Source organism: Zophobas morio, unplaced genomic scaffold, assembly GCF_036711695.1.
Source record: "Zophobas morio isolate AGI-343-1 ecotype UQ-CSIRO unplaced genomic scaffold, CSIRO_AGI_Zmor_V1 ptg000005l, whole genome shotgun sequence".
NCBI classification, from domain to species: Eukaryota; Metazoa; Arthropoda; class Insecta; order Coleoptera; family Tenebrionidae; genus Zophobas; species Zophobas morio.
In genome coordinates this window covers 16,427,888-16,499,976 of record NW_026972110.1, presented here as the reverse complement: position 1 = coordinate 16,499,976, position 72,089 = coordinate 16,427,888, and the positions used below count along the sequence as shown (strand labels likewise).

At 32.3% G+C, this 72,089-nt stretch overlaps 5 protein-coding genes across 5 annotated transcripts; 3 read left to right on the top strand and 2 right to left on the bottom strand.

Moving 5' to 3' along the window:
- Nucleotides 1–9,023: 9,023 nt before the first annotated feature.
- On the top strand, nt 9,024–11,591 carry LOC135120539 (pupal cuticle protein 20-like). The gene is made up of 4 exons (XM_064044868.1): nt 9,024–9,032; nt 9,228–9,399; nt 10,761–10,914; nt 10,967–11,591. The coding sequence occupies exons 1-4, from the start codon at nt 9,024–9,026 to the stop codon at nt 11,325–11,327; spliced, it is 696 nt and encodes a 231-aa protein (XP_063900938.1). The 3' UTR covers nt 11,328–11,591.
- An 18,542-nt stretch (nt 11,592–30,133) lies between these two features.
- LOC135120213 (endocuticle structural glycoprotein SgAbd-4-like) lies at nt 30,134–32,668 on the top strand. Its single transcript, XM_064044533.1, has 3 exons — nt 30,134–30,198; nt 32,003–32,121; nt 32,173–32,668. Exons 1-3 carry the CDS (start codon nt 30,187–30,189, stop codon nt 32,441–32,443), a joined length of 402 nt encoding a protein of 133 aa, XP_063900603.1. The 5' UTR covers nt 30,134–30,186; the 3' UTR covers nt 32,444–32,668.
- Nucleotides 32,669–38,275: 5,607 nt separating this feature from the next.
- LOC135120202 (endocuticle structural glycoprotein ABD-4-like) lies at nt 38,276–39,596 on the top strand. Its single transcript, XM_064044522.1, has 3 exons — nt 38,276–38,649; nt 38,891–39,087; nt 39,134–39,596. The coding sequence occupies exons 2-3, from the start codon at nt 39,073–39,075 to the stop codon at nt 39,497–39,499; spliced, it is 381 nt and encodes a 126-aa protein (XP_063900592.1). The 5' UTR covers nt 38,276–38,649; nt 38,891–39,072; the 3' UTR covers nt 39,500–39,596.
- Nucleotides 39,597–53,842: 14,246 nt separating this feature from the next.
- Nucleotides 53,843–54,657, bottom strand: LOC135120191 (endocuticle structural glycoprotein SgAbd-2-like). The gene is made up of 2 exons (XM_064044511.1): nt 54,547–54,657; nt 53,843–54,489 (listed from the first exon to the last, which is right to left on the bottom strand). Exons 1-2 carry the CDS (start codon nt 54,553–54,555, stop codon nt 54,085–54,087), a joined length of 414 nt encoding a protein of 137 aa, XP_063900581.1. The 5' UTR covers nt 54,556–54,657; the 3' UTR covers nt 53,843–54,084.
- A 5,007-nt stretch (nt 54,658–59,664) lies between these two features.
- On the bottom strand, nt 59,665–60,259 carry LOC135120180 (endocuticle structural glycoprotein SgAbd-2-like). The gene is made up of 2 exons (XM_064044499.1): nt 60,225–60,259; nt 59,665–60,175 (listed from the first exon to the last, which is right to left on the bottom strand). Exons 1-2 carry the CDS (start codon nt 60,231–60,233, stop codon nt 59,777–59,779), a joined length of 408 nt encoding a protein of 135 aa, XP_063900569.1. The 5' UTR covers nt 60,234–60,259; the 3' UTR covers nt 59,665–59,776.
- Between the last annotated feature and the right edge of the window lie 11,830 nt (nt 60,260–72,089).

The window sequence follows — 72,089 nt, the reverse complement described above, 5'->3', positions numbered from 1 at the left end:
ATGTCCAAATTCGTTGTACTCCACTGATAAAAAGATCATCTCTCGTTTCTATAGCAACATCTAGTCTTGACAAAAGTTTTATTGTTACAGTTGCTAGGATTTAATAAAATAAATTAATTTCGTCTATTTATCTTTCAGTAGCGTCTAAAAAGGTTGGATAAGGATTAATTTTCCCCTTATAATTTTGATAACACAAAATAAGTTTTTCAGACTTCTTAGACTTCGCGAAGAACTGTTAATTTTGTTGTACGTACCTTTCAATAACACCCTGTATATGACAATCAAAAAATTTTGTAACATCATTTATAAAAATGTTGGACAGAATAGGCTCTAAATTCGACCCTTGTTAGAAACAACTCATCTATTTCTTCAGACATCACTAAAACATAAACTAAAGAGTGAAATAAGACTAAGATACGTCATTGTTAGAGAGATTGGCTAATACTTAATATATTATGGTCTACCACGTCGAATATCTTGGATAAGTAACATCCATTACCCAAGGCATTAGACACTAATGGAACAGATTGACTTAAGTTAGTGCAAATGGATTTACCGACGACAAAACCATGTTTATACATTAGGAAGTTGAGATGTGACATGACCATATAAGACGTCATAAGATACTGTCAAATATTTTGCCAAATTATTGATAATACAGATAGGCCGACAGTTGTTAATATCTATTTTATTAGGGGATATGTATACAGGAAAAACTTTGGTGATCTTCCATGAGTTGGGAGACACAGAGGTATCGACAATTGATTTATAGTGATAACTTAAAGGTTGACACAAGCATATAAAGCAGATTGTCGCAAGGAACGCCGGTATGGTATGGTACATACAGAGCATTCGATTTGAAAACATTAAGGATTTGTTGTCAACGTCTATGTCTTCATTAATGAAATCCCAGTTGATAGTGCTAATAAAGTCAAAAGACATTAGCTTGCCATAAGCTGTGAAAGGTCTACATATTTTAAGTCCAATGAACGTGTCAGTCCAACTAGAGGTTATAAATAAATCTAGTATTAGTATACTTCCATGAGAAAAGAAATTTCTCTGATCATACCAATCAAAGTGACGTTATCTCCATATTTTGTTGAGCAAATGCTGTAATTAATACATACTTTGAAAATTTTCACATTCTCTAGAGTTGTCATGACTTATGAGTATGGTAAATGGTAATCATCATGGGTATGGTAAGTGGTAATCACAGTCAGAATTCACCTATTCACCCCTTCCAACAGTTGGGTCATACTTTTTAGAACTGTTTATACCAGATGTGTAAAAATGTAGTGATTTTAGCAATTTTTTTCCAAAAATTCTGAGTATACACCCAGCACTGTTATAGTGTTATTGCTGTTGTATATATTGGTCCCCACTAAAAAACTGATGACGTCAGCACAAAATAAACGTACGTAAATAAATAAATAAATAACTAAATAAATCGATCTTTATTAGAGAAGTTACAAGTTTTTGTCTTTGACGACGTTACCTCAAAATTGTGCCCAGTAACTGTTATTGAAATTTTGTAAAATTACATTCTGCTGTACTCGTCATTTATGAATCCGCCTTAAGTTATTCTCTTAGGCATCCAGATTTTTTCAAGAAAATCCAAATTAAATAAGAACCTTTTATATTAATATAAACGAAGCTCTTGCATTTATCTGGGAGTATCGTTTAGCTTGTACTGGTCGCACCGAAGGTCATAGGTTCGATTACCTTATGCGGCTTTTTTTATACTGCGATTATCTTTATTGCTTCTTGTTTTTCAACCGGATTTATTTATTTTCACTTCAGGGCGGGGATGTTGTGTTTAATAACATAAGGCCAATTTTTTAAAATACCTTTATAAGTGCCACGATGATATGTTGAGAAATAACTCATCTATTTCCTTAAAATTTCGGGAACACTGTTAATGGTACAAAGTAGTGCACTATGTTTCGAAATCAGTAAACCTGACAGTGCCATTCCAAAAAATTAAAATAAAATAAAATCGAAAAAAAAAGTTGTTAGTATGTAGTTTAAGATCTACAGTTATATATGTTTGAAAATATTTTTATTTCTCTCTATTTGACTCAAATATGTTCCGTCAATTGCTAAATCAATCCATAGGAAAAGGATAAAATAGAAATTTAATTAATGGTAAGATGACATTTTTAACACCTGAGAAAGCAGAATTTGTTCGATCATTAAAAAAATAAAATATATATTTTCTGGAAGCCGGTTTGCGTCAAAGCTGGTCACGAATCGGCAAAAATAATATTTTTATTCTGCGAACTGAACTTTATTCCAGTAATATTAATTATACACTGAGTAAATGTTCATTGTTGAACGAATATTAATTATTTTCGGTAAAATTCACTCATACCTATTTTTGATAAATTACCTAATGACTAATAATTTTTGACTAATTTTATTTTTCACAAATTGTTATAAACTTGTACCAAATATGTACCATTACGGATAATTTATTTTCGACTTATTGATGACTATTTTAAAAATTTCCGCATAGGGATAGATCAGACAATAAAAAATGAAAAATAGTGTGTAGTAGGTATACATAAATAAATAATGAATGTCCCTTGATAAAATGTGATGAACTGAAGTTTAAGAGCAGATGATAGTAGTAATAATAAATAATAATACTAGTGCTAGTACAGTACAATTCTGTTTTCCTTTGGACCATGCGATTGTTGCGATGTTGGAATTTGTCCCTCTGATTAATGTTTACAGGTATGCACGAGTATATACTTAAGTGATGTTTTGGTTGCATACATTTTCAAATAGCAAATATTTATAGCACAAAAATTCCGTCTGTTCAAACAGGTAAATTTTATTGACCCTTAATCACGATATTTATATAACTGTGATTCATATTAAATTTTTTGATCTAACTTATTTGAGTTATTTGCTTCTTTTTTTTGTAGCTGTTACTTTCCCACCTTTTTAACATTCCATCTCAATAATAATATATGCTGTTGTGTAGGTGAAGATCATTTTTATTCGTCCAACAATGTGTGGTCGATTCAATTAATTATATTTCGTCTCCACCCATCAAGGTCTCATTGGACAATTAAAATTAAACTGTGTGCAATGGAAGCCTTCTCAGTTCCAAAAAATATTAAATTATATTTGTATTATTACTTCAGTGAAGTGCATTAAGGGGTCACAAAAGTTTGCTAATAAATAGTTTCACGAAGCTATCAGTAAAATTTGTGGCGGGAGCTTGTTAGATTTAAAAAAAAAAATGGCGCTCGTGGTAGGTTAAGCGTGTTTCATTTTCCAAGTGATCACCAGAAGTAATCACAGTCAAGGATGAATACTGAAATAATGGAACTGGAATTTGGATAGCCACTGGACCTTGAGACGCTGACCAGGGAATATCCAAAAAGAGGAAACCAACATGAAGTTTCTGTGAAAATAATTCGTAATGACCGTGGTTTTCACCTGTCGTGGCGATTTTATTTATTAGACAAATAGTTTTCGAAAGCCCTGAGTACAGTTTTTAAAACTTTATACCTACTAAAACTTATATGATATATGAGCTTAATAATAATATTAATGTACCATTTTTTATGTTTCACTAATATTCTCCCATGTTTTAAAAATGACTGATGACTCAAAAAATGTGTGAATCAACTCATTTCATCGATTAGTTCAGAAACAACTCATTTAATTTACATGAAATTATGAAAGCGGAGGTACGTAACGATTATTGTTACACCGTATGTATGAAAACTAACGCTTCATCCCCATCGCAAAAACTGATGGCGTCATCTAAAAAAAAAAAAAATATTACATATTTAAATCGTTCTTGAAAACCGTTGCAGTGTAGTGTAAATACTTAACTGTATAGATTTTTTTCAATTATGGCAACATTTTTCAAAGAAAACATCTTTCCTGCTGTTGTAATCCTTGTATACTGTATACTGTTTATAATTTTTTTCTCAGTTTACAAAGAACATGCAAATCACGGAAAATTTGAATAGAGCCACTTTACTTCTGAAGCATTAATTACAATAAACATGTCAGGATGTAATTTCAATAAACTTTTTTTTATTGTGTGTTGAGATGACGTCATAATTTTTCTAGATTACATATTATATACTTACATAAAAAATATGTGATACAAAATATGTACTTGTATATAAAGTTGTAATACGAGTACGTTATAAAATCAACATGTACATGAAACACAGTTTGTTTAGAATGTCTTTAACGATAAGTAAAAATTTTTTATCTCTCATCGGACTTCGTATAAAAACGGATTTCGTAATATGATTGGGCTTTTACTTTTCTTGAAACGAATAAAAATCACAATCGTTATGGTACTTATCTGAATTGCCTTTCATGAGGAGATTGTCAATTTTGTTTGTTGGTAAAAGGTTATTCTACATACATTCAATAACTCTGACCAATACGGTCTTTTCTAAAAATGAAAAAAAAAGAAATTTTAATTAGGACATAAACATAGAAATTTTAGCCCGGTATAGTAAAAATAAATTTAGAAAAAACATTTTTTTTTTGTGAAAAAATCGAACTTTAATATAGTGTTAATTTTCCTTTCCATTAAGCTTTTTACTTCTTGAGCGTAAGCTACGGACCTCTACAGAAACTACTGGATGGATTATTGTCAAATTTTGTGTGCATATTAGGAATATCATGACGTCATCATCAAAATTTACAATAGTAAATTTGTTTTTAATTTTATAAAATAAGATACTTCTGCACTTGGAGTATAAATAAATCCGTGCTGGCGTTTCACCCTAGACATCGAGATTTTTGGAAACAATAAAAATTGTATAACGATATTTTGTAATTTAACTTCGAAACTACAAAATCGAATGTTCTGAAATCTTCCAAACGTTTTAAGATTTCAATTATGGTAAATAGTTAATCAAAATTTCTTCTTTTATCCCTTTCCAAAAAATTGATGATGTTTCAAAATTTTGCCGAATAAATCGTCTCTGAAATATTCAAAATATTATGACCCTATATTTATGGTGTACACTACAGTTTTTAGAATTACATATACCGGGTGACCGAAAAAAAAATGAATGAGGCAATTTATTGTACTGATTAAATTAACGGACGATTCAATCCATTTTCTTGAAAATTTGGGAACTCAGCACTGTTATTATTAGTATTACACTGCATCTATCCAAACTGCAAAAATGTTGATGACATCATCACAAAATTTTGTAATGGAAAAACTCACTTGAAACAAATGCTTATATTTTGCTTTTTTTTTTTTTTTCTTAATTTACATAGCCATCTTTTCACAACAAGAAACTTAGAAGAACATGGTTAAAATGGTACGTTTTTGCAAGAAAATATGGATTTTGCAATTATGGGGCGGAGCCTAATATTTCCTTATACAAATTTTCCATTTTAAACTTGTTTTAAGTTTCATCTTATGAAAAAAAGTCTAAACATATTAAAACAAAAAGGCAAAATGTAAGCCCGCCCACCCGCCCTGTCTCGATTCTGATGATTTTTTATCTGCCATGAACCAAGGGGGCGGACCTTAAATGCAAAATACTTATTTCTTCACAAGAAATTAAAAACATGTTTTTGAGTATCGTGTTGTTCAAAGAATACTATGTATATTAAGAAAAAAAATGCGAAATATAAACCCAGCTCACCTAGGCCATCTCAATTCTGATCTTTTTTTTATTCTTAGAAACTTAAAACACGTTTAAAATGGTAAATTTTTGTAAGGAAATATGGATTTTGGCCTTAGGCTCCGCCCCTAGGTCGGGCCAACGAACGAAAACTTTGTTACTACTTAGATCAGGGCTGGTATGATATGGGTGCGGCTTTGGCTTTAATTTTTTCTTAATATACATAGTATTCTTTGAATATCACGATACCCAAAAAGATGTTAGATGGTAATTTCTTGTAGAGAAATATTAAGGATTTTCAATTAAATTCCGCTCCTTTGGCTCGCGACGATTAAAAAAAAAATTAATCACAGTTGAGATAGGGCGGGTGGGCGGGGCTAATATTTTACGTTTTTTCTTAATATACATAGTCAGCCGTCTTTTCAGAGCAAGAGACTTTAAAACATGTTTAAAATGGTAAATTCTTGCTGACAACGAATGAAAAATTCATTACAATTGAGAATTGAAATCGGGGCAGCTATTAGTGGGACCTAATCTTTGGCTTTATTTTTTTCTTAATATACATACTATTATTTGAACAACAAGATACTCAAAAATATGTTTTTAATTTCTTGTAGAGAAATAAGGATTTTGCAATTAAGCTCCGCCTTCTTGGCTCACGACGAATAAAAAAAAAATCATCACAATTGAGATAAGCCGGGTGGGCGGGGCTACATTTTGCCTTTTTTTTCTTAATATTTGTAGACTTATTTCGATAACATGAAACTTAAAACACGTCTGAAACGGTAAATTTTTGTAGTAATGAACTTAAATCCTCCACTTTTCTTCTACAACCCCTTTAAATACGGCAAAAGTTGAATATCAAAGTCACTATCAACGCAACTTGGTAACAGAGTTTATAAATGACAATTATCAGCTCTAAAAGCAACATCAGCGGGAACAGCAAGTTTATAAATCCCACTTTATGCGTAAAATTTAACTCATGACTGTAGAAGTGTATGGAATCTTAAAAATATGGAACTGTACATTATTTTAATCTTGTTTAAAAAAAAACCTATTCGTGATAAAGACTCTACGATGCGAATTTGTAGAAAGTGAAAACAGTCTTTTTAATTTTTGCTTATTTAGCTTTACTTTAACATTACATCCATATCTTTATTTTAACTTATAAAGGTTATCACAAAAAATAGAATTCGCAAAATCAAATATTTTAATAATTCGAAAAATCTGTATGTATTGTATTATATTTCAGGGACGACGGAAGTTCTGTCGAAATAGCCTTCGACCATTTTTTTGTTTTTAGAGTGTTTTATAAAGTCGCTCTAAAGTACTATTAAACTGCTGGATATGACTTTACAATTTCAGTAATTAATGGTACTAATTATCCATAGTGTTTTTATGCAATTAATTTAATGATACAATAAAGCTGCAGGTGCAGTAGCATTGGACTTATCACACTCGAATTTATTTCTTAACACATTGAACATTAAGAAACTAATTATTCCAAAATAATATACGACAACGATTAAATCAGAGAACAGATGCGGCAAACAATGCGTAGGATATATTTTTAAGATTTAAGCTATATATAGTCACAAATGAAAGTGGTCTTGTACTAGACAACGAATCTCTACCCGTAAGAGGTAAACTGACTCTGCGAAGATGACCTGCTTGGAATTGCATAAGACAGTCTCATCTTAAGTTTGTCGGTAACTGGGACATGGTTACACTCGCATCACAAACAGACCAGAGAAGCGACTATAATATGTTAAATATTTTGTATGTGTATTTTTTATTGCGTAGGAGACATATTTCACTGAACAGCGGCAATTAATTCGACAAGAGGCCGCTTACAAAATCTCGCAACACTAAATTATTGAACACTTACACGAACACCTTCGTCCCTAGGGTGTTTATGCTTTACCTGTTTCGTAGTAAGGAGCGGTTTGACGTAGCAAATAAACTGTTAGTTGGAAGCAGGATGTTCGTAGGTTTATTTGCATGTCTTTCTGTAACTCAAAAGCCATCACTTACGGATTTATGGTAGCGACCTTACAGACGCCAGCCAAGAATTTCCGATGGTACAATTATTGTTGATCTACAAAGAGCAGCTGCGGTTAGTGCGTGATTGATAGATTACACTGTTTCAACTCTAATAGCTGGTGATTTTTCTAAAAGTTTTCCGGTTTAATTATACGATGCGGAGATCTTATTGTCTTCTTTAAGGTTGATGTCATTCTAACTGACGTGTTTGTCAAAGGTTAAGCTGGTTCGAACTAAGGAACATTCTCATGAACCCGTTGGCATAGGTAAGGCTCCAGTACATCAGTTACCCTTTGCATAACACAATGCACGAAGTAGACGACTTATGTCTGCTCTTTAGAACAACATCAGCGAAATGGGTGTTCTCTTGCATCTAGTGAACAATGGGTGGTAGTGTGAAGGTGGTTTGTTCTTGATAAACCATCAATACCAACGCAAATTCTGAAAGACAAAGACTTGTCACATATACACCTGTACCGAGAAGAATTGAGCCATGATTTAATCTGATTTTAACCTAATTAGGACTGGCACGTTCACGAGAACGACATTCCCCATACTTGTTGGATCGTCTCTTGTGTTGTAATTTATTTTATTGAGCAGTATGTAGTTTTTTTTGTATTTGTAGGTATTTTCTATAAAGATACCAATTAAAAGTGTAGTTGACATTAACATCATGTCTCCATCTTTGGCTAATTTTGTAATTCATCAAATAAAGATTCAATTACTCATTTGAGAGACAACATTGAGAGTCCAATGTAGCACAGGCTCTCTTTGCAATTAAAAATGATTACTTAATATGTTGCATGAAAAGTAGATACGGTGTGGACAAATTAATACAAGTTTACCCTTAATCTTTTACCCTAAAATATGAGTCATTATTGACAATTTATTAGAATGTGGAAAGTCAATCCTGAAAAAACTACTCCTACAAAGTAGCGAATTTCGCCTTAAATTATTTGCATACATTGTCTTTGGAAAAATTATAATTGAATTTAAATTAATGTGCACTTATACTTGCCCAACTTCATCGATTTTATCGCCCATGTTAAACGGCTAATTAATTTTGATTTATGTTTATTACGTTATAGAAAATTGACCATAAGTGAAAAAATAAATACTTATACAGGAAAGCAATATGTGTGAAAGGTGTCTTGGGGTAATTCATGGTAAAGCATCCTCACTTTTATTTTCATGAAGGAGATGATCTCGTTTCGCTGTTCTGATTAATTCTTCAGAGTGGGGTGGTTGTCTATAGTTTTAAAGTAAGTATATATAGAGGATTATCTTATTGAACTATTAGTTTACACTTAAGTTCCACAGTAGTTATTAGTGGTAGAAGACAAAACCATCAGGATGAAGTTGGTAAGTCAAAGGATCCACCTGAAAAAACAACGAACACATAACATTTTGGCAAAAACACTGTTTTGATACACAAATTTTTTGATTTCTGAATTTTTCGCAGTAACAAATGGAACATTTTACTAGTGCTTTTCTAAATTTGAGTTCACTTGGGATTATCTCCAAATTTTTTAAAGGATTTATCTGGATTTTTTTCAGGTGTTGGTATCATTTTTGGTAGGAGTGTGCTCAGCAGCTAGGTTAGAAAATACCTATTTGCCACCAAATGGTGCAAATGGAGCAGGTGGTGGCCCAGGATTAGCAGCTCCAAGACCTGGTGGAAATGGAAATGGAAATGGAAATGGAAATGGAAATGGAAATGGAGGACGTGGTAAGTATTCGATTTTTTATTTAAATCATATTTAGAAAATTATATAGCTGTTTATAAATGTTTTATTTTTTTATTTTATTTGTTACATTGATTTACAACATCCACAGTTTTTGAATAACCGCATCTTGTAGACCTTCGATAAAAACCAAAATTTGACGATTTTTTAAATGTTGGATAACTAATTAAATGATTGTGTTGAGTGTGAATTTTGTAAGAATTTTTAAACATACTTATTAGATTTTAAATTATGATCGTAACCGCAAAACAGTGTTATAAGTTCTATTATTACTTAGTAGTATTTGTCGTGTTAACTAAACAACACACTCATAAATTAAATAACTACAATTTTTTTTTTTGGCTTATAATAACCATGAAATGATTTTCTCTTTACCATTAAAATCTATGTGAACACAATCCTTTACCATGTAAATTAGAAAACTTTTACAGACACAATTGTAGAAAACCTCGGTAGTTTTCATTTCTATATAAACATATATTTTAATTATTATTATCCAAACATTAAATAACGTAAAGATGTCAGTGCTAGATTGGCACAGAATGTTTATAATTTTCGGGTTTTACTTGCTTCCTATAATTCTGGTTCTGAAATTGTGACACTGACTGAGTAAATTTTTTTTCCACCCTAGTAATTCACGCCGGGTGTGTACTGGTTATATGTACAGCATTGACAGAAATATATATATATATACATTAGAAATTAATTGAAGAATTCATTATTTCAAAAACGGCACTATATTTAATGGAATTTCTCGTTTTTGTCGTAAAAAATCTCTATGTATGAACAGACACTATATTCTACGTGTTAGTAACATTTTCACAATAAACAACAACAAAACAAAAGGTAATCTAATTTCCTATATGTTTAGATTTTTTTAATCAGTAACTTTCAATTTATGTAACTTTCAATTTATATCAAGACAAGACAAGTCACTTCGTAGGTGAAGTTTTTTTTCAGTTTACCTTTCATTTTGGCCTTTTTACCTTCTTTTATCTTCTAGTGTTGCAACCACGGCATACACAATAAACGAAAAGTGTATTTACCGAACTACCCACACATCAAACGTCAAATCGGAAAAAATGTAACTGAGCGTGATAGGTTGCTCTTCTCATTGAAATGCAACCTGCTTCTTTGATCTCAAGACAAAGTGATGGTAACGTTTTATAATAGCATGTCGGTGTAATAAAGGAAGCACACATACTTAGAATGCGACCAACGTTCAATAAATCGCCTTCACAAAGCAAACGATCTCAGATCTCCCATTAACCTGTCCGCACCTACTTCTTATTCCAACTACAAACTAAATTACTCTAAAGTCGCAATCACAATATTTTTTTTCCAGGAGGTGGCGGTCCTGGTCCCCTTTACGGTGCCCCGAACGGCGGCCGCAACGGAGGCAGAGGCGGCAATGGCGGTGCCAATGGTGCTGGAGGCGAACCCATTCCAATTTTGTCCTACGAAAACGTGAACAACGGTGATGGTAGTTACCAATGGAGGTAAAAAAACAAACACATAAAAAATGAAATTTTCAAATTATTGCAAATTTAGCTACGAAACTGGCAACGGAATAAAAGCGGAAGAACAAGGCGAGCTGAAAAATGCCGGTACTGATGACGAGGCGCAATCCGCTGTCGGTTCCTTCTCTTACACAGCTCCCGATGGCCAGAAAATCACGATCGAGTACACCGCTGACGAAAATGGTTTCGTGCCCAAAGGCGACCATTTGCCCACGCCACCTCCAATTCCCGAGGAGATATTGAAGTCGCTGGAGGAGAACGCCGCTGCGGAAGCCGCTGGAGGTGCCAACGGTGGTGGAAATGGTTATCCTCGTGGGAATGGCAATGGTGGGAACGGAGGCCCTCGTGGCAATGGCAACGGTGGTGGTGGAGGAAATGGTTACAGATACTAGAACTTTTTTGCAAAATTTTGTTGAATGTGAATCGTTTGTCTTGTTTTGTCGTGTCACTTAAAATTTTAAGTTTTTAATGCCACTAATAGTCATGTAATGAGGATTCGTTTTTGTATTGTTATGGATGCTAAAAGCGGATTTGTTGTATATTTGCTGTCATACAACAAATTTACTTGCGATTGTAACTAGTTATTTTAGTACATCTGTTTAGTACGGATTAGGGTTAGATTTTTGACGACTGTGCAATGGACTGGTTACCGAATATCTCAGTGTGATTACATTATCCTTATGTCAAAGTACCTTTGTATAGATGCAGTTATTATGCATTATATGTATTATAACAAATATAAACAGAAAAATAAACAAAGAAATTATAATATAATTGTTCATTTTATTTTTATCACACAAGAAAATTATGTGATTTCAAACAAAAATTATGCTCGAACTGTGCAAAATGGACACTGGTATTACGTACTATTATTACGTAAACGACACGGATAGTACAAAATGCAGGGGAAACCCGTATGCAAGTTTTATACATTATTTTTGACACAGTGAAAATTTGTGATTATTATTATCAGCGTGCTTAGTGTGGTGGACTTTTGATAACAAATATTTGAAATTTGTTTAAATTTTGAAATTACTACAACCAAATTAGTTTTATTTAAAAATTTGACTAAAAGTTATAAAAGAACAGTTTTATATGTAGGGGAGACCGGGCTGAAGTGTATATCAGTTGCCTTATTTTTAGTTGCATCTCAGATTCCGGTTTCGCAGTTTCAAGGTTATTTCAGTCTCTATTTAATTATTATTCATTGTATCTATTTCTCTAAAGCTGCAAATATTAATTATTCAATATGGGTTATGCATTTTTTACAGATACGTACATTCTTTTGGAAACTGTGTAAAGATAAGAAACAATAAGAGTTATTTAAATGTTGAAGAGAACAAACAAGTAACACACAAAAACCTTTATGTAAACAGATACATGAAGTATAACAGAATTACGTAAGTGTTTACTTCAGATCTGATTGTTCGGGGAAGTACAGCTTGTATTATCAGTCAAGAATTCCTCTGAAAATTTTTTTACCACAGTGCGATGTTTCGATAATCCTTAACACTACAGATATCAAGTCATTGAAACATTAATTTTAAGGTCATTAAGACTTATGTCTAATTTCAAGTTTTCTTGGCACTTCAGAGCTAATATTGTGTGCAAAATTTTAAAACTGGCGAAAAATTGAATTTTTCGAAAAAAAAATGGATTTATTCGATTGTGTTTAAGGGGCGAGTTAGGGTGAGGAAAGTTCTGTCTAAATAACCTTATGCCCATGTTTGTTTGTTTGCAGAAATGAATTCAAATGCATTTTCCAAGGCTGGAAAACTGTCTTTAAATTTAAATGCAAAATCTGGAACACAAATTCTGTATTCCTCCATTCTGCAGAGGAGAAATTTGCAAAAATCATGTCCAGCTTTCAAAAGTTAATCAAATCGATACACATTATCACAAATTTGAACACACACAGAAAATGAAAGAGAAATTGTTATTAAAGTAACTGGATGGTAATATACAAGTTATTGAGGTGGTGAGTCCAAATCATAGACCATGGCTATGGGATCGATGGCTCTGATCAAGGCGACTGAGCTTTCCTCAGTTTTTAGTGTTATGTTGTGTTATTAAAATTCATGCTACAACAAACTCATTCTTGCCCAATAACTGATAATTGACCACATGCTCCACTTTCCTAGCGGACTATCCCTCCGGGAGACCTGCTCATTCCACAAAGAAGTAGGTGCCTCAGGAATTTAGAAAGAAAAGGGTTTACGAAACAACTTGCCCTAAACTTCCCTTTGTTAACATTATTGCGATCATTTTTCTGGATGGATCAAAGTTTAAAAATAGTTTAAATGTCTATAAATGAACTAGGTATTTTAAATCTCGAGTGAGAACTTATAAAGTGTGGGTAATGTAATAACTAGAGTAAAAACATCAAAAACTGTTAGATACATCGTAAAAAATGAGTTAATTCCGAATAAGTGAATTTTCTGTAATTAAATTGGATTAAAACTGTGAACAGTTCAAAATGTTAACACAAATTGTGAATTTACAAACAGTAAAATTGATGGAATGGTTAAAGTTTTATACTAATTTCTTTGGTTGAAGAGTACCGTGGCGTTGAATGTGGTTCATTTTTGTTTAAACAATTGCCGCTTTTTGAAATTATAAACTAAATTTAATAATAATCTTCATTTTTAGCACAACGAAAGAAACTGTGACATGGAGTTCCGTTTTAATAATATCTGCTGAATTTTACAAGTTACTTTTCCCCTAGCAGAACGAAGCCGAGGGTGAGGTTCTACACATTGTTGTCGACGTTACAATATAATAAATACAACAGGTATTTATTTTGCCAACCATCATCAAACGCATGTGCTTAAAATATACTCCTACTTAATAATGTGTTTCTATTTCCCGAGGAAATATTGATAAGGTGGATCCATCGATTGGCTACTTTCATGTTTTCTAAACATTTCATGACCCTTCGAGTATGAAAAAATAGGTTTCCTGTTTCTGTCTGTCCGTCGTTTATTATCTGTCTGCCTGTCGTCTGTCATTAGTGTCGATATTTATTAGCTAGATCATCTCGGAAACTAATGGACTAATTGTTATTAAATTTTAGAGGTATTTTAAAAATATGGTGTAGACAGTAAAATGCGAACCACTTAAATTTTATGAAATAACATTGTAAGGTACTTGTGGTTCATTCGTCTGCCCTCATTTTAATCGATATTATCTAGGGAAAGTTAGAGTTTGTCGTTATAGTTAAGTTTATCATGAAATATTGCGACGAAATTCCGGATGGGAGGACGGTCCGGAATCTCGCCGATAACGTATGGGGTGGCGGCGTACTTGAGTGCCAAGCTTTGGGTCGACTAGTATCGCTGATGTCAGAGACACGTCTGGTCGACCAAGCTTATGCGGCTACCTTCACGCCGCCGGGGGTGGCGCCTTCGGTCAGGAGCGACGGTCGCTCGGGCGCCAGCTCCCTCTCCGGGAGAGGGAGCGCCGGGGTGCTCTAAAGCCGGAGACACGGAATTCAGGTGATGAGCCGCCGCGAAAACTCGAGAATAAGAAATAAAACGGCGAGGGTATTTTATAACAAAAATAGGGTTTATTCCCTGCCACCAGCTACACGGTCTAAAATAATAAAACTTACGGCTAAATAACTTAGATAACTATAAAACGGTTTTACAACAAAGATAATTAAACGTCCGGCACGGTCGTTCCTCCTGGGCGGCGACTTCCTTCAGGCCGGGCTCGTCCGGGCTCTGGGGGCGGCGACCTTGAACCTGGAAATCGCGCGAAAACGGCACGGCGACCCGGGAAGGGAGCGCGGTGACGGTAACGACGCGTGCACGACGGTGTCGACTTTCGACGGTGACAAAAAAAACGCGGTGACGGTGACACGGTTTCTCGCTCGGGGGCGGCGATTCCAAAACCGGTACAAAACAGGCAGGCGACCCAAAAAGGTACTTACGGTGGTCGGAGGGTCAACTGCAGACTTCTCACTTCTCAAAATCGCAAAACAGCAGCCACAAACTTCCGCACTCTCTGGAGTTTCAGGCAAGAGTCCTCCTCTTCCGCCGCGGCGGCGCGGCAATCGCCAATTTACCCCCGGCTTTCGCGGTACGCGCCACGGTTTCCGGCCCGCGAAAATTCGCTTCGTTACAATATAAAAGAGGTTTTTTTTAAGATATAAAAAAATTACGACAGAATTTCCTTCGCCGTGAAAATACAATTCAACAAATCCCGCTTCTTTGAAAATTACATTTGATTTGCCGATTTTTGTTTTGGGATCGCTTCTATAAATTAAAAACCAGTGGCGTAAATAACTTGCAGTCAGCTCCTGCGCTGCGGGGGCACATATTCCAAAGGGGCGCATTCTGCACACGTGCGGACAATATGAAATATAGTTGAAACAGAAAACCAATGAAAAAACATGTTTTCTCAATGTCTCAGTACATCCATAACTTTGACTGTTTATACTTATTATATTTCAAAAGACTTCGACTATTAGTACGTTTCAAAAAGAAAATGAAATTTGATTGATGTTGTCTCTCCTAAACAGAAGAGGGCCTAATTTAATTAATTAAGCTACAATGGAGCAAAAACGGGCCAAATATAATAATGAGTGAGCTGTTATTATAATAACAATTATTTTATTATTATTAAATATAGACCGGCGCCACATTTCTGTATTCTTATATTTCCGAGCCAATGGCGTGAATCGTTCTTGATTTATGCTTTTCGCTAAGCGAACAAGACAGCTTAAACAAAAAACGGATATAATAATAAACAAAATCAAGGTAGATTCGTAAACCACAAGTATAAGAGTAAGTATATTATTTTATAAAATTTGATAATGTCAATTACGCAATATAATGAGCAGACGTCATTAAATTGTTAGTGCGGATGTTTAATCATATTTTGGTTAGCGTTTTACCATCTGCATGATATTTCTAAAATACAGACAAAATTTGATAACAGCAGTTTCGGAAATTGTCGGCCTAATAAAAATTGACACAGGCGATAGACAGACTGAAACGGGAGACCCCCTAGAGTATGTAAAAAATAGGTTTCCTGGTTCAGTGTGATGGCTGTCGTCTGTCTGGTGGTAAATTCTTAACTAAAACGTGTGTAATCGTTCCTACCAACAATTTGATGGCGTCACCGCAACATTTTAAATAGCAACTAGTATTTAAATTTTTGAAATAAAATATTCCTGTGCGATGTATTCCTGGTTTATGGATTTGCCTTGATTTCTTATCACAGTTACATTACAAAAGTGTTTGTGGACGTATTTCCAGAGGGCGATATCATTTCTGACTAATATTTTGGACAAAGTCGTGGCAAAAATTGAATTGATTTTATCTCCACATCCCAGGGGAGCAGAGTAATTATTACTTAAGCTACAATGAAGCAAAACGTACCGAAATTTTTCAACTTATGTGAGTTATCATAATTTTATGACTTTTCGAAGAAACTGAATTTGTTGGAATGTACTTTAGGGTTAGGGGAAATTGTGTCTAAACAACCATAGACCAATTTTTTCTTTGAAAACACTAAGTTCTCAAATCTACTTCGTAACCATTTTCATAAATATAATGTTACGTGGTACAATGTTAAAAACATGTCAGACTAGGATTTATTAATACTTAGTACGTAAATTCCGTCTCGTGTTATTCATTACACACATCTGATTTTTTTTTCCGAACTACGTTGTAAAATTATTACGCACTGTAGGTAAAAAATCCGGACCTTTCTAAAATTAATGTTTTGTTGGTCACGTATTTTACAAACAATATAAATTTTAACGAATTCAGTGGGTGTTTTGCCCTGGTAACGTGGTCACACCACATTGCACTTAACAACAAACAGAGTTTAATAAATGATTGTGTTAGCTGTCGTAATTAAATATGTCGGAATCATAAAATTTGGAAGTAGTCTTGCCTTAGAACCCATTTTGCACTACCTTTTTATAAACAACTAAGAAAGCTGTTCAGTTATACGGTTTCAAAATTTCAAAGCTCTGAACTAATATAGACAACTTCTTTACTGTATGTTGTTAAATATGTTGCCTACCTTGGAGACTTTGTGGAGAAAGTATCTGAGTTGGAAATTGGCATATATTAATTTCATGTTGAATATAAGCTGCATAGCTCGAGGCTGACTGTTAAATCAATAGTAGATATCTTTACTATTGTCTGATATTTTACTGTAGTGAAAATAATAATTTTCATATTCACAGAATGATACATTAAAAAAATTAAAAAATAGCATGGTTAAAAAGCAAGTGGTATTCTTGAACCTAGTAACGTCCCTGAAAAGCAAAAAATTGGTCTAAAGAGTTTAGACCATTGATCTAATAAAGGAGTGGATGGAGCCTTGTATACGTTTCCATACGCGAGCGAGTGTAATCAACATAAGAAAGAAATAGCTAGAGCGGTTATGCATCAGTGGGGAAAGGACGGCTGACCACGTATCACGTGCTGGGTGGCAAGAAACGCTTCATTTGAACGGGAATTAATACGTTTTCTTACGAATTTGTTCAAACAAATCAATTATAACAAACGTCTGTTAATGAAAACTATATTTTTATAGTTTACATTAAAATTATGTGTAATGTGAAACAACAAAAATCATGTTAAGCGGTGGAGATAGTCTTTTAATAGAATGAAATGTATAGAGAATCTATAAAATATTACGAATTCAGTTAGTACAATAATCTTCTACAAGTTAACTAATCTTGTAATGTATTTTCATTGGTAATTCTGAAATTTTTAGGATAAACGTAATTAAACTTTCGATAAAAGTGACAGGGTGTCTAATTAAATTAAACATATTAAATTGTGTGAAATTTTCTACTAAAATCTATTTTCTAAATCCACGTACAAATAACTAAAACATTAATCAATAGATACAGAATTCCCTCTTTTTGTAGCAATGATCCGTTTTTTTTTCGTAACTCGGAATGTTTAAGGAATCTAACAAATTTTTTAAATTATTTACGAAATCCTTCGTTTGTGTATGTGATTATTACCTATGAAATGAAACAGGATTGCTTTCTTTGCACCTTCTATTCAATTATACGCACAACACGATTTCACAATATTTAATAAATAGTCCAATAAAATACAACTTAAGAAGACTGTAGACATTTAAATAAGGTAACTTGAGATTAAAAAACGTAAATTTGCAAAAATACACCTTCAAACACTATGCGACAGCACGAAAGAAACCTCCAGAAAAACAGTGCTGTGCAATTTCGCGTCAATGCTTTGCCACCCAGAGAGCCCTATCTCTGTCCCACTGTGTTGACAACGCGCGTCTCTCTCTAACTTACTTCCATATAATATTATTTCTATGGTTTAGACAGTACTTCCCTCGCTGTCGGAAACTTGACGACTGCATGCCTATTGTGTTTTTTTTCTCATTACATTTTTGTAGTGGGAATTTAAAAAAAAATTGCGATGACGTCATCAACATTTTTGCAAGGACACGTATATCAGTTGGGATAGATGTAGTGTAATACTAAGAATAAAATTATTATATTCTCAAATTTTCGGGAAAATGAATTGGGTCGTTTGAATATTGATTTGTAATAATCAATAAAATAACGAAACAATTTACTCACGTATACCTACGTATCAGAGGCAACTAAAAATCGTGTATGTATAAACATTGTTAATTTAAGATGACAGGCGTAACAGCATACGTGAGAGCCAAACACAGAAACTGTAAACAAAACGACCGTCGGTTTTATTGCTTCGACTTCCGCTTATTATATAAAACATTGGGTTTTATTTTAATTCTTGACGGTGAAATTCACAATTGGTTGATTATAAACATGTCTATTTCGCATTCGCGGAACCAAGTGACCGCATAAAACAAATGCAGATCTGTAACGTTAAAGTCGATGTAAATAAGCGTGCTACCCTTATGTTTCAACCGAGTTTTTCCTTTAACAAATTTTGTGTCTACCAAATTGGGTTGGTTGGGGTGTAATACTAATAATAAGTGTTGCCTTTAATTTAATCAATAAAATAAATTGACTTCATTAATTTTTTTGAACCACCTCTTAAGAAAATCTAAAAAATATGAATGGAATGATAAATCACAAGTACAAACTCATCATATTTTTTGCATTTTAGATAGGATTTATTCAGCAAAATTTAAGGGTGACGTCATCAATTTTTTTAGGAGGGATGAACAAATACATTTTGAACAAAAGTTTACCATGCTTATAATAACTTTAAAATATTCCCAAGATTTCAAAGCATTCGGTTTTGTAATTCCTGATTAAATCGATAAAATAAATTCACGCCTTCATTAATTTTTTCCAGTCATCCTGCATATGCAAATCCAAAAATATGAATGGAATGATAAATCACAAGTACAGACTCATCATATTTTGTACATTTTAGATGCGATTTATTCGGAAAACTTTTGAGCTGACGTCATCAGTTTTTTGTAGAAGATAACCAAATATATTTTGACTAAAAATTTATTATGCTCTTTATAACCTTAAAACATCTGCAAGATTTCAAAGCATTCGGTTTTGTAGTTCCTGATTAAATCAATAAAATAAATTTACGCATTCATTAATTTTTTTGAGTCACTCTGTATATGCAAATCCAAAAAATATGAATGGAGTGATAAATGACAAGTACAGGCTCATCATATTTTGTACATTTTAGATATGATTTATTCGGCAAACTTTCGAGCTGACGTCATCAAGTTTTTGGAGGGGATAAGCAAATATATTTTGACTAAACATTTATTATGCTCTTTATGACCTTAAAACATCTGCAAGATTTCAGAGCATTCGGTTTTCTAGTTCCTGATTAAATCAATAAAATATATTTACGCATTCATTAATTTTTTTGAGTCACCCTGTATATGCAAATCCAAAAAATATGAATAGAGTGATAGATCACAAGTACAGACTCATCATATTTTGTACATTTTAGATATGATTTATTCCACAAACTTTTGAGCTGACGTCATCAAGTTTTTGGAGGGGATAAGCAAATATTTTTTGACTAAAGATTTATGATGCTCTTTATAGCCTTAAAACATCTGCAACATTTCAAAGCATTCTGGTTAGCAGATTAAAAATTAAATTTCAAAATGTTGTTTTATAATTTTGATTTTTTTTCCAAAAATCTGGACGTTTCGGGTGAAAAGTCGATTCAGAGTTGTAAACTACATGTGTAGGACTATGTTATTTTATACAATTGAAAACCCATTTACTATGTACAATTTTGAAGTGACGTCATCGCTTTAGTGGTGGGGATGATTCGACAAATTTTGGTTAGCGTTTTACCATCTACATGATATTCTTAATATAAGTACAAAATTTCACAACAATCGGTCGAGTACTTTCGGAGATTATCTGTCTAATAAAAATCCGTGACAACAGACGGACAGACGGACAGACGGACAGACGGACAGACGGACGGACGGACAGACGGACAGACGGACAGACAGACGGAAATGGGAGACCTATTTCTTCGTCTTCTAGGAGTCATGAAAGATCGAGAAAACGTAAAAGTAGAGAGTCGGCCGACGGACTCGATTACAATACTTCCTTTGCTTACGCTCGGGAAGTAAAAATAAAATAATTTGCTGATTGTTGAATTATAAAATTTAAATGAAATCGAAAAAAAAAATTACATATAGCTATAAATTGTAACAGATATCTGTACGAGTAAGTAAGTAGAAAAAGCAAATATATATGAAAACTGGAGAAAGAGACGGATTTCTAGGTGATTTCAAGACTTCAGTTTAAGCAAATCGCTGGAAAGGAAAATTACCCTGAAAAATTTAAATAACTAAATTTCAAGTTGGACTAAAACAGTAGATTGGTGTGAAGGGTCAAGGTGGAAAACAGCCGAATACAATAAAAAACCGGGAATTCGGTCAGTGATGTGCAAACTGGATAATAAACAATTTTTAAAAGTCAGTGTTATAATGTATGCTAACACTTCACTGCAAAAATTTATTGACAGAAAATTCACTTTAAAATTTATTCAAATTGATTGGCCATAATAAGTGCTTGTCAGTGTATTGTTGCCCATTAAATATATTTTTTGCCACATAAACAACATGTAGATATAAATTAAAAATTAAACGAGCTGTTTTTTAGCTTAGTCGTTTTAATCTAAGATCTAGAGTTCAAAATAGTTATTAATTTACACTATGCTGTAAACATTTTAAAATTTTGTCTTTGCTCAATTGCGAATATAAAGAACTGCCTGCGGTAATCCCAAACGTTGCATAACTCTGGTGCGTCACAGCCCCCGACGTGACATGCCACAATTGCAACTCTCAACAAAGAATGAAGAATACAATGCATCAAACATTTTTCAGTCGTTACTTTCAAGAAGCTATTCTTCAATAATCTCAAACATGCGAAGGTAGCACCAAACGACTTACTTCCTGCATTAACTTCCAGTAAACTTTAAAGACACTTTACAAAATACCGCAGGATTTTCTCTTGAGTCATCCTTTATATTCTTCACGGTAATCTGATTAACACAGTCGCCGTCTTGCACAAAAAAATCATGTATTCTCTCTTGGTGTAGGTGTAATATCCGAAGAAAGAGATTATTACTGTTGTGCAATCAAACGCAATTCACATAGTTTATCATTGCAGCACACTTTCATCTCGTAAAATTTATTGACATCAATTTGCAGAACTCATTTCTGGTGATGTTGCAGGAAATTCGAGCCAAATAGATTCAACACCCGCTTAATCCTGTCAGTTCTGAGACATAAAAAATGGCTCACAAAAGGTTAACCTCTTTTTCGTAGACGTACCTAACTAACTTCAATTATCGATGATGGCACTTCAGCGAGTCCCTTACATAATATTGATTTCATGACCTCTGATTTCAAATGTGACCTTTCTCATGTATGAGATTTAGTTTTGGACCTCCAGTCACAATGGACTGCGTTTAATTGCATATGGGGATTTAGAAACGCCTTGCAGATTTTTACATAACGGAACGGGTGAGAATAGAAGTTTATAAGAGAACTAATTTGCTTGCTTAATATTAGAAGTAGCGATTTAAAAACAATCAAGGTGAGTATTTGACTATAAAACCTTTTGATCCGAAACTTACCACACTGTTTTTGCGTCATCAACGCGTAGAGAGGATCACGATGAATTCATCTCTTGACGATATTATCGATAGCGGATAATTATACAGATGATAAAAAGTCCAAGGAAAAATCATCCATCAAGAGGAGGTCGAGATCGAGAGTGGTTACGAAATGTGAAAAATGGGAACTAGGAAACAAAAAAGCTGCTGGAGCACAAATCTTAGTGCAATTTATTGCGCTTCGATAAAGAATGAGATGCAGAGATAATGTTTGTCTCGAAAGCGAAAGCTCGAGATATTACTTACATAAGAACAGCATGGGTCTATTCTTGGGTTATTTATGCACTTATTTGAATTTCGGCCATTTGTTGTTATGACGCGTCGATCCACATAATTATTATGTCATTTTGGATAACTATATTTTGAAAGTGAGGTGGATCAAATCAAATAATTATAAAGTAAACTTGTGAATAATTCATGAATGAAAGTTATATGATATGTTGTATCTAAACTAGTCTGAGTCGTTTGTGGGTCACTGTACGACGATCCAAGTTTACTTTTCAGAGGTCAAGTTCACTGAGACTGAAATAAGTAGAGCAAATAGTGAAATTAACTTTACTTTCATTGCAGCGACCTTAAACACAAAACGTAGTAAACCCGTAGTAATGCTTGGAACGCGATAAACAAGCATCAGGATTTTGGTTAACTAATTAGTGAAGTACGTCTTCAAGGAAAAACGTATAAAATTGCAAATTAAAATGTGTTTTAATATACCAACAGCACGTTCAGGAATTTATATCACGTCTTAAAGATCGCTATAAACAAAAATAAAAAAAAAATGACATTTGAGATGTAGCGAAAAGTATATAAATATAGTTTTTAATGGTTCATCACTAAAATAGTAACTGAATGGATGCGTGTTCTAGCTATTAACAATCTGGTGAATGCATTGTATTTGCACAAATAACTGTAATGATGAAATTAAAGTTGAAGGTCCTTACTTAAAGAATTACCTGTATTTCTTTAATACTCATGCGAACGCCTATTTTGTTTAGATCTGTCGAAGCTTTGTTAAGTAATAAAACATGAAAAAATTATGTAGAAATAAAGAGAATAGGTAAACGCATTGTTAAAACAAATTTCAAAATGTGACCGTTGGGTCATGTTTTTTTCACGACTGGACGATGATGTAACATTTTAATTCCCGATAAACAAAGTGTTTGGCCTTTATGTAATTATTTAAATAATGCCATAAAAAGTAGGGAAACTTAACAGAGGTTAAGTTTGTGAAAACAAATTAAATGTGGCTTGTTGGACAAACAAAATTATTTTCTTAATTGCGCTGAATGCCACAGTACCGGTCCTGATTTTTACTGTAATTAAGAGTCAAGTAAAAAAGTTTTTTCGTATGAAAGAGTAAACAAAAGCGACTGGAATGCCGTGTTTATGTTCTTCATTAATAAGTTTGTAATTTTCCTCTCCGGTATTAAAAATTGAGCAACGCTTCATCTCTTGGTGCCACTGTTTGTAAAAGAACTGCACCCATTGTAAATGTAAGGAGATGTCGCAAATGTTTTTAAAGCTAAAAATAAACATCAGTTGTCGTTTCTCGAAAAATATTATGAAATTGATTTAATAGTCTTACAGAATTTAAATCAGTGTTTACACGTATTCATAAAATTAATGAAGTTTTTGAAGCTATGTTAATGGCGAATTATTATTATCGAAGATGTATGTTTCCTTATTTAAATTTAACGAATTGATTTACAAATTCACCTCAAAAGAGTCATTAATCGGTGTCATACATGATAATATCGTCAATTAATTCTTCAAAATGATCTAAAAATAAAGTGTTTTTTCAGATTTTTAAACTACGCAGAAAAATAATGACTAATGAGTTTTCTTAACCAGATTTGGTAATTAAAATTTGTAAGTTTTAGTACTACTAATATTACTAAAAAAAAAAACGATAAAAATTTTCGAAATTGAATATCTGAGATGTATTTGGACATTTTGCAAATTATTATCAAGAACTTGTAAAATGTAACATAGCTGAAACACATTTTGCAAGGTTTTCTTTTAAGAAAAACTTATCACTTTTATTTGTCAGTTAGAACTGGATTATATGTTACAGCGTTTTTAAATTTTGATAAGTTTGTAACAGGTTTTTGTGAAATTGTGATAATACACAAACAGTGATTTGAGGAATGTTACATCATCATCATAATTTACCTTTACAAAATTGATGACGTTATCTCAAAAACTTATTAACATATTTGATTCAGTAACATCTTGTTATCTTGATATTGTGAACAGATTGATTCTATCGTCTATTTCGGAAGCAATTCCTATAATTTCTCTTAAATGTTGGGAAAATTGTAAAGTTATTAGTGTCATGTTCTTATATTTCTCATTAAAAAACTGTGACATTATTTACAAAAATTTGGTTTCAAATTTGGTTGGAAATAATCAAATAAATCCAGTTGTTTAGAAAAATGAAAATAGATAATATCAATTCCAATGTAAGAAAAAAAAAAGTGGCTCATAAAAGGATCAAACTTGTGATTTGCCGTTAGTAGCTCGCGCTCTAGTCAACTAAACTGTAAACAGTTGGAGAGCTCTTTTAGGGATTATGTGTCTAATAAATATCAGGACAAACATCAAATTCATACTCCAGAGTTCATCAAACGTCTAGAAAACATGAAAGTAGTCATTAACGGATGGACTCTATGTACCTAGTACTTCCTTGATGGATGAATTTTAAATTTCATAATTTTATACTGTTTTGCTTGTTGTGGAAAATTAGAGATTTTGTAGATATTATTATCGTCTACAGGAAAAAACAATTCAGTGATTGTTACTCTGAAATGTAATATGTAATTAACCAAGTATTAGAAATTCACCATTAACTGTGCTCCTATGTCATTTGATCGAAAAAAAACATCGTCTAGTCAGCCATGGAATTGATTTAAAAAATATTGCGGTGGCAGCGCCGTTGTTTTTCAATTTAGTTACCTGTCAGTTTGAAAATTGTATTGTCAGTGTGATTTTTTAAAAAAATTGGTCGAAAGCTGTTTCGACAGATTTTCCCTCCCATCTAAAGTACAATGAAACATATTCAGCATTTTTGAGTTGAGTTTTTACTTTACAGAATTTTGTGATGACGTCATCAACATTTTTACAAGGACACGTGAATCATCTTGGATTGGTGCTCTATAATACTAAAAATAACAGTATTGTATTCTCAAAATTTTCTGGGAAAATGGAGTGAGCCGTTCCTGATTTAATCAATAAAATAAATTGACAAATTCATTAATTTTTTGAGCCACCTGTATAAGCAAATCTAAAAAATATGAATACAATGATAAATCACAAGTAAAAACTCATTATATTTTGCACATTTCTGGTAGACTTAAGAATTTAGCTCGTAACCATGAAAATTTACAATTGAACACCTTTAAATTTCAGTTTTTACAAGATCAATAGGGGCAAAATCAGTTTTATCTTAACAAATACTAGCCCCGCCCCCCCCCCTCTATTTTCTCAGAGGATATGTCATTTGTGAAAATAAGACTTATGTTGGCAAGTACTAGTAACGCCCACCCGCCCTTTATTTTCTCAGAGGGTAGTACTTGCTACTTCTTGCTAAGATAAGTTTTATTTTGGCAAATGACATCCTCTGAGAAAACAGAGCTGGGTGGGCGGGGCTAGTGCTTGGTCATATAATAAGACTGATTTTGGCAAACGCTTTACCCTCTGAGAAAATAGAGGGCGGGTGGGCGGGGCTAGTACTTGCTAAGATAAGACTGATTTTGGCAAATGCCATACCCTTTAAGAAACTAGCTGGCGGGTGGGCGGGGCTAGTACTTGCCAAGGTAAAACGTATTTTGGCAAATGACATAAACCCTGAGAAAGTAAGGGGCGGGTGGGTGGGGCTAGCAGTTGTTAAGATCAGATTGATTTTTTTGAAAGGTGTTAAATTGCATTTTTCCATAGTAACGAGTTAAACTCCTAAATCTTATTCACTACTCCTATTTATTTTTTCACAACTCAGTTATTAATTTTTCTGAGACGCCTATATAAGCAAATTTAAAAAATATTAATTATATATTAAAAATTAATCACAAGTATAGTCATCATATTTTGTACATTGAAGATAGGATATATTCAGCAATATTTTGAGGTGACGTCATCAATTTTTTAGGGGGAATGAGCAAATACGTTTGTTACCCTGTTTAAGCAAGTATAGACTGATCATATTTTACACATTTTAGGTAGGATTTAGCCGGCAAAATTTTGAGATGACGTCATCAATTTTTTGGAGGGGATAAGCAAATATACAATGATTAAAAATGTATCATGCTTACCACAAGTTTAAAACATCTGCAAGATTTCAAAGCATTCAGTTTAGCAGATTCAAAATTAAATTGCAAAGTGTTGTTTTATAATTCTGATTTTTTTCAAAAAATGTGGACGTTTCGGGTAAAAACTCAACACGGAGTCATAAACTACATGTGTAGGACTATGTTATTTTATACAATTTAAACCCCATTTACCATATACAATTTTGAAGTGACGCCATCACATTATTCGTGGCGATGATTAGACAAATTTTGGTTAGCGTTTTACCACCTACGATTGTTGTCAAATACAAAATTTGACAAATACAAAATTTGTCAACAATCGTCCCAATACTTTCGGAGATTATCGGTCTAATAAAAATTAGGACGGCAGACAGACGGACAGACGGACAGACGGACAGACAGACGGAAACGGGAGACCTATTTCTTTGTATTGTAGGCGTCATGAAAAGTCGAGAAAACGTAAAAGTAAAGAGTTGGTCGACGGACTCGATTACAATACTTCCTTGCTTTCGCTCGGGAAGCAAAAATATTTGAAACAACAACAAATTTTTACTTCCCGAGGGAAAGCTAAAACAGTAAGTAGGGTCCAACCGACGAATGGCTGCTTAATTGTTTTGTCGACGTTTCGAGATCTTTACAGTACGATGAAATAGGTCGCCCGTTTCCGTCTGCCTGTGTTAATTTTTACTAGACAAATAATTTCCGAAACTACCAGATCAATGGTTGTCAAATTTTATCTGTATGTTAGGAATATCGTGTAGATAGTAAAGCGCTAACCAAAATTTGTCTGATCATACCCACAAACAATTTGATGGCGTAACCTCAAAATTTTGCGTGGTAAACGCTATTTAGATTTTATAAAATAACGTAGTCCTGTAGGTACTTGTGGTTTAATAATCCGCTTTATTCTAGGGATCAACATTTTCGCAAAAAAAAATTGTTAAGAATTGTATGTATATATTTAAAGTATACTTTCGTTGTACAATTTTTCATTCCTGTAGCACACACACCAAAATATAGAATGACAGACAAGAAGAACCAATGAAATACAGTAGTTTGGGTTAAATAACTTAAAAAATATATACGTTGCTGTAACAGTTTCCATATTTAGATTTAATTATTTCCTATTTTTTTACTTGATCATGAATGAAGATGAATTTTATTTTTATTCTGTTATTATTAAATTAAGTAAAGGTCGTTCATTAGTCCAAAAAGGATTTTTTTCTTGCACTCTCACCCCTATAGTTCATGCATTTTTATGCTCCAAAACTGTTTAAAATGTTTTTTTATTACGTGAGGATTTTGAAAAATTTTTGTTTAAGACTAACTGTTTTTCTAAATGTATTTGTTATTTGGTGAGTTTTCCTCAATTGTCTAAAAAATTTTTGTAAATGCTATTTAATTTTTGTAAAATAATATACTCTTGTATTTGTGGTTTCTGAATCCTCCTCGAATTTTCATATTTGGCATCTAAATTTTCGTAAAAAAAATCGGAATTTTCTGTTAGACTTCTTTCTAAATAACTTTAGACCAATTTTATTACTTAAAATTATTACAAAAATGATGTTCAACAATAAAACGGTGAATGGCCTTGCTCTCTAATGCGATGGGTAAAAAGAATTTCGCGATTAATTTTCCATAACCTCAAAAACGAACAGCAGTGATAGCACACGATTGTGCCCACATAATAGAAAAAAAAAATTCCATGGCTATCTAGACGACATTTTTTTTCTTAATCATTCATCATCATTCATCACTACCCAAAGAGAAATTTATTCTATGACAAATAAGACAGAGACGTCGAATGTTTTTCATGATAATTCTGAAACAATTAAAAATACTTCATTTGTTTCTGCTTTAATTAGATTCAATATAGAGATAGATAGGATCCATATATTTTTTAGAATATAAGATCATTTTCTGTTAGGTAATTTCTAGGCCGACGTTGACAGAAGGTTTATATTATTATTCTAGTATATAAAAAAAAAAAACAGAAAAGAATTTGATCGTCTCTCAACAAAACTGGTCACTTTTCCAAATTAATCTTTATTTTAGTGCCACATAATAAGTGTCTAGTTCTATGTATATTTGTTATAAAACGGCCATTTAGTTACATTTCTAAATGACAAATAAAATTATTTATTTTTCAAATTGTTCTGATTTAAATTTATTTGTTTTATTTTCCAAAATTAAAACTAAATGTAAAATATCAATACTTTTTGATTTGATATTTTGACATAGTACGAGCCATAGGTGCTTAGAATTTTCGTAATAATATATGTCGTAGAAATTGTTAATTCAAATTGTTTATCTTTTATGTAGTATATTTGAACGATTTCTGTTACAGAATTTGAATAGTTGACATGGTAATTATAGTTTTAATATATTTCAATATCAAACATTTTCCGCATTTTATGTTTCTAACTTTGAGTGCAAGGTACTAAATTCTGAACAGAGAGGCATACATTTTCAATTCTTTTTTAATGTATTTAATTAGCCTGATTATTATTAAAACTGAATTATTTTTAATGTTCCACGATATGTAGGTACACATTAGTGTTTTATTTTTAGCAAAAAAGTTACAACCTGCCCATTTGTAAATAAATTAAACATCAGAAACAACTAAGTTTTAATTACCGCTGCTGTCATAATTTTAGCACTATTGCAATTGTGTCGGAACAGTTTTTCCTTTCTTATTAGTTCATATCTCACGTTTTAAAAATACACGCATTTGAAAGGAATAGCATTCAATACGTTTTTTCAGTTCTACAGTGAATTAATTAGTTACGATATTTTCTTATGCAGATCATATGTAATTTACGCAAATATTATGCAAGCTTATTATAGCAACAATTTAGTTTAAAAACAATAAATAATAATTATCCCATCATTAGTGTAATTTGGCTGCAGCACTAATTCGATTTAGGAAACACAATTTGAACGGAAATCATAAACAATTTTTACCGTCCAAATCGAAACTAGGACCTTACATTCAATTTTTTTTATAAAAGTCAAAATCATCGAGGTTAATATTCATCATTTCCATACGCAGTTTTTGGGTCAGTACATTACATAAAAGCTCGAAATAAACTATGCAAAAATATGTAACCCCGGATTATTTCTAGCTTTGACTATTATGGTTCCCGATGCTTATCTTTAATTTGTGCATTTCGCATCGGATTTTGCAGATTTGTGACGTAATGGCCACATTATTATTCAATCTGCTATCAGGACTATCAATATCTCTTTCATCAAGCAAAACTCGTAACGAAAGAGAAAGAATAATTGTGAAACATTTTTCTAAACGATACATTTTTCGATAACTAACAATAGCTTGTAAATCGAGCGAACATTTAGGAAAGTTGCCGAATGCAACAGTTTTTGGCCAAGCTTTTCATCAACCAAGGTTCAATGACTATTTGAATATAATGAAGATGTACTCTTGCCTGTGGTTGCCCAATAGTAGAAAATGAAGTTATTTTATATGTTTAGCATTGGTAATTGACCCACCTCGATTTTCACCGCAACTGAAAACCCGGATTATCCGAAGAGCGTTTTTCCGAAAAGTCATAAACGGCTGCCGAGGTCGCTATTTCGAGTAACGACAATTGCAAGAATGAAATTGGGTAAGTACGACTTATGACCTTAAAAAGCGGTGGGGGGTAAATTCTTTATTGAAGATGAGCACCACGGGAGTAGGTTGGTTAGGACCAGGGCGTAGGTGGGGGAATATTCGTAAAGATCTTAAGGTATAAATATTGGATTTATCTCGTAATGAACATAGTAATCAGTTAATTGTGTTGAGATTATCAACCACAGAAAGAAACATGAAAGTGGTTGTAAGTATTAACAGTGGCATACTCGTGGTGACTTGTGACGTATTGTGTGATCCAAATTTTGTTTCGGTCTAGAATTCTTAATTTTTTCGGGAAATTGTTAAAAAGTGGTTTATTTATTTTTACCGTCACGAATTGTTTCAAATTTTTCGAAAAATTATTTTGACAGTCTTTACGCGATACGGTTTATGTGAAATTTATGTACAGCAACGAAGTGCTGTGTTTTTGTAATAAAATTTAATATCATATTTTTTAGTTACATACTTGTCCAAAATTTTCTTTTTTTATAGTGTTTTATTGCGCAAGTCAGTGAAATTTGAAATTTAAGTCTATAATTTCGTTCTAAATATATATATTTTCAATTTGTGAGTCAATAAATTAAAAATCTGTATATGTATTAATTTGTCTCAGGAAAAACACAAATTTTTGTAGAAACTGATGTTAAATATTTTTTTTGGTTGCTCCTCATTTTAAATAGATAAAAATGCTTTTTAATTAATTTATTAATTTATCACTGTTTGAGTGAGCGTCAAAGCTTCCTGAGAGCTTATTAATTTTTGGTTTTTTAGTAACTTGTAGTTTTATTAACGTAATAAATTTAACACGTTAATAAATTAATGAGAATTATTGTTGTCACCTTGGACGAAAAACCCCACATAATAAATTGTACTAAGGATACATGAACATACTCCACAATAACCTGTTTCTTCCGTACTGAAACGTTGTAAAAAAATTGACATAGTAACATGCAAAAGTTTGTTTCTATTTTCTGATTTATAAAAACTATAAAGGGAAGTTTTCTAAAATCAAAATTAGTCAAAATAAAACATTTTTTTTTTTAATTTTTATTATAGAAGACAACTCCTGAAGAAATTGACAAACTAACATTTAAAATAAAAGATATTTTTTAATGATATATTTTTTAGTAAGTGTCTACTTATGAATTGGGTTGAATGAAATTTTACCATAAAGTTACAAATTTTTCATAGCACTTCTGGAATAGTTGTTTTCAATTTAGTTAGTTTCGATGGAAAGTAGAGCTTACACAAAATTTAATTAAAAAAAAATTGACGTATCGTAAGTGTAAAGTAAAAAAAAATATTTTCTGGAAAAATTATGTAATAATAAAAAAACAATAGAATGCAACATATAGAGCCAATAAAGTTAATAAATAGCAACGAAAACTGTAAAAACGGCCTCCAAAATTTTTTAAGTAAAAAATGTCATGAATTATGAATTAATGTTTCAGCCAAAAATGTACGTAGGTACTACTCAATCTGAATTATGATTAAAATGTTGACGCAAACTTCTATTTTATCAGTAAAATCATACAACCGTGTGTTAATTCGAATTTGCACACCAAAATAATAATTATGTAAATTATAACCTTTACTTTTAGCCACTGACATTGAATTTAATACTTACTGTTTCATTTACGATTCAAGAAGTCGCGCTCTTAACATAAAAATCCGTTTTATAAAAAACAAATCTTCCTCATTAACACATTTATTTTAGATTTCGTGTTTATTGCGTTCCAATCCATTGTACTTAAATCACCTTCAGTACTTTGCAAAATGTGAAACCTCTCATAATTGCATCCATTGATACTAATGACAGAGAAAATGTCACAACGAACAACAATACTTGTGACGACACTTTATTCCTAACGTGACAAAATCGTGTGTAATACTTGCAATAAAAGAGTCATGAAATTTGAGTTTGCGCTTATATCAAACGTGTCAGAGGTCATTAGTTAAAATATTCTCAGGAAATCCTCATTATTAATTACCGTGGGAACCAATTTCAGATCGTTCTCGTCGCTTTGGTCGCCGCCGTAGTAGCCGCCCCACAAGGTCCTGCAACCGAACCAATTCCAATTCTTAGGCAAGAACAAGAAGTGAATTTCGACGGTTCCTACAAATACAGGTCAGGAAATACGATTCTTTGACGAAAACGCGAATAACGACTCAATTTCAGCTACGAGACTGGAAACAGCATCACCGCTGAAGAACAAGGATTCCTGAAGAATGCTGGTCAGCCGGAGCAGGAAGCCCAAGTTGCCCAAGGACAGTTCACTTACACGTCTCCTGAAGGCCAAGTGATCCAATTGTCCTACATCGCCGATGAGAACGGTTTCCAGCCTCAAGGTGAACATTTGCCTACTCCTCCACCTATTCCTGCGGCTATTCAGAAGGCGCTTGAATATTTGGCCACTCTGCCTTCCACCCCGGAGCCCACTAGGAGATAGGATTTTCAGTTGTTTGTTATTTGATCGCAGTGCATGATGTTCGGGTATCTTCGTTGTTCGACTTTGTCATACCTATCTTTGCCATTTTTTATACGTGAATGTATGAAATGTATTAAGTATTACTGATTGTATTTAACGTCTTTTTTATGAACGCACAAGGAAAGAATGCCGTTGTTAATGCAGCTCTTGTGCCAAAAATCCAATAAAAATATGTGTTGGAACAAAGTGTTTATTTTTACCTTGAAATGAGAAAATGAGTGCATCATCCTACTTAAGCAATGAAATTACAACGTGTTGTCGCATAACTTAAGTCTGGTTCTTAGAAGATTTTATTGATATGTTAGTCTTTGTGACAAGATTTGCCAACGTTCTGTTGTAAATGACCTACAAATTAAGTGCCAAGTTTCGTTTTATGTTTCATATTTAAAGACCTTACTTATTATAGGCGCTGTGAAAAAAACACTGATAAATATATGAGTAATCAAGAACTTAATTAAAGTGTCTTTATGCGGAAAGATACTTATCACTGGCTTAATTATGTTGTTTTAAAAACCTGTGATATTTTGAGATCCAATTAGCAAGGTAGTAATAAAATTTATCAAAATTAGTTGTTATTATCATCAAATTAAGTTAGAATTAGGTTTTTATACGATTTTGTTTCATTTTTAATGCAAATAAGATTTAATTCAAGTCTCAGACGTTGGTAAGTAGTAAAGTCAATAAGTTGTGCTTTCACCAACAATGAGTTCCAGAATAGAATTCATAACTGAGTTACATAAACCATGTAAGGTCTCACTTGAAATTAATATTTAGAAATCGGTGATGTCAAAAAATGAGTGTTATTTTTGGCTTGTGAGAAAATTAATTACTATGGATTACGTACGGATTCGTGCTCTTAAAAAATTATTAAATAAAAGTTAGAAATAATTTTGTGTTTCTTTAATATGTTACCAAGCTATTTGCACGGATGTCTCAAAAATGGCTTCAAAATTAATGTTGCTATCAATATAATTTGATAACACCTCAAAATATATTTTTCATTAAAACGTGTATGCAGTGCAAAGCGTAAAATTCCCAGGAGTGGAATCAAGAAAGAAAAATTAATACCAACAGAAAGGTTAAATCACTTCTCGTATTTTCTGAAAGAATAGTTAATACAGGTTAAATATTATAGGCAAAAATGAAGTATCAAAAATTAATTGTAAGGGGTTGTAACTGTGATATTTTTGTATCAAAGTGTTAACACTAATATTTATTCGAAGTAGTATTCATAGCTCAAATTATTCCAGTGGATTTGGCTACATTTTGTGGTCTATATCATTATCAAATTCTTTCTGTGTTATAGATTTTAGGTATCAGAAACAATAATAATAATTAACGAGCTTTAGTTATTTAATTTAGTTATAAAACATATCAAAATTAAAAAAAATCGTTTATATATATATTTAATAATAAAAAGAGAAAACTATAATAAAAAAAATGCTCTAAAGTTATTTCGACAGAACTTCCCTTATCCCGGAAGTACCCTCCACCAAATGTTGCTTGCTTATTTGAAAATTATAAAATCTGATTTTGCGAAATTTCCTTTTTTTATGATAAGCTCTATACATTAGTAAAAACAATATAAATGATATTTGTAACAATGTAAGAGAAAAAAAAAAAAAAAGAAAAAAGAAAAGGTCAGTTTTCACGTTGTACAACCTTGGTCGTCGTTGTTCGTACATTTTCTTGTTGAAATTTTAATAACCAAGGAAAGAACTCAAAGCGAATTCATAGGCCACAGTGTAGCAGTGTATTATTGTATAATATTTAAATAATTTTAATGTAGAAGTATTTGAGATGATGTCATCAAATTAATGGTGGGGAAGATGAGCCACATTTTGGTTAACGCTTTACCATCTGTTTGATTTTCCGAATATACATACAAAATTTGACAACAAACGGTGTAGTACTTTAGGAGATTATCTGTCTAATAAAAATCGATGCAGATGACAGACAGACAGACAGACAAACGTGGGATGACAGAAGTACGTACTCTTGGGTCATGAGACGTCGATAAAACATGAAAGTAAGCAGCCGTAGATGGACCCTATTACAATATTTCCTTAGCCTCGAACCGAGAAATAAAAATTTTTTTAGACATAACTTCCTTCTCTCGTGAAATACAAAAAAATCTAGAGTCTTATAAAAACAAATATAATACAACAAAAGGTGTTTGTTCTGACAGACGAATTACGTAATTTGCTGCCGTAATGGTCAACGAAAACTAGAACAGAAATTTAAAAATTGGTCAAAGGTTATTTCGTCAGAACTTTCTTCGTCCTTGAAGTACAGGCCAAAAAATTCCGCTTCTTTGAAAAATTATTATAAAATTTGTTTTTGAGAAGTTTTGAGGCGCCCACTGTATCCTTGTGCGGAGAACCTTAAGGCGGGTTCATAAACCATAAGTGTAGGAATGAATATGTTATTTTATAAAATTTCAATCCTACTTAGAATGAAAGAGTTTGAGAAAACGTCATTAACTTGGTGGGGATCTTTAGACAAATTTTGGTTAGCGTTTTACCAGATCTTCGTACTCTAGGGGTCATAAAATGTCGAGAAAACCTGAAAGTAATCATTCGTCGAACGGCTTATGCTTGGAAAATAAATAAAGTCATTTAACCGAAACTACTGTATTTTATATCTTCATTCGATATTGTCGTGTATTTACAGTTAAAAACTGTAGAAACTAGTATCAACTTTAGATATACAAATTGCTTAACAAGGATTTCTTTGAGAAAATCTGGATGCTTAGGGTAAAAGGTTAAGGCGGATTCATAAACCACAGTACATTCACAATTCACCATGCGAAATTTAAAGGTGGTGTCATCAAATTATTGTTGGGGATGATAAAACAAGTTTTTTTAGCGTTTTATCATCCACACTGTGCCTAAAAAAAATTAACACCACTCGGTTTGGTAGTTGCAGAGATTTTCTCTCTAATAAATATCGACACAGATGACAGAACACAGACAACAGACAGACAAACGGAAACGGGAGACGTATTTTTTCATACTCTAGTAGTCATAAAATATCGAAAACACGTGAAAGTAGCAATCACCGAATAGAACTATTACAATAGTTCTTTAGCTTACACTCGGGAAGTAAAAAGGAACAGAGATCCAGAAATACATTAATTAGTCTCCTATTACTTTTGTTAGTTACGGTAACTTGGAAATATCGCAAAAAGTTTACCAGAATTATGTGAGTTTCAATTTGATTATTTCGTTATAACATAAAATACTAGGAAAAAAAAATTGGTTGAAAGCTGTTTCGACAGAACTTTCCTCGTCCCGGAAGTACCCCCCACCAAATTTTGCTTGCTTATTTGAAAATTATAAAATCTGAGTTTGTGAAATTTTCGCCTAAAGTACAGTGAAATATAATCAGCATTTTTGACTTGATCTCATACTTTACAGAATTTTGTGATGACGTCATAAACATTTTTAGATTTTTAAGCCACCTGTATTAGCAAATTTAAAAAATATGAATGCAATGATAAATCACAAGTAAAACTCATATTTTGCACATTTCGGGTAGATTTAGGAATTTAACTCGTTACTATGGAAATTTACAGTTTAACGCCTTTAAATTTCACAAGTTTTTACAAGATTAATAGGGGCAACATCTGTTTTATGTTAACAAATAGTAGAAAACCCGCCCACCCGCCCCCTATTTTTTCAGAGGATATGTCATTTGCCGAAATAAGTCTTATCTTAGCAGGTACTAGCCCTGCCCACACATCTTTTACTTTCTTAGAGAGTATGTCATTTACCAAAATTGGTCGTATCTGAGCAAGTGCTAGCTCCGCCCGCCCACCCCTGTTTTCACAGACTTATGTTAGCGAGTACTAGCCCCGCCCACCCCCCCCTTTATTTTCTCAGACGGTAGTACTTGCTAGTACTTGGTAAGATAAGTCTTGTTTTGGCAAATGACATATTCTCTGAGAAAATAAAGGGCGGGTGCGTGGGGCTAGTACTTGCAAAGGTAAAACTTATTTTGGCAAATGACATAAATTTTGAGAAAATAGGGGGCGGGTGGGCGGGGCTAGCACTAGCTAAGATAAGACTAATTTTGCTCTTATTAAATTTGTAAAGACTTGTTAAATTTAAAAGGTGTTGAAGTGCATGATTCCATAGTAACGAGTTAAATACATAAAAATGATTGGATATTTATTTTTTAACAACTCAGTCACCCTGTTTATGCAAATTTAAAAATATGAATGCAGTGACAAATCACACACTGAGCATTTTTTGGGCATTTTAGATATAATTTATGCAAAATGTTGTTTTATAATTTAGATTTTTTTTCAAAAATCTCGACGTCTTGGGTAAAAATTCCATGCGGAGGCATAAACTACATATGTTATTTTATACAATGTGAAACCCGTTTTCTATGTACAATTTTGAAGTGACGTCATCGCATTATTTGTGGGGTGGATTAGACAAATTTTGTTAACGTTTTACCATCTACATGATATTTCTAATAAATATAAATACAAAATTTTAGAACAATCGGCCCAATACTTTCGGAGATTATTTGTTTAATCAGGACGGCAGACAGACGGACAGACGGACAGACAGACAGACAAACAGACAGACGGGAACGGGAGACCTATTTCTTCGTACTCTAGGGGTCATGAAAGATCGACAAAACGTAAAAGTAGAGAGTCAGCCGAAGAACTCGATTACAATACTTCCTTCGCTTACGCTCGGGAGGTAAAAATCTATGTAAGAGAACGATATGTTTGCCGACCGTAAGCTAGGAAAGTATTGTAATAGTGTCCATCTAATTAACGGATAATTTTAGGTTTTCTAGACGTTTCATGATCTTTGAATTATAAAAAATAGGTCTTCCCTTTTAGTAGGTGTCGTCTGCGGTCTGTTGGCAATCTTTTTAGAAATATCATCCAAAACTAAGGAACTGATTGTTGTGAAGTTTTATATAATTTTGGGAATATCGCGTAGACATTACCTCGAAATTTTGCATGGTAAATTTTATATAACAACATACTCCTGTACGTGTAGTTTATGGATCCGTCGTGATTCTTTTACCCTAGCATCCAGATTTTAGAAAAAAAAATGTGTTTGCTTATTTCCCACAAAAAACTGATAATCATCTTAAAGTTCTACGGAATAAGTCCTACTTAAAATCTAAATATAACCCAATCTAATTCTAAAATAAAATTCGCAAAAACAAAATTTATAATTTTTTAAGGAAACCTGTAGTTGACAATCTGCAGCTACCTTTATTTTAATTCAGAGTGGTTTTAGACCATTTTTTTTGTTATTGCAATACATACATGAAAATGTAGGTAATGTTAAATAAATAAAATTAAGTGTTAAATGAAAGTGAGTTAATTTAATTTATTTTACAATGCAAATTCACACAGAATTGAAACCCATACCATATTTTAATTGAGCAAAGCGTTGTTTTTTCTGGAAATTAAAAAAAAACATAAATATTTTCAAAATATTTGTGTAAATGTCGATACACTCGTACTGAATCATCATATTTAAACAAATTTTACTTTCGTTGTACAGGATGTATAATGCAGTTTCTCAAGAATCCACAAGAGAGATCGATCTTGTACTTTTCATAAACTTATGCTAACACATCGCTCAAACAGATCAACCAGCAGTGTAAAGTACCTCCAGAGGAAACATTGCGTTCAACTCCAGTAACAAAATTTCTTGTGAGAACAAACCGTTTAAAAGAACAAATACATATTTACAAGCGTCTTTCTAACAAAGAAAGAATCAATAATGACGAAACCGGGAATCTGTTGCAACAGATTGACTTCGTTATGTTACACGTGTTTGGTTTGTTAGTACACAACGAAACAAAAGTGCGTTAAAAATATGCAGTCGTAAACCTACCGTTATTGTGCATTTTACTGCAGTCATTTAAATTTGTATACTAGTGATACAACTAAAAATTATTGTTTTTGGAGATGATATTCTCAATTACATCATGAGCTTACGTAAGGCGTAAGGTTTCCAAGATGTAGGACGTATGCATATGGAAGAGACTAGAAAATTCAAGAAAAAATAACACGTTATAGTCGCACTTTATAAAAAATCGGTAAACTTGTACAAAGAAACAGGTTTAGCAATCGAGACTGTTTAAAATGGAATGAAGAAGAGACGTGCACTTCATTAATTAAGGTAATACTTTACTAATATTAGCTTTTTCTCTTTATTGCTTTATTAGGTAGGAGCAAAACACTATTATGGTTCGCACTTTCAGTGAATCGCTTAGATGTGTCGCGTGAATTTTTCAACCGTTCCCATTTATAACGTTGTACAATTATATAAGTCGTTATGGGATAATTTATAAATTTGGTACAATTTAGCGTGTAGAAAGTCTCACATGAGCCTCCTAATCATGAGAATTATTCCTTTACAGCTAACTAAACTATACATAAATTAAAGAATATTGAATGACACAATAAAACCATGCAACTATATTTTACATAACATCCACCTCACCCAATTTTACTCAAAGAGGGGGTTTTATTGGTCCATCTGCCCAATATATATATTGAATTTAAATTTTGGTGTCATAGCTCGTTCAGAACTCACACTACAATGAAAACAATAACAGTAAGTAACAAATTTCTAAAATCAGGCAAATATCTTTGTTTTTTAGGTCACTTTATTGTCAATTTGTTCCTTAATTGGAGCATCGCCTCAGAATAGTCACGAAAATGTGCCCATCGTAAGACACGAATCGGAGGTAAACCCTGATGGTACACACAGTTACTTGTACGAAACAGGCAACGGTATTTATGAAGATCAGCAGGGGTATCCGAAAGACGCCGAAACGCAGGCTGTTCAAGGACAATTTCAGTATCACTCCCCTGAAGGACAAGTTATTAGGTTGGTTTATACAGCCGACGAAAATGGTTTTCGGCCCCAAGGAGATCATTTACCAACACCGCCGCCTATCCCACCAGAAATACAAAAAGCGCTAGCTTATTTAGCTACCTTACCGCCACAAAAAGATGAATATTGAGATGAAGACGTAACTGTGATATAGGTGATTTAACAAAAATTTTAGAGTATTAAATTATGTATTTCTACTTTTGTAAAATAAATTAATAAAGAATTTATGTTTATGAATTTTTTATGCCTAATGGTTGGGAAATTTATTGGTATTAAGAGATTACTATTATCTTTAAAGATATTATGTCTTTTAAATCTGGTTTTACGAAAATGTCAATCCATGGTGAAAAAAATAATGGGTGTAAATTTTAATAAAATTTCAGAGGTTGAGATCATCGTAGTGACAGTTTTTTCATTATCTCACAGGTCACGGATGTGTCAAGGTGCATTACTGCGCAACTGTAATATAGTCATAAAGAAGGAACAGCTTGTTAAGTGTAAAGTAATGGTTTTCTGGTGAAGTGAAAAATCACTTGGGGTTTTATTGCGATAAAATATCTGTACCTGCTGTTTTTCATTGATTATTGTTACATATTTGAGTATAAATGGCTACCTTTTATGAAAATTTCTATTTAAGACAAATTTGCAGGAATACTGGATTACTACGCTGTTATATGTAATTGGCTCTGAAGTAAAACGAGCATCATAATTATTTTAAGTATATGTTAATCTCCCTATTTTTTCCGGTTTAAAAAATAGTAGTAGCGGACTGTGTTTCAACAACATTTTGATACAAGGTGAAGATGTTTGATTGACATCATAATTGGTAACCGCCTCTAAGGGATCACCTCTGACTTTTCGTATTAAAAGTTGAAATGTTTATAAAAATTACAACAACTCTCTCCGGATGCTTCAAAATACTTTTTTTTCTTGTTGTATTGGCGTACTAAAATGGACTTACTAATAATTTTACAAAATATATTGGTTTTTAAATCATGTTTCAAGTTAAAAGCTAACTTTAGTTCCACATTTTATAAAAATTAGACCTTCCTTCTGTCTCTCTTTCTTTAGTTCTTTTTTATCTTGCTCACTTTCACAATTTCGAAACGTTGTTGAATTTTTTACTTTCTCAATGAATTTAAAACAACATTTCGACATTTTGCTATAAGCAAAACTGGCGGTAGATCGAATGTTAAATAAAATTACCTACTTTGAAAAAGTGTAAAATGTTTTTTTTCTTTCAAGAGGCAGTAGAAGACCAAAATTGTGCTACAACCTTGTTATGTGAGAAATTACACCCAAAACTTTGATCATTTTACCAACAAAATATTACCATATGATCAAGTTCTGTAGTAGGCCATGAAATTTATTATTAAAACAATGATGTTGGCAACGCCAACCCGTTCCTTACTTGGTTTGACATCTACGTCAAATAACTACCAAATAAGGAGTCAAGAACCAGCAGTGCCAACGTCGTTATTTCAAAAATAAATTTCACAGCCTACTAGAGGATTTTTTTTCGATAACATGATAATTGAAGTTAGCAGGTACCTAAGTCATACTTCTAAATCATTAAAGAACAGACGATAATTTCGGAGGCCTTCACGGTCGGAATCAATACATGATCGTTTTCCGGGTTGGAACCGTATAAATTGAGTTTTTGGGCTCAACGTTTCTCACATTTTCGTAAGTCGCATCTTCAGGAGTAGGGTTAAGAATAAGGCAAAAGAGCACGGTAACTCAGTATGTCAACCATACCAGAGGCGAAACTCGTTTGATGGGATGAATTTGGTTACTGCCTATTTATACACATGGTGGGGGAGAAACATACTGAGTTACCGTGCTTTTGGTAAGCGTTTTACCGTCTACACGATATTCCTAACATAGACAACAATCTGTGCGGTAGTTTCGGCGACGATTATCTGTCTAACAAAAATCGACACAAACAACAGACAGACAGGCGGAAACGGGAAAACTATTTTTTCATATTTTATGGGTCATGAAACTTCGAGAAAACATCAAAGTAGCTATTCGCTTGATGGACGGTGTTTAATTCATAATTGTATCTCATAAATGATAAAAATTGGTCTAAAGTTATTGAGACAGAAAAGCGAATAAATACAGATTGTACGATTATTTTAAGTTAAAAAGACATGTGCGGACTGTTAAAGTACAGGTGAAGAAGCATGCTATGCGTATGTTTCAAGTGCGATTTTTTGTGATGACGTCATCAACATTTTAGCAAAACATATATAACAGTTTGAGCAGATGCAGTGTCGTACTAATAACAACAGTACTTACTGTAAATTCAAATTTTGAGAAAATGGGGTGAGCCGTTCTTGATTTCATTTCACTCTCTATAAGTAATTCTAAAAAATCTGAATGAATTGATAAATAGTATATTATAATATTTTGGATAGGATATATTTGGCAAAATTTTGAGACGACGTCATCAATTTTTTGAGAGGTAATAAACGATTAAATTTTGATTAACGATTTGCCTTAAGATGTTTGGAAGATTTCAGAGCATTTACTTTTGCAGTTTCAAAGTTAAACTGGAAAATGTTGTTGTATAATTCTGATTTTTCTTCCAAAAATTTGATGGGCATTCCGTTGTTGATGGGAATGAGCAGCCAAATTTTGGTTAGCATTTTACAATGCTGTACCTAAAATATATATAAAACTTGATACAATTGGTCCAGTAGTTTCGAAGATTATTATCTGTCTAATAAAAATCGATACAGATAGACAGATGACAGCTGGACTGAAACGGGAAATCTACTTTTCGTACCCTAGAAGTCGTCGAGATAAACATAAAAGTAGCTGATCGCCCGATGGAGTCGATTACAATACTTCCTTAACTTATGCTTGGGAAGTAAAAAATATCCGGACTTTTTATTTAGCACTGAAAACGTTGATTTTAATTAGACAGAGAACGTTTGCTAAATTCAAGAAATCATTCATTAACTTATACAGGGTGAGTCAAGCTTCTCGATCTCTGTCAAATCAGCGATCAAATTTGTAAGACTTGCATAACCTAAAAATCTTTGCAACTTTACAGAATATTTTGTTTTTTAGGCTTAATATGGAGTTTAGTTTTTTTTTTTTTAATAGAACACCCCATATATTTTCAGATTCCCTAACTGCCCTTGTGTTGGATTCTGCAATACGAAGTTGTTAAGTTACTCATTTTTTTTTTTGAAAATTCTTAACAAAGTAAAGGTTTACGATCACAATAGCAATAAGACTATTTTTGGCATCATTGTTCGAAACTGATCATTAGTATGCATAGTCTTTTTAAAAAATCCTAAAACATACTTTTTTTCTTTTATTTAAACTCCCTGTGTTTTACTGCGTCTCACAGGCCAATTTCAAGTTGAATTTGCGATATCGCAAGTCCCCGTTGCCATGGTGGATGCGATGATAGTACTTGCAATCACGGATCCCAACAACTGTCATCGCATCTTCCACTTGCGATATCGCAAACCCGACTTTCTTTTCTTCGCCTTCTGTTTTATTAAGTGCTTTCTATGAAGAAAATTGATGGTATCTGTAGTTTTAATTTTTTTTAACATGTTCAACAAATATCTAGAGAAGGACAGTAGAAACCAAAGTAAGATTGAATAACAAAATACAGGGTGTTCTATCTGAAAATACGAAAGTACAAGTACCTATTGATACTATTTATAATGAAGTCTAAACTAAGAAGAGGTTAATTAGGTCATTTGCAATATGTAGAGATAAAAAAAGTTTTACCTTTTGTTGCTCAAAATTGGCCTTATCTACTGTTATTTTTAATGATAATTAATAAGATAACGCACTTATATATAAAACACAACCTGTGGTACATTTTTCAGTAATCAATATTATCAAAATCATGTTGTAATAACAATTTATATTTGAAATATTTTTAAAAAATTACACAATTACATTCAAAACAAAATAGCACTACGAAATTATATAAAAGACATAGATGACATTATAGAAAAGGTGGCAAGTAATTTTAGTATTGCAGAACGAAATGAACATAATTTATTTACAATAAAGAGGCACCTGCCTGGGCGTTGTTCCCACTGCAACACTTTCAGTGCAACTGATATACGAGTATAACTGCACAACATGTCAATAAATTTAGGTTTTATCGCTTTATTAAATAAAAATTGGAACATTCGGTATATGATATGTAATCCTTCCGGGTTTACTCTAGAGTGCTCAGTGCATTCTTTAAGAAGAAACAGGAAGCTGGTGTGTTTTTCACTTATGCGACGATGACAGTTCTTGAATTTATTAACTCGACTAACTCATATCTACTACCCCCCTTATTATTAACATATATTTGGCAATTTTTTTTACTATCACTTTCGTGGGAGAAATGCCTGCTGTTTTCAACACACTGATATTTTATATAAACAAAATTCTTATGCATGGGATGACTCTTATAAAAGAATGAAAGTGAGTGATGTTCAGTCAGAACACAGCAGTCTTAAGTTTATGCAAATATGAAAGTAATCGTAAGTACTTAATACTAAATAAGTATCCGTCAGTTTTCTTAATACTTAGGTTTAACTGGTTAACGTTTAACTGGTAATGGGTTTGTGTACGGAAGAGTTGCAGTGTAAGAATGATAAAATGCAGCAACTATTAAAGTTAACACAAAAAGTTAACATCCTGTAAGAAGTGTGTTAATTTGTGCTATAACACCAAACACTGTCTGTACATGCGTTTGTTTTAGATACTCTTGTCGTTGTTCGCTTTCTCGCTGTCTCAAATCAGCGATAAGGATGCTAAAATCGTACGGGAAATAAATGAGGTTAACCCCGATGGGTCATACAACTACGCTTACGAGACGGATAATCAAATATTTGCGGAAGAACAAGGTTTTATAAAAGACGGTTCTCCAGTGATACAGGGCCAGTACCAGTTTACTTCACCGGAAGGCCAAGTTATAAGGCTTGCTTATGTTGCCGATGAAAATGGGTTTCATCCACAAGGTGAACATTTACCTACGCCGCCGCCCGTGCCACCGGCTATTCAAAAGGCGCTAGATTATTTAGCGACGTTACATCAAAGTTAGTTTGTAGTAAATGTTGTGTAATTTTGTAAATAAAGCTTTAACACATGTTAGGTGTATTTTTTTCAAGAAGGTGGATGTAAAAGAATTCACAAGTGTGATATTTGACATTTAAATGGAATTTGTACAGTGGTGCAAATTATAACAAGAAATCTGGTGCTATAAAGACATCAGAAAATCAGTGCATATACAATTATACATAGGGGAGATATGTCTAATACGGCATACTTTTTAAAAAAAATCATTTTCACGTATAAAAAAAAACATAATCTTTTTCTGATTTGTGGCACATGTTAGCTTTATCAATTAAGTTTGAAGTTCAGTTATAAGATATATTTAATCAAGCACTACATTTTTGCAACACTTCAAAGTTTTGGAAGTGACAGAATCTATATTACCCTGATGTACGGTGTAAAATGGCATAGGAATAGGAATAGGAATTTTAAGAAGAAATTCGTATATATTTATTAATTATAACAAAAAAAATATTAAAACCAAAATATTACTTCAATAATTAGAGAACAACACAACAAAAATATGAACTAAAAATGTAAATAATATACAAAATATAAAAAAATAACAAAAAATAGGTTCTACCGACGAACTTATTCATTCTTCGCAAATTTCGCAGATAAACTGCTTCGTTTTGGGACTAACTCCTGAGCATTCGACATGGGACCATTTTTTGCAGCTAATGCACCTTATCCACTTCTCACCGGCTCTAGATCTCTTGTAACTATCATTGCAATAAAGACAACACGCATCATCTTCATCGTCTTCGAAATCTTCCCAATGATCATTTTCTTCACTACTTGTATCACACGTAGGTTGGAACAGTTTATGTTTGATTATTCTAGCTGACGCTCTCAACGTTTTTTTCTTTTTATTCGCTTCTTTATCTTTCAGTTCCGCAATATAAGGGCTTTTTGTTAAAACTGCAGTTCCCTGTGATTGCCGTTTTTTGCTTTTTTTTCCAGAAACCGTCTTCTCAATTACAGGTATAGGAGACAGTAAATTTAGACACTCTTTTATGGAAATATCGAGATTAGACTTGCCCTCACTACTCCTATCTTTTCCAATGTGAATTTGATAATTATTTTCGAGTGATGAGGAACTAGCTTGGTTTATATTATCACTTTTATCAGTTTTCTGGTTAATTTCAACTATTTCTTTTTTTTTACTAGCTGTTTCTTGTTTATCAAGTGCGACATTTTCTATAATTTCTGCCCTTTCACTGTTTCCTTTCTCATTATTATTACTATTGTCAACATTTTCCTCCACAGTAAAGTTAGCTTTGTTGGTGTTTTCATCATACCAATTTTGATTGTCAGTAACTTCACTTGGTGCGTACAAATGGTCGGGGAAAATGTCTGGATTTAATGGTGATATGCCCGAACTTCGAAAACCACTTAAAGCATTTTCAACAGTAGCAGATTTTGAATAAGCAGCACAAAATAATCCACTTATCTGGTATAAAGTTATTGTTCTTCCCACATGATTTTTCATCCAAAGGGCACATGCTGCATTGAAATAAGTTTCCAAAGGGCCAAAAAATGAGACATCTAGCGGTTGGAGCCGATGTGTACAATGAGCTGGTAAACATAACAAAACAATGCCGTGTTTCTTGGCTTTTTCAAGAGCATTTAACGATTTGTGGCTGCTGTGTCCATCCACGATTAGTAGAACTTTTTCTTCTTTTGATGGTTTCACGTGGTTAATGAAATGATCCATCCATTTACTGAAAAGGTCTGAGACCATATATCCAGTTTCATAACACAATCCTAACGTTTCAGGCGGGCATCCATCAAAATACTCAGCTTTATAGTTTTTCCTTGGAAATATTAATGCTGGAGGAATAAAACGACCACCAGAACTCATACAAGCCACTACTGTTACATGTTGGCCTCTTTCGCCACTAGTAAGAGCGCCTACTTGTTTTTTTCCTTTGCGGGCAAATACCCTTGGAGGCTTATGTACTGTTGTCAAGGCAGACTCATCCATGTTATAAATTCTACTAGTAGGAATATTTTCATTAGTCATGGTGTCAGTGAGTAAGTCAAAAAATTGCTTCACCTGGACTTTATTAAAACCTTTGGCTCTTGCTGCTGACGTCGCTTCTGGAGCTCTAAGTGATATTTCCGGATGTCTTCGGCGAAACCCGCTTAACCAGTCCCACCCCGCCAATTGTTTTTCTGTATTAAATTTATGAGAATAGCCTCTCTCAGTTGCAATTTTAAAGGCCAGCTGTCTTAATTCAAGAGCTGTAACACCAAATAATCTTGATTCTAAATCAAGAATATGATTAACAATTTCTTGCTCAGCTTCAAGTGGTATTGTCGTGCTCGTTCCCATTCCTTTTTGGGTACCTTTAACACGTTTATTCATATTATTTACCCGGCGTCTTAAAGTCCCAAATGGGACATTGTACATTTTAGTGGCTTTAAGCCATCCCATGCGTTTAGCTCGCACCGCATCTATAGCTTGAAGCATGTCGGCCTCAGACCATTTCTGTCGGTTTGTTTTACGAATATAATTATTTCCCATACTGCAACATAAAAGTCACATTATTGTTATTTTAGTAAGAATTTAGTTATTGTCGGGAACATATTCGGGGAATACGGCATAATATGTCATTTTACCCTGATTTCCTGTGTGCCATATTGCCCCTACCGTAGGTTATGGAAAGTTAAAGCTGATATTTTTTTAGGTTACGTTTATTTACAAAACTGAATATGGGTTAAAAAATACACATTTTTAACTGCTCTACGTTTAAATTTGATAAAGTAAAAATCCGTTTAACGAAAGTTATAGCAAATTAGATCCGTTTCAAGAAAAATTTATATTTACCTTCGAGAAAAGAATCACATGTCACCTGCTTCCAACACCGATCACAGCCATGACTGTTGGATACATCTTCACGCAAACAAAAATTCGTTATAGTTATTGGCGCCAAGTTTAAATTTTCTTTTTAGTTTCCACAATACACATGATATGCCATTTTATCTAGTATGCCGTATTAAGCACAATTCCCCTACATACACCAAAAGGTGAGGTTTATAGATCTTGTCACCTCTCTTGTCAATTTTTCTTCTGCGACTTCTGTTATTTAAAGGCATGAATAGAATGGTGAATAAAAAAGAATTTAGGCAGCAAGAACTCTAAATATTTCCGCACATGCCACGTCTCTATCCGGTCCAGTAAGCAGCACATGTAAGCTCTGCTTTAGCGAAACATGTGCGGTGCATACAAATGACTAAATTACTTGTGAGGGAGAGAAGTAATTTATTATCTATAGTTCTTTTCTCTATTAAACTATAGGCCTCGAATTTTAGTGTGACGGTAACTAAAATTTTGGAGTTTTAAGGTATTTAAGAAAAAGTTTGAAAGTAAAAATCCTGCTTTGTAAAAAGTGATATGAAATTCTAGACACTATTGCACTGGGAAAAGCCGAGGAATACGTCTTAAAAATTTGTGTTTGTGAGAACACCGAGTACTTTACTCACAAAAACGTTGTATCATATTTTTTTATATTTTCTTAATGATGTCATTACTGTGTCTACGAAAATGATTTTATGAACTTTTTGATTATCTTAAAGTACTTCTAACTCAAAAGTTAAAGATAATGTTTGTTTGGAAGCTGGGAGTAAAATAAAAAATCTTACTGTATGGTTATTATCCTTAAAAACTGTTTTATTATAATATTGATTGGACATCACATATCGTTTATAACAAACATTACAATATATACAGCGTGAGTCACTAAGCACTAATAAAAAAATTAAAGTTAAAGTTGTACGATTTTTTGAGCACCATACACCAAAATTGTTTTCAACTGTACAGAGTGTTTTGTTTTTAAGGCGTAATGCAGAACTTAATTTTTTTAAGTGGAAACCCTAATATATTTCTAGACATTCTGATTAGATTCTTCTCAGGTTTTATAACGACAGCTTATTTTTGAAATACCGATGCGAGGTTGCAACGTTATTTTAGTTGTGTTAAATTTTTTAGAGGTGCAAGGGTTCATAAAAAATCGCAATAGGGTTATTTTTAAAATATTTGTTACAACATTTTGTGGAAAGATTAATAAAAGTATGCGCCTAATTGCGGTATAAATAAAATTGAGTCTTAATATTCAGAGTGCTTATGAAAAAAATCTAAAATGTTACAAATTTGAACTATCGATATTTCAGTGTTTTTTTTTAATAAAATATCCTGGATTTTAAAGTTGATACCTAGTTGTTAAGATTTTTTTACTTTTTTTTAAGACACCCCGTCGTATTGAACTAAAAATTTCGATCTCTATAAACATGTCCCGGACCACGCTCTAAGTGACTCACCTTGTATATTTGAAATACATAATAATGTTTATAATATGCCAAAAAATGGTTCCCATTAGTTTGTTCTGATGAATATAAGCGGTTTCATTTTTACAGCAGTGAAAGGTAGTTTGTCTATTACACAGGTGTATGTAGAATTATCTACGCTTTTAAGTAAGTTTGAGTCTGAAAATCTCTAACGATATTGGAGGTTTTCCACGCTGTTTAGCTGAATAATCAGAGGTCAATTGACAGCTATTTTTCCCAAAGTGTTTTCCTTTCATAAGACCCTTTAGTAACTTAGAATATTACATCTAAAATAAAAACAAATTTGGTATTTATCTACTAGAACACAATAATTTACACACAATAATAATGTGGGCAAATTTACTCTTTTTGAGAAAATTTGCTTATTAATGTTATAAATTTCACTTTTAATATTTTAGAACTACCAAGCGATGTCCTTTCACGTAAGTTTCACAGGTTACAAAGTATGAAAATACAGATTTCTCATTTTCGTCAGCCCATAGTCCTGTAACTTATTCTTATTACGAAATTTTTTACTCCAAAGTTTAAGTATGTATTATTTAAGAATATTATATAAATGGTTATAAATTGATAGTGAAAAATGTCCCGTTATTCGACTGGTCAAAAAAAATGGTCACATTAAAATTTGATAATTATTGGTTATAGCTTCTTAAACATTTTGGTAAGTCGCTAATACTAGTTCAGGAAACAAAACAAAATTTATTTATATACCGGGTGGCCATTAGTGATTTTATAGCAAATTTTTGGGTTGGCATTTCTGAATTATTGGCAGCAATGTTAGAATGTCAGTTCACAGTTGTTGTCAATTTTGATACGAACGCGTCTAGAAAACCAGTGATAACATGGCAACTACTGAACTCATTTATGTGCAAAATTTCAAATTGACATCAGGTATGCCATAAAATTTTGAATATGTTGCCAACCTGGCAAAAAAATCACAAACATTAATATTACTGGGTATTTACACATTTCGTTGATGAGGTCATACAAAAATTTTAATAAACTATTTTAACGATGACCTAAACGGTCGATCGAGTTTTCGCAAAATTCTGAGGACTGTGTTTTCTCGAAACAAGTTTGATAAATTATTATTAATGAAGAATGACCACTCTTTCATTTAACGGGTGATCAAAAAATTTTCAGATTAGGTTAAGCTATGGAAATATTTTTCATTTCTTTGGATAGACCTATATCAACAAATCGAAGATGTCAAAAACCGAAATAGAAAGCCACGATTCAAATTAATTAATATTAGAATAGCGAATTTAAAATAAATTTTGGTCGCCATGGAATCATCAAAAGTTTTTAGATGTTATAAAGTTATTAGAATTTTTACGAGTAAGGTTTAATCAAAAACTGCCACTTAAATTAGTGACGCTATTTAACAGTAATTTGTAATTAGTAATTTATGTATCTAATTAGTTATTAACCAGTGCAGTATAGTTTACTAGCACTAACAATTAATTAAATAATTAAGAAGTTACATGTATTAATTAATGAAGTGTAATTAAATACAGTGTGATTAATTGTCGTCTATTATGTTGAACTATTATTGATTAAACACGTTTAAGTTTCCTTAATTGCACGTTGTTAGGTATTAATGTTTAGTGTCTTCATTTAGACGATAAATGTAGCTACATACCAAATGAAGAAGTTACTCAGGTTTTATATTATGTGCGTTAACTAATTTTTGGAATGTTAATCATCAACAGACTGCCACTTTTATAGTTACTTTAATAGAGTCAATCGGAGGAATGGCTAATTTAATTCTCTACGTTTCATGACCCCTAGAGTACAAAAAAGTAGGATTCCCTTTTCTGTCTGTCTGTCTGTCTGTCTGTCGCCTGTGTGGATTTTAATTAGACAGATAATTTTCGAAACTATGGACCGATTGTTTGATCATCTCCACTAACAATAGAATGCCGTCAGTTTGAAATTTTATAATAGCAAATGTTATCTAAATTTTATGAAATACGACACTCCTATACTTGTGGTTTATGAATTCGTCTTAATTTTTTATACTAGACTTCCAGATTTAAAAAAAAAAAAAAACAAAATTGTACAACAACGTTATCACCAAATGTGCAAAACATTATGAGTCTATACTTGTGGTTTATGAATGCATTCATAGTTTGTTCACTTTATACACATTATTACAAAAAAAATCGCAAGATTTAATTTCACTATTTTTCAAAGAACTTTCGGCTAATTTTTTTACTTAGCTGCTAGAGTCAGTTAGAGCAGACTTTATATTTTTCCCAATTACAATTACGCAATGAAGAATTTCCACACACCTAGAACACGAAATCTTTAAAAACGAATTGTTTTATACTGTTTTTTTTTTCATACTAGTACGGAAGAATATTCAAAATAAATAACTTGCGTAAATATCAGTTTAACTTTTTTTAATAGTACGTTAACGGATCTTCACTTACGGATCCAGTTACAATGCAAATAAGATAAAAATAGAAGAGAAACCGTTAATTTTTTCTTCATTAATAATAAAGAACCAGTTTAGTTTACACACCCATGAAGAATAACCATAAATTTCATCACTTTTCATCCTGCAAGGTCAGTGGATCAGAGTCAATCCTAAAATATGTGCGGTTTTTACACACACGACGCCACTGAGCCCACTGAATAATGAATAAGCTAAAATGTAGAGTGAAAAAAAAACAAATATTTTAATACATTATAAAGTGGTCTCAATATTCTATACAAATAGAAACAGATTATTTCCACTTTTTTATATTTTGATCTTTTGTCTCAGTTATATAATCACATATTTGTGTTAATCCTTTCTTATATTTTCTTATAAGAAGCTTAATTTTATTATCCTGGCGTCTAATACGTAACACATAATTATTTTAATTTTCGTTGGAATATCTTAACTTTGGCCATAAGCTTTTCTGTATGACAGAGAAGAAAAAACAATATACCTCCAACATTTTTTCTATACCCTTTACACTAAATGTCACATAAATTATGCCAGAAAAATAAATTTATTTATGTAGGAAGATTTTTAATTCTGAAATAATAAATATTTAATTAAGTATTAAGTATAGAAAAATTCTCACATTTCAAAAATGACAGCTTCACCAATTTAAAATTCGCGGTTTTGGAATGTTGCACAAAGTTCTTAGTCGAGTTACTTTAACTGGCATACGTGTAAAAATTAAAAAATGTACAAACTTGTTCATATAGGTGTTTAAGTTTGAAAATTTTAGTATTTTTTGTTATTGTAGTGAAACACTCTGTATTTTATAGTATAACATTTTTTTATTTTATCTCTACGTAAACTTTCTTTGGACATCAATTTTGTTTGTTTTATGTTAACGATAAATCAAATAACATTTTATTAGGATAAACCTGGACAAATTTGGGAACCAAAAGGAAGTCTGCTTATAAATAAAAACGAAAATGTTATAAAATAGCTATATTTCTTTTGAAATTACAAAAAACACAGAGTTTACCAATATCATCACACTGTATAAATAAGTAAATGGAAATAGTCCCCAATTTTCTATTCCAGGCAACTAAAAATTTTTCTGCAAATCTGCTGAAAACCGTTGATCAAAACATTTTTGTCTCTCTTGTATATATTTTCATTTGTCTTTTCCTTATAGCCACAGTAAATTTTTGAAGTTCAGATGCGACGTTGCCATGTTAATATAATTTTCGTGATTTTTTACGGTGGAAAGGTTCATAAAAAATCGAAATAATATTAGGTTTAAGATTTGTTTTACAATATTTTTTGGATAAATAAACATAGATACGCGCTTTAGTGTGGTGGCAATGTAATCAAATTTTAATATATTTAATATTATTGAATTTCAGTATTTTCAAATAGAACGCTGTATGATAAAACTGCATGTTAACTACTCTATTTTTTTATTCTTTATTTCAGTATACACCAACATACTAGAATACGATGGATGAAAACAAGGTATCCCGAAAACTTATTTTGAATAAATCAAGTCCGACCGATTTCAGGTACCCAGCACAAAATAATAGTGAATTTAAATTTGAAAAAAGAGGTTAACTTTGAAGAGGTAAATCTTTTACATTTGGACACAAAGTATTTTTTAAGCTGTTTTTCCTCTCTTCTCAAAGGGTCTTGAACAACGTGTCAAAGATTTGGTGCTCAATTTTTTGAACACCCTGTACATATATTTGCACCACAACAAAACAGGTGCCTTTATTTCTCTCCACATAATATTGTAAAACAAATTGTAAAATTTACCCTGTAGCAATTTTTCTGTGAACCCTTCAATTGCTCAAAAATTTCAAGAAAATTGAAATAAGGTGACAACGTCGCACTAGAATTAAAAAAATAAACTGTTCTTATAAATCTTAAGAAGATATTAATCAGAATATGTAAAAATATATAAGATGTTCCATTTGAAAAACCAAGTTGTGTATTACACACTAAAAACACAACATTCTGTATGGTTGAAAATAGTTTTATTATATGGTCATCAAAGAACCGTTTAACTTTATTGCTCGACTCACCCTGTATAGTTTTAAATTATGTGAGAACTACCTATTATCTGTAGTGATAAGTTGAAATACTTGAGCAACAGAGAAAAAACTGTAGCCTTATTTTGAAATATATATAAAAAAGCGACAAATATAGCCTTAGCCATATTTATACGGGATGTTCAAAAAGTGCCGCACTATCCGATTGTTGACGATATATAATATTTCCATATTTGACCATATTTTAATTTAATATTTTTAGTTTACACTTAGATTTGTGAACTATGTACCGTTGAGTTAGTTTAGTATTTTTTGAGCACTGTGTATATCTTATACATGTATAAAACATGGATTTAAAATTGGCTTCTATTGTAATATATATTACATCTACTAAAAATGCTTTGGAAAAAAATGCCGACCTATTTTTAATAGGCATTTTTGTAAGCACTGATGTTAAAAATTGACTATAATACCTATATTTTTTATTTTCTTGTAGATGTTAATTGTAAATATTGTAAAATCCGTTTTTACTTAACGAATAGGTAACATATAAAAACAGTTAAAATATAATATAACTATATTTTTAGCTGATTGTGCGAATAAAATTCTTAGTGCTAAACCTATACACCAAATTTTTACATCATTATTTTTTATAGGGTTTATGCTTTGCTCTTTAACAATATATTGATTTTAAACAAATAACATTATAGACACTGCCATTTTATTGCTACTATAATTATATAGTTACAAGATACTTATTTATATTTACAAAAATTTGACTGAATCAACAACTCTTAACAACTAGAATCTCCTTGTTCCTTGTGGTTCTGGTGGTTGTGGGTGGGCAGCGATCCAAGCCAGAGCCCTCTGGATGGCCTGTGGGATTGGTGGTGGAGTGGGAGCAACCGGCAAATGAGCACCCTGGGGCTGGAATCCATTTTCGTTGGCTACATACTGCAGAAGAATTGGGGTGCCATCGGGAGCGGTGTACTGGAAGGACCCTTGTACTTCTTCAGCTTCAGCTTCAGAGCCGGCATTCTTCAGCTGTCCCTGCTCCTGCGCCGCAATCCCGTTTCCAGTCTCGTACTGAGAGGTGTAGCTGCCGTCGAAGTTGACTTCTTGCTCCTGCTTGAGGATGGGGGCGTCTTTCTCCGAGGAGCCGCGCTGCGCTGACACAGCGACGACCAAAACGGCCAAAGCAACAATCTGCAAGAGTTAGGTTAGATAAGAACACAAATGTTGACTTAAGAGAAATTGTCTTACGATTTTCATGGTGTGAGTGGTATCAGTGAGTTATTGATTCGGTGTGACATCAATGGACATCTTCTCTCATATTTATACTACGGACCTGCTCGTGGTCGAAACTGTGTTGCAACCCAAGTAAAAAAAGAAGCTCTTGTTTACCACTTGTCAAGGTTGGGTCTTCTTAAAATTGAAGGCCGACTGCAGGACGATTCTGTACTTTTTCTCGTGGCGGCGCACGAGAGTGGCCTATTAAAATTCGATTATTCTGGAAATTCGGGTTTTTTGAAAAATCGGATGAGGAGCTTGTTCCTGGTGGTAATTCACGCAATAAATTAGATTAAGTCGTTGCGCACTCTCTAATTATCTTTGGTTTAGTCTGCAAAAGGTCTTCATCTCAATTATCATACGACCACGAAGCGGTACAGTCGTGGGTGTGACGACATAGGAGGAGCAATTCCTTACATTTCTTCATTTAAAAAAGGTTAATCTTGTGGTATTTTCTTTAATGAGAATAAAGTTGTTTAATAATGTTTTAACATCTAGGTTAGATAACGTTATACTTTAGGTACATGCACGATATGCGGCAAAATTAAGTTGTTTCTGCAATAATTAATAATGATGCACTAATGGCGAAATGGTGTTATTGAATACCTGCTCATTCCAGACAAATTGCCATAAAATCGAGAAATATAATTTGTATTAATTTTAACAATTAAAAATGCAATCGTAATACATTATCTTAACACAACCCTACAATAAAATTTTTCATAAATCATGATTCTCGTTGTCTTAGATTTTGATCTAATAATCACAGAATATTAATTAATTCTCAATTGATGACCTCACCATAAAAATTGCTTAATATATGTCTTTTAGAATCGATTTGACATTTGACGAATAGATAATTTCATGTTTCTCCCATGTTTTACGGCCTGGGCAATGCCAAAATATCGGTTTCCGTTTCAGTTTATTTGTTGAACGATAATCAAAATTTCTTTGTGTTGAATTACATCATCCCAAATTTTTTTATTAATTCTATTTAAAATTAGCAATAGAAAATTTACAATAAAATTTTGTGATTGATATTAGAAACTACTTTTTGCTACTACCGGTCGCTCTGAAATTCTGCAAGTGACGTCATCTCAAAATTTTGTTAAATAAATCCTATTCACAATCTTTTATTTGGAATTGTCTTAAAAAATAAATTTTGTTGCAGAATCAACTTTTACAATTTTTTTAAGAAATAATCGGACTTGTTTTTAGACCACTTTTCACACAGGATGTCCAAAAAACAAAAATTATTTAGGTATTTATCAAAAAGAGTCCAAAAAATAATGAGGTGATAATTAATACTTTACTCACATAAACCACATGGCGTGTGAATGAGATAAAAAAAACATAATTAGGCAACTAGCCATGAAATGATTTTATTAATAACACTGGTTAGTAATAATGCCTTGTATGACTAGATTTATTTATTGTTTTACAATGGCTTATGTAATTTCTCTAAAGCTGCCAAAACAGTGCCGTTATGACCGGTGTTGTTAACATCGAGATTAATATTTTTATCCCATTCAAAAGCTGATAAAGTTTAAAAAAAAGTATAGGAGTATGTTTATGAACGGAAAATATATCTCATTTTCTATATCTTAAGAAATTTTTTATGCTTATATAGGTATACATAACAGTATATGTTCATCGATAATATGCAACTATTATGTAATTAAAGTTAGATTGCTGTAATATAGCATCGTCATCTTGCAGAACAAACGGTGTACCTTTTGCGTGTGGTTGACTCAAGGTTTATAGTTTTGTATTTAAAGCAATTTACACCCACTCAATAGCCCAATTTTTTTAATCTGTCTGTTAAAAAAAAATGAACAAAATGAGTTCCACTTTGGTGTAAATCCAGCAAATTTTAAACATTTTTTTTAACACTTTTTTTTAACAATTTTTTGTTTTATTCTTAAATATATAAATGTTTGCATTATTTGAGCATTAATGACGATTTTTTAGAAGTAACGATAAATACTGTCATAAAAATTCGTTCTTTTTACGTAAAAACTGAAATCAGTTATTTCTCATTTTATTTTCTTATCTAGAAATATAAGAAAAAAAACTATATGTGGTAACATTTGTTTTTACTTCCCGAGCGTAAGCTAAGACAGTATTGTAATAGGGTCCATTCGACGACTGGCTGTTTTTATATTTTCTGGAGACCATTATCCCTAGAATACGAAACAATAAGTCTCCCGTTTTTATCTGTTTGCCTGCCGTCCGTCGCCTGTCTGTGTCGATTTTTATTAGACAGGTAATCTCGAAACTATCGGACCGATTATTGTTAAATTTTATATGTTTTAGGTTTTAGGTATATCGTGTAATGTTAAAACGCTAATCAAAAAGGTGACTGATATTCCCACCAATAATGCGATGACATCAACTTAAAATTTTGCCTAGTAATTGAAATTTTATAAATTATGATACTCTTGTAGTTGCGGTTTATGAATCCCACTTGATTTTGATTATTATTATAATTGTTATTGTTTAAACATTCTTCTTCGTCTTCACATAAAACGTAGCTGCGTAAATCTGACCCACAGAGTTGTGGAGTTATGTCCTGATTTAGAGATGAAAGGTCCACAGTTCGATTCCCGGCGAATTTTTTTGATTAAATCCACCACGGTACACTACATTTTCTCGAAAGTTTGGAAATAAAATACAGATTGAATATGCGTGTCCTTGATAAAATGTTGATGATGTTTTCACAAAATTTTGTTATAGAAAACTCACTTGAAGCATACCATAGCATGCTTCTTTAGTTCTAATAAAATTTTTATTCTAAAAGTTCTGCTTAAGTAGCCTTGGGTAATTTTTTTACTGTGTACATTTTTAAGAGAGTCAATACTAAAATGTATAGGTTTCAATAATTTTTTATCTAAGACAAAAACACACAATATTTTTCATAAAAAAAAAACAAAAACTATTGCAATGATAATAATACTCCCCGAACCTTTTTTTTTTAACATTACGCCGCCAAATTTTCTGTTTGTTATATCTTTCATACAAAATTGTTAAGATCTATTTATTAGCATTATAGCACCACTTTTTAATGTAACTAAAAACTATCCTTTTTGTGTTTCATATATCTATATATTCAAAAAGATCTAAAAAGTTACATATTTCATTCTTATGGACTCATATGCATTTAAAATTATTAAAAAATATGCTTAAAGAAAGCCATTGAAGTTAAAAAACTGGACGATTTATGACCCCTAGAGTACGAAAAAATAGGTTTCCCGTTCCGTTTGTCTGTGTGTGTTTAGCTGATTATCCTCACCAACAATAGGATGACGTCATCTCCAAAATTTACATTAGTAAATATTGCTATTTAAATTCTATAAAATAACATATTCCAGTAGCTGCGGTTTATGAATCCGTGTTGAGTTTTTACACTAGATATCTAGATTTTTGGGAAAAAAGTCAAAACATTTTGCAGTTTAAATTTGAAACTGCAAAACCGAATGTCTTGAAATCTTGCAAACGTTTTAAAAACAACATGCTCCTACATGTGTGATTTCTGAATACGTGTTGAAATTTTATCATTGGCATCCAGAGTTTTCGGAAGAAAATCAAAAATTATAGAAAAGTATTTTGCAATTTAACTTTGAACTTGCAAAAACCGAATGGTATGAAATTTTGCAAAGTTGTTAGAAGCTTGGTAAATCGTTAATCAAAATTTTTCTGGTGCCTTAAATTTTTCCGGATAAATGTTTTTCAAATTTATGAGTGTCTCTGGGAAAACTGAGCATGGTTAATTAATTAATCAGTCCTCTCCTCTGCGTTCAGGAGACAACATTAATTAAAATTCATTTTGGAAGTATAGATATAAACAGTTGAAGTTAAGCTTGTACTGGGAAATTGAGAATATCTACATTTGTCCTGTTGATTATCTGCCTTAAATATATTTCATATTGTCCACACTTGTGCGCAAAATTAAATTCATAATTTTTAAACAAGCCGAATTTGTCGGACTGTACTTCAATTTTTACTTCAGGTCAGGATCAGTTTTTTTTAATCTTTGTCATACACTTTCTATTTAATTCATAGTATGTGTTCTCATTTTATTGCACAAAGTCACTAGAAGACCACCACTGTCAATTTTTTCCCATTAGTTATATCTAATAAAGAAATTTGTGTCATTTTTTTAAAGAGTAATCTTATATTTTGACACACTGATATTAAAGAAATGTCCAAAGTTATTTAAGTAGCATCACTATCCCAGAACAGCGGGATATTAATTACGAATGTTTACTAAAACTTCTTGCAATGATGTCATCAAATTTTTGCTGGGGATAAATGTCACAAATATAACAAAGGTATGTCAGTTCTCACATATTATCCATTAATGCATTGCAGACATTCACTATCTTTCTTCAAATTATGTTTCTTTATAAAGTTGTGTCAATTTGGCGCCATATTTAATACCAAATTCACCCTGGAGCAACCATTTCAGATCGACAGACCTAACCTAATCAGGAAATTAATTCTGGCAGTTAGTCATTAATTGTTGTTAGGAATTTATAGTTTATTTAAATTTCACTTTTAATTAGGGGAAAGGACAATACTTGGTTTGGTAGCATGATATATGAAGTAATCAATTTTGCAACGACTCAAAATTTGCCGATGGTGTTGCATTTACTATTAGAAAAATTGTCTTTCACTGTCATCACATTTTATAAGCAGAGAAAGGAAGGAAAAAAATATATATGCATATATTCATTGATTTTCTCAATAATTTAGGATTATAGATATTTTTCATTTTGTAAAAAGTACCATCAATTAATTAAAGGTAAACGACTTTTGCATCTTGTCAAGGTTTATGGAAACCATAAGCTGCTTAAAGCAAAAGTCGATAAATTGAGAAAATAATACGGATGATGCAAAAATTGTGAGCAAACTGGATCCTTGTCATCAGATCTCTGTACGTCTGTAAAAATGGTAAAATAATACCATGCATTAAATGAATGCCATTAAAATTCAAAAAAAGTTATATTATTTTTATAAAATAAGGATACGTATTTGGCCTGTAAGGATATCTTTCACTTTCAGATTCTTCAGTAAAAATCTAACAAAAAATTTTCGTACATGCAGATTATATTTATTTATAATGGCACTATATTACATGTCATATCGCAGGCAACAACAGCAATAAAAACAAAAATTACAGAACATCACCTAAACTTAAAACTTAGAACCTCCTCGAGCTCTCTGGCGGCTCTGGATGAGCAGCAATCCACTCTAAAGCCTTCTGAATCGCGGGCGGAATTGGTGGCGGCGTTGGCGCCACAGGCAAATGTGACCCCTGTGGCTGAAACCCATTCTCATTGGCCACATACTGCAGCGCTACCGGAGAGCCATCTGGCGCGGTATACTGGAAAGAACCTTGAACTTCTTCGACTTCAGCATCAGGATTCCCCGCATTTTTCAAGACGCCTTGTTCTTGAGCGGCTATACCATTACCGGTTTCGTAAGACAGGCGGTAAGACCCATCGAAATTAACTTCTTGATCTTGGGAGATAATGGGTATCTTCTCGTTTCCGGTCAACTGGGCTGCTGCAGCAGTCGAAACAAAGAGGAGTGTGATGACCTGCGAAAATAAGAGTGTAAAGGAGGCTACAGGGCTGTGACTCACGTACTGGATGCATTGCGCTGCAGATGCAGTTGCAGTATGATAATGACATTCTCTTCCATGATATTTATACCTTTGTTGTAAATGGGCGAAGATGCTTGAGCAATAGACACGACAATGCACGTTAAGTGACCCGTGAAAAGTCTAAATCTTGCGGTGTGAAGACGGTGCGATTAACAAGAACCGAATCGAGATTTTTGCCATGAAATGTCATTGGTTTGGTTCGGCTGAATCTCAAAGGTAATTGTAATAAATTACCAGCAAGGATAAAACGGCGGTTATATAAAAGTTTTAGTCGGATCCTCGTGCATGCATTATTAATCTCTTCGTTGCATTGAAGAACTAATTGATTAGCATAATGTCCTGTACGGCGGGTTTTAAATGGCGTAAAAATGCACAAAAATGTAATAAAAACGTAAACAGAGTTATATCTCTTTACAATTTGCATAATAATGTCGTTAATATGAGAGTAGAAAATGATTTACTTATATGGTGCTAAAATGAATAATCGTAAGGAACCTTTAGGCACTGAAGAATACAAATGTTAGCTTCTGACATTTAATAGGTTAGAATGTTGTCGGTTTAGTCTTCTTTACATTTCTGTGCTGCAGCAACCACAAAAATGTTAGGAGCTGATTTTATATTTACACAATTACACAATGAACAGGAAAAGAGGATCCCACACTGTTGGGAATCGTCGAATTCAATTACATCACGAATTTAGACTTGTCTGTTTAAAAATATCTACAATTGTGAAATTTGCAATAGTATAATTACGTGTCACTTTCTATATGTGATCATAACTGTTCAAACTATAAAACATGAAAATTGATTTGGTACCGCTGACTCAACAATCTATGTTACACGGATCTTATTATAATTAAACACCTCAAGAGTGGTAGTTGTAACCTTATATTACCGCGTATTAATTTACATGTGTACTATTTCATTAATTCAAGTGATGCAAATTACTTAATTAAGTGTAATTTTTTATTTCTGCTACCACACAGCGAAAACGGTAACTAAATTTGACATTCACTCCATTGACATCGAGGCTCGACATCATTAATTTTGACTTCCTAAATATTCATGGCTTATTTATTACCATTGTGTAATTTAATATACCATTAAACTTTGCCGTTATTTATTAAAATATTTCTTTTGAATAATTCTAATCGTGATATTTATTGTAGTGAAAAACATTCTAGCACGATTCAAAATACCAGAAGATGTACGTGTAACCTCTTAGGCTACAATTGAACTATTATGAAGGACACCACTTTTGTTAAGAAACTGAATTAAAATTATTTTAGATCGAATAAATCAAATTATACCCTGCGAACCGTGATTACTCTGCATACCGCAGTCGCAATTTATAATTAATTACAACAACCGTGTGACACAGGAAAGTCTTGACAGATTCGCTGTTTAGTGTGCGAATCAGCACATAATTTTGTGGATTAAATTATTGATTTAAGCAAAGTTGCATGTTACACAGCAATTGACCTTATCGACGAGAAATTGAATTAATTTTTTATCACAGTCGTTATTTATCGTGGTCGAATTTGACAGATCTTGTTCACGGGGAATTGCCAAATGCTTAATTAGCAAGAATTTGCATTGAGTTTTCAATAATTAATGATGAACAAGTGGACCACACATCTTATAAATTTTAACTCGATTGGAACATCGGTTATTTGAATTGTAAAGTTTGGTAACGCAACCAGTAATATACTTCTGGGTGCTGCGACTGGCTGGTAGGGGAAACCGGCTGCAATCGTGCTGGTAACACAAATGTAATTTTTTTCATGTATCTGGTATTCCTATTGTGGTATTTCTAATCAAGCTTCGTGGCACAGTGTTATTTACTACTAATAATTGAAGTTACCGTTTGCAATGGGATTATTAAACTTTTAACACCGTTTCAGCAATTGCATATAATTATTACAATTACGTTGCTTAAGAAATAAATATAAGTAGATGTTTCAGTGTTCTTTGCAGTGCTTGTGACTGTTCTATCATTACAAATTCGAATATTTATTTGGATTCAGAGTGCATTAGATTTACAGCGCGTTTTTATCCCTGGAAATAGGGACTTTGTGCTAAAAACTTGTAACAAATTTAATTTTTTTTTTATTGTAATTCCGTAATTATTTTAGTCTGTACGATAAAATAAACTGAAATTGATTGATAAATAGTAGTCTAACCCTATTTATATATATTTAAGGTATCTGCCTTAACTAATAATGTGGTTAATGTACGCTGAAAACAGTGGTCAGTGTAGTCTTTTATATGTAGGAAATATAAATAAGCAGCTACTTTCTCAGAATTAGTGATGACAATTTATGGAACTTACAGCTTATCTGTCACATCATAAATTTTGTTGAAGGTTTACTTGTGGTTGATAAATTAAAAGGTTAGGTGTTCATATTTTCAGAAAACATAACATACGATTATTTTCGTATACTAATTTAACTTGGACGATAACATTTTAGATGAAGTAGTGCAGACGCTGATACTTCTTATGATTTACTGCCATCTCTATCATTTCCCTTTGATTCGAAACATTTTTTGAAAACTAATTTAAATATACAATTATTTTTAAATATGCAAATATTCCATTTAAACATTGCACACCGGAGCTGTTGGTTTTTAAATATCTAACACATTTTTATAGACTTTTACTCTTTTTGAAAAAGCAACAAAATAATGGGGCATAAGATTTTTAACTTTTTTGAAATATTTGCATTTAAAAAAAAAGTTCAACGAGTGAAAATTCAGAAAATTGCCATTTTTGAAAATGGAAGTTGGGAATTATATACAGGGTGAGTCACTAATAAGAGCACTGACCTCAACATCTCATTAATTTATTAGAGATAGAAAAAAGGTCACAAAAGAAAGGTGTACGGTTCTATAAAATTATTTTTAAAGTATAAGACACTTAGTTTTTTAGATGAAATACCCTATATATTTTTATATATTCACATCAGCTTCTCTCTAGACTTTAAAAGTACAGTTTATTTTTTTAATACCAATGTAACGTTGCCACGTTATTCCAATTTCCTTTAAATTTTTTGGCAAAGGAAGGGTTCACAATAGAATTATTTTTAAAATCTGTGTTACAATATTTTTGGAAAAGTAAAGAAAACTATGCGCTTTGTTGTGGTATCAGTTAAATGAAATTATAAATATACAGTGTGGTGACCATATTTGAATTGAAATTTCGCGCTGAAAAAAAAACAACGGCGCGAAATCGCATTTGAATAATTGGAATTTGAAAAAAAAAATTCAATCGTTACACATAGGCAACCATGTCAACGTTTAGCGCTTTTTGGGTAGTTGGTAGCTCTCCTAGGGAATTTCTGTTGAGAGGGTTGGTAGAAGTTGATTTGAAACCATGTGGTGAGTTCGCTAAGTTAGGTTTAGTTTGTTGGCAATTAATAAAAAAGGGAAAATCTTTGTTTAACATTTTTCTAAACGGAAACATGCGGATTTTCGACCGACACTAACACGTGGTGTAATGTTGATTCATTGTTCTTAAATTCACAGTTCATGTTAGGATTTTAACCGTTGCTGGTTCGAACATAATTTAACAGTTATAAGATTTGTTCAGATAAAGTACTTGCTAGAAGATTTTATGAAATTCACTTAGTCAGGACTCATCCTTTGTTTATCAAGTTATATATAACGTTTCTGGATGCTTATACTTAAGTGTTACATTATAACACTTCTTAAATCCTCACACAAGATTTGCTAGTTTATTTACTGCAGTTAAATTAACCTAACGTTGGACCGTGAAAGTGCGGTAGAATTCATAATATCGTCGACTGAGGTACGGAGGCATTAGATTTTTCCCTTAGGCAGTTATCACCGTAATCATCATCACATCACTGAGACATTTTTCTCGCAACGTTGAAAATTACACCACCGAGACATTTTTTTCTCGCGACGCTGGATGCATTTTGTGTTTATTTACCATGTGTTTGTTTGGGATAAGCTGGGGATAGTCCACGATTTAAACTCTCAAAGCTAATTGTTTTAAGTAACCAATCACTTGGATAATGGCATAATTTAGCATCATGTGAATCATTGATATGTAATTTTGTTAGCTTTGCAATTTTTCACCTCATGCAATTTTTCTTTATCTCACAATTTTGGCATCAGTAATTTCCTTTGCTGTATAATTTAAATTGAACGGAAATTTCCATGCTCTGCAGTTTGTAACCTCACGTATTTTTTTTTTGTCTGTTTTATTTCATCAGATCTTTCTGTTTTTATAAATCTTTGCAAGTTTTTTTTCTATGTAAATATTTTGTTGATTAATGCTTCCATCATATAAATCGTCTGACGTCTAATCTTAATCTCGGATAAGATTTCTTTGCTGTTTTAAATTTCACGAGAATGTTTAGTGAATTTAAATGTTGTCTATTGCTCTTTTTGAAACTTTGACACTTGTTCCATTGTAGTTTAATATCAGAGTTATAGAAATTGAACATTTAAATGGAATTGAGGTAAATAACACAATAACACGTAGCGGAAGCGGAGTGCGCGGTTCCTTGACGAGCTGGCGGTCGCGCCATCTGCACAAAGGATGCAGGATAGAATGGAAGTCAGAGGCGGTCGGGATGACGTGACGCTGTCAGCTTATTTATAGCCGTGATTTGCAACCACGAGTTTGCGACCGTAACGGCCTACTCGCGCGGCAAGTTTCTTCGTGATATAGGGGTGCTGCGAGGCAGTGCTTGCCGATAGAATAGTAGAATAGAATCACCGTGGTGGGGGAAGAACAGCCACAACCAGGGGCCCCAAACTCCGCTCGTTTTACAACACCCGGCTGTCGCTGTGCTGCATAGAGATTTATTAAAATTTGGTTCTCTTGTTAACTGCAATAATTTAAATTTGCCGCCACACGCCCGTAATAACTTGTGTATTTGCATCCAGTTACTTTAATTCAGATTTTCTTTTGCGTTGACTCAGAAAGTTTAATCTGGTTTCATTCAAAGTTAGGCAAGTTTTTTTTTAGTCGAGCATTAAGAAGTGTCTTCAACCGGCATAACTTGGTCGCAGCTTTTTTTTGTCAGTGGAGGAGTAAATGATTTTTTGTCCTCCATATATTTTGTGTTTCATTTAGCGGTACTTCTCCAGTCTTGGGGTTCACAATTTTTGAATTTTTCGCGAGCTTTTCAATTTTTTTGTCACATGTCAATTTAAGGCAGGATATTTGGGTTTGCACAAGAGAGTGTTTATAACAAAATTCTTCTAAAACTTTACAGTTTTCAAATGTCGATACTTTGTTTTTTTTTGATGATACAACCTGTATTTTATTACACTTATTTTTGTTCTCATACTTCTAATACGTTGATGTGTTTCTTAAAAAAGTAAAAATTGCAGTAACTACGAACTTTAAATGTAGAAAATACTTAATTATAAAGAAAGTGAACAAAAAATAGAATAAGCCGCAGTAATAAAATACAGAGTGTTCTATTTGAAACTATGGAAATATCGATATTTGAAAATTGTTGTTATTTAAAAGAATATATAAACACTCTGTTTATAATTTTTTTTATTTATATCACAACACGTACCTTTACTTATCTCCCCACAATATTTTGTAACAGATATTAAAAATAACCCTACTGCGATTTTTTGTGAGCCTTTTGCTTAAAAATTTCAAATAAATTGGAATCACGTGGCAACTGTGTTTCGGAATTTCAAAAACAAACTGTGATTGCCAAGCCTAAGATATTAAGCTTTTTAGTAAGATGCGTTAAAAAATAAACAAAAGTTTAAACTTATTTATGAAAAGTTTGTTGTTTATTTTCTAACAATAATTCCAAAGAATCTGTGAAGATTAACCCCAGTAAACAGAAAAAAAATTATTTAGAGATATACCTATAATCTTATACAGGATGTCTAGAATGTAGCGAAAACCCTTTATCGAGGATGTCGATAACTATGTACAAAAAAACAATTCTTTTTGGTGTAGATTACAAGAGAATCATATTTTAATAAAAGTCAATTTGGCAACGCTGAACGTATCTTCTATTTTTAAAAATGTTGCCAAATGGAATTGTATATATATTTTTTAAATGAGACATTTATTTATTACTTTTTCTGTTATAAAATAAATAGTAATTAAACTTTTAAATGCGGCGGAACAGGCAATTTATCACTATGAACACATTTTGACATAAAAATGCAAATTTGTTGAAAACGGTTAATCCGAAAGCCTTTGTGTCTGATATAATTTTTGTGTTGTTTAATACAATAGACTTTTTAAATTAAAACAGACAAAAATAAAATAATCTAGAGCGTTACGTCGAAATACCAAAATTAGGTTGTGTAGCTTTCAAACGAGAAACCATGTATATTTCAAGATAATTTTAAATTTTACTCTGAAATGACTTGTGTCAGATTGTTGTAGAGAATTTTTTGGTCATTCACAGAGACACGCTGTATACTATAAACAATTTTCGAAATATATGGTTTTCTAACTTTACGATAAGCTGACATATTTTAAATTACCTACTTGTTAGGTTAAAATAAAATTTGTGCTTATCCTAAAATGTGGTTTTTTTGAATAAAATATTTTGATTTTTTTTTCAGAAATGTCATAAAACAGAGTAAATAGTCATAAAACAGAGCGAAACAGATCTCACTGCAATTGTGTTCTTATGTAACTTACACAGAAAGTGACGTGAACCTCGTCATTAAAGTGTAAATTTGACATTTATGTTAACGTCAAGTTAGAATGTACTAAAAGTCTTAGCAGATGACCGGAGTTTAACCTTTGTTGTTTTATCTAGCCATCGCATTTCTACAAATATAAAATAACTTGAAACAACTGCTCAACAAGTTTCCACCCACTGCATCAATTCTCTCTAAATTTTTTGCAGTTAATTAATAGTAACAATAAACGGAAAGAAAGCTCCTCTTAGAAAACAAATCAGGATGATGAAAGTTATTAAACCAATCCTATTTGTGTAACTTAACATTGTTCTTAAAAATTTATGATTTTTTCTTTTTGTGTAATAAATTTGTGGATTTACGTCAGTTTCGTTGCACAGTGCTAAACCAATGACTCAGCGAATTCATTGAATTTTGCAATGCAGTAATTTCCTTTTATCTTATCTGTGGGTATGCCATACATGTCAATCATGTCATTAAAGAACGTTATTATAGTAATAAATTATCTTCTAAATTCCAAATAAAATTTGCAACAGAAAATATTCGAAAAATGAATGCATCAAGAACGAAGAAAAATATTTACGGTTCAGGAACAACAACACAGCTTTGTAAAAAATTTAAGGAATGCTATTTCATGTGTTTTAAAGATACACGATAAAATATGTGAATAATATGCCATTAATCTAAGTGAATTCACTTGAAGTCGTATTTGGTGAAAAAACGTTTTTCAATTGATAACTCGAAAAAACTATGAACTAATTAATGTTATGTAATTTTTATTCGAATTACCTAATTAGTAATTATATGAAGATGTTAAAACATTAAAACCATTAAGTCCAGTTCCTTACAAAAAAGTCTACAAAATATGTCATAAAAACGCTTCTTTAATTTGTTTTGACTTTCTTGCAACTTGTTTATTGATTTACATATTGCAGCTCCTTAATCTTGCCGAAGCCGTTTATTTGTGAATTTAAAAGCTTGACCTAGAATTTTGTCACTGCTCTGTATTGTACAATACAAAACATGTGTCGTCCATTAAGAATCGTAGGCAGATATACCACTAATAACAATGTTTACCTAATTTTGTACTACTAATATCCAACCGTATGACGTCAGGCCAACATGGTAATTTTTCAAAGATTTACTGATCAGAAATTACGTAATGCTTGTTCCAAGTTTTTAGCTTCAAAAATCCCATACAATCAAATCCAGACATTCTTAAGCGATAGTGTAACTGCTTTTAATTCAGAATGGTTTTGTAATAGAATAATCAGATAAGTTGCATAATAGGAAACCAGAAGGAACAAGTAGGATGAAGTACTGCTATGCTATTATAAAATGTTATTGTACTTACTTCTCCCGCTTCTACTTTTTCGTGTATTTTTAGACACATTAAAATGAGTTCATCAGATCATCGGTGTCAAAGATTGCAACTGTTACGAACTTTGTCGGCAGATTCATATTGCCTAACTTTTTATTGACGCTGTTAACAAATAAAATGTTACTGAACTATGTGAGCAATGAATAGGTGCACTTCAAAAAAAGATGGAACGCTATAAATGTTACGTGGACCGAAATTTGAATATTTGTTGCTAAACCGTAATAACTGTGTTAATTAATGCATGAGAATAGTGGACGGAACACGAGAGTAATAAAATTTTACGTGTTTATCAACTATTTCAGTCATTTAATTCGTGTAAAGCTGGAAGGTGAGAGTTAATGGAATTGTCCACCTACGAAAATTGTGTTCGATGTTGCACTTTAAGTTCATTATTATTCATAAACTGAAATAACTTGACCTCTGATTACAGTAACATTTTCAGTGCGAACAATTAGTTGTTCGTGATAATTCCATTCTGGTTTTCCATTGTCTCAAATAATAACATCCTACATTTCAAATCGTTTCGATGAATTGCTAGGTTTAGGTATCTACACTGCAAAATATTAGGCGTGCTAAGCATGATATAAAGCTCGTTTTTTGTCAGAGGCGAGAAGCGTTCACGTTTAATGGACATAATAATTATACTTATACATCATCAATGCAAATCAGACAACCATTATGGCATGGTTCACTGAGTCATGTAATCGAAAAAAGCGACTTAAGCATACATTTACTGAGTAGTGATGAAAATTTTTGAATAGATTTGTTTATCTTATTTTAATGTTTATATAATTATGAATGTTGAATTGAAAGAAAATTAATGTTCTGGTGTGGCTATCAATCGCATTTGAGTAAACAGGTAACTTAAAGTTATTTATATGGAAATGGAGACACTAAATGTTTCTCAATTTTTTCCCGAGTGTAAGCGAAGTATTGTAACAAGATCCACCCTAGAGTGCGAAAAAATAGGGCTTCCGTTTCTGTCTGTCTGCCTATCGTCTGATTGTGTCAGTCGTAAAACGCTGACTAAAATTTATCTGGTCATCCCCACCAACGTTTGATGACGTCGCCTCAAAATCGTGTAGTAAACTGTTATCGAAATTTTATAAAATAATTTCCTTCTGTACTTGTGATTTATTAATGTCCCTTGAGTTTTTTCCTGGGAATCCAGATTTTCGAAATCAAAATCCAAATTCAAAACAACCTTTTATTGGCCGGCGGCGTATCCGTTAGCGTGTCCTGCTCTCTACGCGAAGGTCGTGGGTACGATTACCTTATGTTGCATTTTTTTCCTTACACTGTGACTGGTTTTATTTATATTTTCTGTTAGTATTGCTAATTGGACTGGCAAAATTTGCCGTTGCAAAAAATTCCTAAATATTTAAATTATTTATTATGACATATTACGTACTGAAATACAACTATTACAAAATTTAATTGTGCGTATTTCATTTTTATAATAACCCCTATATAAGTTAAAATAGATATCTGTCGGCTGCTAAAGCAGGTATCACGTAGGTCACTGGACGACAGACACAGAGAGAGACCTAGTTTTCGTACTCTAGGGATCATGAAACGTCGAGGAAACATGAAAGTAGCTAGTCGTGAGAAAAGATCAAGACGAAACAATCCGTTTTTATTAACTAATTTATCATCATCATTTCATATAATTTTTGACAAAGTTTATCTCTGGAAAAGATTTTTACCTAAGTAGTATAATTTTATTCACACTACGACATGAATAAATACTTACCAAGCAGCAAAAACAACACTGAACAACCCCCAGATGGTCTAAAAAAGTGATTATTTTTGTTAGAGTAGAAATATATTGAGAACAACACAAGAATAAATTGTTTCAGTAGACGGAAATCGGTTCCGATAGGTACATTTACGAACTGATGGGGAGAAAACTGTACCTATATATGTATATGAAAACATATTTTTTCGATCCCTGCCTGGTCAAAGTTTAAATGACATATGATCACTCAGCATGTTCTTCTCATAGTATTTTCACTCTAATTAGGAAAATTTGGGTTGTAAGACCTTGGGATGGTTAGATACTTTTGTACTTATTTTTTCAAGATTTCTAAAGATTTTTGGTTACTTTCAGGAACATATTGGGTAACATCTGATTCCTCAAACATATCAAATCTTAGACGAGTGATGTCTTCTTAGAATCTTGTGATCATTGACCTTCTTGTTCAGAAAACTTTCTGTTACAATTTTTATAAGCACTTGACATTTTTTTTTAGTTCTAACGTTGTTATATTTTAAACGATGCGTGGGCCCCATCTTGAAAAAAAAATTTAAATACCAAGAGGTTGAAGAGACACTTCAAAAAGCTCTTTTAACTCTAAACATGAGCCGTTTTTTTGTTATAAAATTTTATGAATGACGAATTAATTCATTCAAATAAATATATATTATTCACTATCTTCAGAACTGTTGAACACGAGGTGAACTAAGTAATTTTTATTCCATGGATCAATCTGTTTTCACAAGTAAAAATAATGAAAATTATAAACACTCTTTTATTATTATTTTTTAATGTATCCTACATAGCAATAAGCTAACAGTAATTCACACTTTATTTTTTTCACTATGCTATATACTAAGTACATTATTAGCTGAAGAAGTGAACTAAGCTTATAACACCTTATTATTTTACTCGAACTACATACATCTGAAGATATTTTGGTTCAAAAATAGTAGTTCATTTCCTGGAAAATGGAAATAAATTGCAAACGCGTTCAAAACTGACCTCCTCAACCATGGTCAGACCACAAGTGTCAACAGAAATCGAAAGAATGTCTAAAATTCGCAATGATTTGTTCCGTCTACCATTACTAAGAAGTGGCAAATCTAAATTTCACAGGTCGCTGGATGTAACAAACATTTATGGATTGGTGTTGTTGCTTAAAAATGTTTTAAATATTTTTAATTTGAGTTAAAAACATCGTGATGCTAGTGAGAGAGCTGTAACCCTGAAAATAGTTGTCAAACGACGAACGATTAAAATATAGCTATATTTACTTCAAAAACTTTTGGAAAATTTAGATCAAATAACCCCAAAGGTGAGAATTTAATTTCCGTGTGTAAAGCTTGCAATAGCAACGTATTTCTCTAGAAATAAAAGTATGAATTAGGAAAAAAAACACAGTTGACAGTACTCACCCTGATTGATACATCTGATGATTTACAGTGAAATAGAACCAATTTATCCAGTTTTCTTATAATTCGCTTATACTAAAGAAAAAGAGAAATCAGAGTCGAATAAAATTAATCACTTATTACTAGTAACGCAAAAACAATATTCTAAGTAATTTTTCTACTAACTTACTCTAGATTTAATAATTTCTATCGCCATTACAACCAATATAACCATACTGTTGTACAAAGTCCCAAGAAAAAACATCTGAGCTCTATTATTATTAGTTTGAATGAATTTGAAATTTAATATTCCCATTAGCAACAGAAAGTTAGAAGTAATATAAAACACCAGTACCCCAATCAAAAAAACGTCAGAATTGTGGGAGCATATTTTTTGTAATTCGTAACATATTCGCGACATATCAACAATATATTGTTGCATACGGATGGAGTTGTAGTTGTCACTTTTCACTTTTTTAATATCACGACATAAAAATCTTAATCTTTCTGCTACCATATAACTGAAGCAAGCAAAATACATAGTGCAAATGCCTTGAGTATTTTGATTTAAAGAATTAGACAAGAGGTGTCCCACACCTATATAAATACTGTTGAACGAAATAATAATAGCGTAAGCAATGTTAAAAATCCACG

Coding starts and splice junctions, on each gene's coding strand:
- LOC135120539 (XM_064044868.1), top strand. Junction 9,400..10,760: donor AAATGGAAATGGAGGACGTG/GTAAGTATTCGA, acceptor TTTTTTTTCCAG/GAGGTGGCGGTCCTGGTCCC. Junction 10,915..10,966: donor GATGGTAGTTACCAATGGAG/GTAAAAAAACAA, acceptor TTGCAAATTTAG/CTACGAAACTGGCAACGGAA.
- LOC135120213 (XM_064044533.1), top strand. Junction 32,122..32,172: donor GACGGTTCCTACAAATACAG/GTCAGGAAATAC, acceptor ACTCAATTTCAG/CTACGAGACTGGAAACAGCA.